The 72,089-nt window shown below is 37.0% G+C and overlaps 3 protein-coding genes across 3 annotated transcripts; all 3 read left to right on the top strand.

The window, feature by feature from the left end:
• Positions 1-8,969: 8,969 nt before the first annotated feature.
• On the top strand, positions 8,970-11,230 carry LOC149404325 (RHOMBOID-like protein 2). The gene is made up of 6 exons (XM_089605030.1): positions 8,970-9,358; positions 9,458-9,621; positions 9,705-9,868; positions 9,966-10,294; positions 10,374-10,500; positions 10,873-11,230. Exons 1-6 carry the CDS (start codon positions 9,084-9,086, stop codon positions 10,993-10,995), a joined length of 1,182 nt encoding a protein of 393 aa, XP_089461156.1. The 5' UTR covers positions 8,970-9,083; the 3' UTR covers positions 10,996-11,230.
• Positions 11,231-27,607: 16,377 nt separating this feature from the next.
• LOC149404324 (RNA cytidine acetyltransferase 1-like) lies at positions 27,608-37,632 on the top strand. The gene is made up of 26 exons (XM_089604076.1): positions 27,608-27,849; positions 28,187-28,278; positions 28,720-28,891; positions 29,196-29,318; positions 29,462-29,635; positions 29,734-29,844; positions 29,953-30,086; positions 30,446-30,539; positions 30,891-30,989; positions 31,427-31,563; positions 31,686-31,786; positions 32,159-32,282; positions 32,361-32,448; positions 32,584-32,683; positions 32,777-32,829; positions 33,445-33,621; positions 33,692-33,729; positions 34,319-34,412; positions 34,810-34,989; positions 35,103-35,211; positions 35,294-35,363; positions 36,195-36,342; positions 36,460-36,588; positions 36,707-36,832; positions 36,934-37,002; positions 37,188-37,632. Exons 1-26 carry the CDS (start codon positions 27,745-27,747, stop codon positions 37,395-37,397), a joined length of 3,057 nt encoding a protein of 1,018 aa, XP_089460202.1. The 5' UTR covers positions 27,608-27,744; the 3' UTR covers positions 37,398-37,632.
• A 27,330-nt stretch (positions 37,633-64,962) lies between these two features.
• On the top strand, positions 64,963-71,239 carry EMB2730 (Ribonuclease II/R family protein). The gene is made up of 15 exons (XM_089606726.1): positions 64,963-65,291; positions 65,550-65,709; positions 65,844-65,957; positions 66,072-66,149; positions 66,218-66,349; positions 66,460-66,681; positions 66,757-66,939; positions 67,579-67,641; positions 67,754-67,860; positions 67,938-68,087; positions 68,430-68,589; positions 69,463-69,858; positions 70,119-70,343; positions 70,589-70,758; positions 70,883-71,239. The coding sequence occupies exons 1-14, from the start codon at positions 65,137-65,139 to the stop codon at positions 70,706-70,708; spliced, it is 2,265 nt and encodes a 754-aa protein (XP_089462852.1). The 5' UTR covers positions 64,963-65,136; the 3' UTR covers positions 70,709-70,758; positions 70,883-71,239.
• The last annotated feature ends 850 nt before the right edge of the window (positions 71,240-72,089 follow it).

Raw genomic sequence — 72,089 nt, 5'->3', positions numbered from 1 at the left:
AGACACCGAGATCTCCGATTTCGTCTTGGGTTTGGTCATTTCTAACTAGGAACAATAAGAACAAAACTAACAACTACAAAAAATATACACGAAATCAAACGAAGTCCTATAAACACTAACCCAGATGGAGCGAAGTGCTATGAAATTCAAGCAAGATCCTAAAGAACTTTAAAATTGATAGAGAGAAAAAACAAGCTAGAGAGAAAAAGTGAAAAGTAAAAAAAAAAGAGAATGAGAGAAAACTTACTCGATTATTCTCGTCTCGACGATTTTAAATGAAAGTAAAAATGACTTTTGGGGTTTGCTTATTTATATTTAGCGAGTTTTACCCGCTTCCCAAAAATATTTCATAATTACAAATCAAATCGCATTTTTTAAATTATCAACCTTCGTGAAGAAGTCGAACCGCTCCACGGAATTTTCATAAACCTCAATGACGTGTCACCACGTAATCAATGCACGCGTACAATATCATAATACAAAATTCGATTCCCGCCCCTAATTTTGGATACATTAAATTTCCTTCTTTCCGCTTAAAATATTTTTAATATTCTCTCAAATATTAAATATATTGGAGGCTGATTGTGGGGGTCAAAATTAGTTTCACAAGCGAGTAATCTTATTGGGCCTTGAGAAGCCCAATGAGTAATCATTCTTCGATCAAAGCGATGTTCTGATACGGCCCAAATAAAACGACTATATCCTGATGAACTCATTCCTAAGGTCTAACCAGTTACTAACGAAGTCACAGTCAACACAAGAACCTCGCCTACGATTCCAGATCACGGACGACTACAATCAACACTCATTCAAACAACCAGGCGACGTGTCGAGTAAGGGACAAAGTCTTCAATTACGTGTCCCCGACATTTCTGCAGCTCGACGCACTATAAATTCTCTTCTAAAAAGAGACTTCGCATGTGACTTAGAGCATATTTTTACGATTTATTTACCTCTTCTTTTATGTTTACGATCTCGACACCCTTCATTTTGTCGACCTAGCATTCTAACAAATTATTCGGAAGTTAATAAAGCTTTTATTTCGATTCATATTTACATTCATTATTTACGTTTAATAATTCGTTTTCTATTACGAAGTCTTTTGAAATCCCTTTAAATAATAATATAAATAAATATTCATTTATCATAATTCATTTTGTGATTGTTGAGAGCTCGGACTTCGATATCAATAGTGATATTCTATAATTCTCTTAATTATATATAGTTGTTGCACCCTTTCATTTTTTTTTTGTTTATTTTTAATAATTTTTTGGTCCGTAATCAAAATCCAAGATTTTTTTGGATTTATGTTGCCTAATAAAAAAAAATTCAGGTTCATCTGTAAAATTTCTATGTTTTTAGTAAACTAAAATCATCCAAGTATTTAATTTAGGGTGATTTAACTAAATAGTCAGTTTAAAGTAATGAATTTGCAAAATAGCCAACGTTTATCTAAAATTTGTGAGATAGCCAAAATATGCAATTATCAAGTTTCAAAAACTCTTTTGACCCTAGGATTAATTTTTTTAAGTGATAAATTGCTTATAAATAATTGTCAAATTTTTTAATCTTGGTGTCAAAATAAATTTGACAACGTAATTATGACTACATTACTGAAAATTTGAAATTTGGGTTATTTTGCTAATTAATTAGTTTTAAATGGCTAATTTGTATATTTTTTTCTTTAAAGTAATGAATTTACAAAATAGCCATGGTTTGTCTAAAATGAGTGAAATAACTAAAATATGCAACAATCATGTTTTAAAAACTCTTTTGACACTATGATTATTTTTTAAAAAGTGATAAATTACTTATAAATTATCGTCAAACTTTTTTATCTTTGTGTCAAAATAAATTTGCAACGTAATTTTGGCTACTTTCCTAAAAGTTTGAAACTTTGATTGTTTTACTAATCAATTAGTTTTAAATGACTATTTTGTATAATTTTTCCTTTAGTTTAATATCCCATTTGGATAGAGATTCCTTATTACCAACGTATTTCTCTTTGAGATTGAGATTTTCGTTTTCTTTGAGCTTATTCTCTGTATTTCTAGTGATTTTTCATGGGGCAAACTGACAACGTAGCCATTATGAAACATGGTTTTTGCTTTCTAGCCCTTGTTTGGTTAATTTTGCAATCTAGCCATTACCATAATAAACGAACATAAAATACGTGATTTACCCCTATTAAAACACTAACCCACGTTTGACTATTTAAATTAAGTAATTTTATTTCAGAATTGTTAATTAGGTGATTGTAAATATAAAAGGAAGGGGATTGAATTAGTCAACATAACTAATTGAAGGAACAAATATTCGGTATTGATTTTTAAAAGGAAAAAAATTGTTTCCAAAATAATATTAAAAGTTGTTGAGTAATTAATGGGTACGTGTGTCATTAAATGCATACGTAATAGTTTCTCTCTTCTTTATTTGAATCTCATTTGAATTGGTTTATTTCTACAAATTATCTCAGTTGCGGTTTATTTATGTTAATTTGCAGATTAGTTCAAAATAAACAAAAATTCACTAGGACAAAATACGTTTTCCGGTGCGACGAATGTCCAATGCTCAAAATGTCGCACCTAAAAGTTTATTAGGTGCGATGGCGTCGCACCGGATAACCCGTCGCAGAAGGTATTGGGTGCGACATGTCGCATCTAATAAGTACCACTTTAGGTGCGACACTTTCAGGTGCGACTTACCGCACCTAATGCCCAAGTTATTTTCCTGCCAAATTTTATAAAAGTGGCGGGTAAATTCATATCGGGTGCGACATTGTCGCACCGAATACGTTTTTTATATTAAAAAAAATACAAAATTAAAAAAGTAAATTAAAATTCATTTAAAATTAAATAAAAATTAATTAACAAAATTCTAAATGAATTAGAAATAATATTCTGAAAATAGAATTCTTAATTAAAAATACAAATTCTTTCCAAAAAAAGCGAAAAAAAATGAATTCCTAATTTTGTTTCCTATAAAACTTATCGATAGTAGAATTTGCTCTACCGAATAAGTTGCCAGAACTTCGAGAACCGCTTCCGCGTCCTCGTCCACCGCTGCCTGACGCGCTGCCGCTCATTCCGCCACTTCCGTAAGGACGGTCTCGCAAGTAATCCATAGAACCAGGCGTAGAACCCGACGTGAAACCTGGCGCCTGCTGATCCGTCCCACCTGGTTGCGATGCAGGCGGAGGTTGAGGAGTCGTGGGAGGCTGGTTGTGCTGCTGGCTGAGGAAGGCGATCTGTTGCCGCATCACTTGCAGCTCGGCTTGTTGGGCATCCATCTGAGCTCGCATCTCGGCAACCAATGGATCGGTCTGAGATGACGAACTTGACGAGCCTCCATCTAGCATTTGGGCAACACCCAACGATGACCTTGGGATCGAAGGCCCTAAACCGACTTCCCAGTCTCTGCGTACTCCCAAAACATCGCGCATCGCGTACTTCTCCGCATCTTCTTGGGAGATCACGACGTTTTGCTCCGCCGCTTGCCGCAAAATATCTATCGTCTGGGCGGTGATTTGATCCTTCAAAATAAAACCACAAAAAAATTATAAGATAAGAAGAAATAAAGTAATTAAATATAGTAAATAAAAAAAATTAACTTACGTATTGCGTCTTCGCGAAGTCCGTCGTCCACGATCCCTTAGCGTCCTGGTGTTTTTCTAACCATATCGCTAAAGCCGAGCCTATACTGCCATCTTCTCTTCGCTGTAATTTTTCAACATTAAAATATGAATCACATTTATATTGCATATTAATATTAAGAGAGTTACGTTCCTTGAACGATGACCAAAAAAACTAAGCGACCCTTGTCTCGCCTTCGTCTTCTTCATCTTCGACCCGGTTGCGGAGAGATTTCGCCTGCAAGACATAAATTCGTTAAGTTTAATTTTAAGAAATTCGAATAACCATCGGAAGTTCAACTCATACCTTATGCTCCGGCGAGTCGAACGTCTCTATTGCTTTCAACCAGGCTTCCTTGTTGTAGCCTTCGGGAGTTTCATTTTTAGCGAGATCCTTACTCCCGCAAAATGTCTTGAAGAAGAGCTGCGACAACCTCGACTTCTGGCCACGGCGCATCCTCTTCGCATCGCGAATGATAGCCATATCAATCTCGTTGCGAATAGGATCTGCATGCACAAGCTCGCCATTCTCGGGATGTTCATAAACGAAGTGATACTCGTTATGAATCGAGTTCATAAGAGCCGACACACTCTGCGCAGGCACATGATTCCAGTCTGGGAGGTCGACTGGAATGGTACTCTTGATCAGGTTTCCTATTCGGTTTTGGAACGTCCCGATCAACGGATTTTGCTCCCTGACGTCTTGGTAGAACGCCTGCGCAGTCTGATCGTAGCGAACTGTGTTCGCTCCAGGGGTCCTAAGACCAGCTCTCGCAGAAACGACGCCAGTCGTTGGTCCTCGTTTCTTCCTCGGCATCTGCCGGGGGTCACGCTCTCCTCCTGATGGGTCCTGACTTGAAGTAGACATCCTGCAAAATGAATTGTAGTTAGTATTTTTAATTACTATGTAATTACTATTCGACAACTACGGTTATTACATGGTGTTAGTCATTCATCGTTGTCACTCGATGTAATGTTAGTATCGACATCAACATCGTCTCCCTCAAAAACGGCAAGCGCCTCAAGAGCTGCAACAATTCTGTAAACGACTTGTTCGTCCAATGGTTCGTGACTTTGATGTGCATCAACGAAACCAAGAACGACAAAGACGAAAACTCTTTGCACCCAGGGTACAATTATGCTTCCAACTCAGCGAACAAATCTTCCACTTGCTCATCTGCACGCACTTCACTCGGAGTCGGATCCGTAAAATCGTCGAAGTCCTCGTGATCCATTATATCATGGAGAGCATCGTGCAATCCACCGACTCCTCTTTGGTTAGTCTCGCTGGCATCTTCTACCATTCGACGTTTACCGTGATGATACCATTCGGTGTATCCCGGAGTAAACCCCTTGTTCAAAAGGTGATTCTTTACGACCCCGATGTCCAGACATCTCACGTTATTGCAAGACTTACAAGGGCAACGATAATGACCGTTTTCGTTCGGGAGTTTGCTTGCAACGCGGATAAACTCGTTAACCCCTGTTTTATATTGCAAACTCAACCGATTGTTCTCGGTAATCCAGTCCCTACTTGGATTTGACATTCTTCTGAATGAGACGGGAAATTGGGAGATAAAAATGAATCGTTAGAATTCATTTTGTAAGAGTGAATTATTGACATTGAGAGGTTAAACTAAGAGGTGAAATTGAGAGTGAATATTTGAAATTTAAAGTGAATTGTTATGAAATTGAGAGTGATGAATTGTTAGGAAATTGAGAGTGACTCGTTAATATTTGAAAGATTCGAGATCGAATTAGTGAGAGTGAAAGAGAAATTGTGAAAAATATATATTAATTTGAAAAAATGGTTAGAATTCGTTATATTACATATAGTTATTATTCTACCGAAAATTCGGCAGAGTTTCCCCTAAAATATTGACTAACCAAAATCTGCAATTTAAAAAAAAACACATAAATAACCAAACCAGGTCTATCCTATTAACATACTAAATACTAAACCGAGCCTCTGTGGCTCGGTCGCAATAAATTTTCAATAATTACATTAAATGTAACATGTTACTAATCATTTTAAAATATATTACTAATTAATCTAACTACATATGATACTAATTAACTAATTAACATACGAATATCCATTTCAATATTCCAATTCAACTTTCTAATTTCAACATATAACAATTTAACTCAACATTCCAATTTCAACATTTATTCATTTTAATTTCAACCATTTAACCCAATATTCTAATTTAAACATATATCCATTTCCAATTCAATTTCAATACTAATTAATTAATTAACCAATTTCAATACTAATTAATTAAAAAAATAACCACACGGCCAACTTAAATTTTCCAAATCAATCTCATCAAATTCCCAAAATTCCTCATAGCCTCAACAATGACAAACCTTTAGAATTCTCAACCAATTTGCCCACCTAACCACACGGCCATGACAAAATTTCCAATGAAATTCGTCCAAAAAAATCAATCATAATTCAAACAAAAATTCTCAGTCAAAAACCCAGGCATCAAACAACTTAAAAACATCTTAAGAACATCAATCAATCCTCATAAAACAAAAGCCCAAAAAAAAAACCTTCAAACCCAAGAACACATAGATTCGGCCAAATCAATTGAGAGCGAGAGAGAGATAGATAGATAGAGAGAGAGAGAGAGAGAGAGAGAGACGTACGTCACGGTGCCAGAGAGGTCACGGCGGCAGAGAGGCGCACGGGCGGCGGGGAGGTCACGGGCGGCGGGGGACGACCGGGCTGAGCTGAGGTGGTCACGGGCGGCGGGGGAAGACCGGGCTGAGCTGAGGTGGTCACGGGCGGCGCGGGGGACCTGCAAGTCGGAGAGTCAGAGAATAAGAGAGAGAGAGATAGATAGAGAGAGAGAGAGAGATAGATAGATAGAGAGAGAGAAAGACGTACCTTGGTCCGGGCGGCGCGGGGAGGTCACGGCGGAGGAAGATAGATAGAGAGAGAGAGTGTTAGATAGAGAGAGGCGAACGGTTTGGGCGAGAGGAAGAAGACGCTCGGTATTTAAAATACCCTAAACTATTAGGTGCGACATTAGGTGCGACTTTGTCGCACCTAATAGTCATATTGGGTGCGACATTGTCGCACCTAATGTGAAATTCCATAACCAAAAATTTTCGGGGGGAATTTTTGACCGTTTTAAATTTTTAACCCATTAGGTGCGACAAATGTCGCACCTAATGACATTTGGTGCGACATATGTCGCACCCAATAGTATCAGGTGCGACAACATCATATTGGGTGCGACAAAGTCGCACCGGATAGCACTAATCATCAGCGAAATTTTTAGTCGCTTGGAGGACTATCTGGTGCGACATGTCGCACCTAATGTGTGCTTAGGTGCGACATTTAGGTGCGACATGTCGCACCTAATACCCTTCCGCACCTAATATGTTAATTTGTAGTAGTGATTAACGACTACGTAACAAATTGATATCGTGATTAAATGAGCGATATATTTCAAAATTTAACATTAAAACATAATAAAATATAATCCCTAAAAATTGGGAATTCGAATTTCATCTTGTAGAGCCTAAAAAATATCATGAGCAGTATCGTTTTCCTTCGGGAAAATATCACATTTATACCCTGTGTTTTAGTGAAATGTCGAGTTTAACCCTCGGTTTTCAAAAATGTCGAGTTCATACCCTCTGTTTAACTAAAATGACGAAATTATACCCTAAAATGAATAACAGCGTCACAAATCTCTCTTTCATTGATATTAACTCTTATATAAGAAAAACCAAATCAAATCTAAAGCAGTGCCCTAACTTCCAAATTCTCAATTTTGAAATAAAAATAGCCTTAAATTGAAATTAAATAATAAAACTCATACCTCCTAAGAAATGACTTCATTCCGTGTTCGAATTGTAACTCTAAATTCTGGATTATCTGTTCGAATATGCGATTTTGATGACTATCAACTATCGATGTTTACCCATTTGCCTCTTTCTGTGTTCTTCACGATTAAGAGACTGTTGTTTATTTTTTAGTTTTTAAATAAATTACATATATGGCGCGAATGAATAAAGATAATTGGTGTTTATATATACATATTATAGTCAACGTCAATGAAAAGTCAATAAAAAGAATATTCGTGACACTGTTGTCTATTTCAGGGTATAATTTCATCATTTTAGTTAAACATGGGGTATAATTTCGTCATTTTAGTTAAACAGAGGGTATGAACTCGACATTTTTGAAAACCGAGGGTTAAACTCGACATTTCACTAAAACACAGGGTATAAATGTGTTATTTTCCATTTTCCTTCCTATTAAACTAGCCCGCAAAATAGGAAAGTCAACTAATTAGATTTAAATATGTGCATTAAATAAAATTTGCCGATATTTTTTCGAAATGTGGGTTAATGTTTTTTCACAAAATCAAGTCAAGTTTATATTGGTAACTATCATTTCCTATAATTTTGACACGTCATCATTTTGGGCTAGATTTGAAACTAATGCAAAACGTGGGCTAGATCACAATTGCAAGATTTGAAGTGGCTTAGTTCGACTAATTTTTCTTTTTTATATTTATATTGTTTGAATGAAAAGTTTCTTTATCATATTTATTCTATCATGATATTTGAAATCATTCTGCCACGAATTCTGCTTTCGATACACATAGTTCATTTGAAAATTATTTATGGGTTCTTAGTCAATTAAAATTAATAGAAGTAAATTTAATTTACAATATGGATGGAGTTTTTTTTATTGTCGCCTACTCACTTGAAATTTTCATACGGATTGAGATATTTTGTTGTTTCAGCTATTCTCTGAATTTATGGTGATTTTGAATGATTTTTTGAATTTGATAACCTTTTTTATTTGTTGCATTTCGTAATCAAAATGCTACATTATTTTGATTTATGTTATTAAAATTAAGATTTTCAGAATAATAAATTTATTTTCTACACAAATTGATATCTCTAAAAAGTTTGATATTATTTAGTCTAATAAGCTACTAATATAATTAAATGATACTTATACTAGTATTTCCAAAAAAAAATATTGGGTAAATTAAGCTACTTAACTAATTCTTACATTATAAAATTTCCTATTAATTATTGATATTCTCATAAAATCGAACATGAATACTCGGTCAAAATTGATATTTTAAACCTTGTTTTGATTTCGAGTTTTGACTAGAATAATAAACTACCTACTTGTTTTTGTCAACTTTATGACACATTTAAAAGATACAACATTATTCAACATATTATAATTTGATACACAAAAAGTTATGCAGACAAGGTGAAAGACGGCCAACAAGAGCAACTCGACGTTGACTAAGGAAGCCTCGTTTGTTTGACTGACTCCGCAAAAAAAAAAAAAAAAGGTTCCGTATATCTTAAAACTGCAATTACCCAATTCGTCCCATTTTCTATCTTCTGAAACTGAGACAGAGACAGGACTCGACAAAATCGGCGATCGGCATTTAGTGGAGTAATGGCTGGAGAGAGCAATACCCGGCGGGGGAACACGGTATACCCGGTGGACGTGGAGACGCAGAGACCGACGATGGTGAGGGAAGTGAAGCACTTCAAGAAGTGGGTGTCGTGGCTGATCCCGGCGTTCGTGGTGGCGAACACCGTGATGTTCGTGATCACCATGTCCGTCAACGACTGTCCCTCCAACTCCGACTCCTGCATCGCCCGCTTCCTCGGCCGCTTCTCCTTCCAGCCCTTCCGCGAGAACCCCCTTCTCGGACCCTCCTCCACCACGTCAGCCTCCAATTCCAACGGCTTTGTGTTTTTTATTTTTATTTTCCTGTTAGCTAGAGTTTAGGGATAGTAATAGCGATGAGTTTTGTGGTGTGTTAGGCTGCAGAGAATGGGGGCTCTTGATGTGAACAAGGTGGTGAAAGAGAATGAAGGGTGGCGGCTTCTTTCGTGCAATTGGTTGCACGGAGGCGTCTTCCATCTCCTCGCCAACATGCTCAGCCTCTTGGTTATCGGGATTCGCCTCGAACAAGAGTTCGGATTCGGTGAGTCTTAAAACATGTACCGGATCCAACACACCATTAGTCGACCGAACGTTTGTGTTTATCTCTCTGTGTATTTGTTGTAGTGTTGGTCGGGTTGCTTTACGTGATCTCCGGATTTGGTGGAAGTCTGTTTTCGGCGCTATTCCTTCAGACCAACATATCCGTCGGCGCTTCTGGTGCCCTCTTTGGCTTGCTCGGAGGAATGCTCTCCGAACTCATCACCAACTGGACAATCTATGACAGCAAGGTGAGTCACAACCCAACAACATATTTTTTTTTTTTTTGCTGTGTTTTGTGATCCACTTCGTGGCTCACTGGTTTTTTTTTTTCTTTCTTTCTTGTAGTTTGCGGCTCTGCTCACCCTCATAGTCATCATCGCGATCAACTTGGTGGTCGGGATTCTCCCCCACGTTGACAACTTTGCCCACATCGGGGGGTTTCTGACAGGGTTTCTTCTAGGGTTTGTGTTTCTGATCCGACCCCAATTTGGTTGGGTAAGCCAGAGATACGAAACCCCTCACACGACCCCAAACGCGACGCCCGGATATCAATCCCCGGGCTACGGGCATTCGGGCTCCACTACCCCCCTTAACCCTTCTCCTCCCACCAAATCCAAGTTCAAGATGTACCAGTGCGTCTTGTGGGTCGTGTCTCTCATCCTCGTCATCGTTGGGTAAGCCTGCCAAGACACAGAGCACATCCTTGCTGTTGTTGTCACTCTGACACTTTGGTTTGTTGTTTGATATTTGCAGGTTGACTTTCGGGCTGATTATGTTACTCAAAGGTGTCGACGCAAACGACCATTGCTCGTGGTGTCACTACTTGTCGTGTGTCCCTACTTCCAGATGGAACTGCAACACCGAGCCTGCCTTCTGTTTGGTTAGTACTGCAATCTCATCAGAATTTTATGCTTGGTACCAAATAACTCTACACACGAAAATTTTAGCCCATGAAGTTTTTTTTATGCTCCGCTATAAAATTCTATTTTTAAAAAACAAGTCCAACAACGAATGAAGCAGTGTGTTAAATGCATTGGGATCGATATTTTAAATTCTAATTTGAGATTCGGAACTATTTTTACACAAGATATGACACTTTGTCGGAGTACATTTCCTAATACCGTGTATCATGTAGCATAGCTTTTAGCACTACTCGATTAAGATGCTCTGAGCAATCTAGTTTAATTGTTCTTTGGGTTTGGGTCGATCTCTGATTTGATTCCTTTGTGAACCTGTGTCCTTGGCCTTGCAGTCGAACCCGCTAGGCAACCAGCTCAGCTTGACGTGTATGAGCAACAACAGGACCATGATGTACAATGTGGCAAACCCATCCACCTCTCGGATACAGGGGTTGTGTACACAGCTCTGCAGTTGAGTTTCGATCAGTTCTATGAAATGACTTCGTGTCTTTCAGTGTATGTATTCCTGTCATATAATGGTACTTTATATTCATTCATTTGCGCTGTATTATCCTCTTGTATCTATTTTTTTTTCCTCCAGGCTGTATCTGTGTGTGTCCAGTTTTTAATAGATGAATAACTTAATCCATATATAAACAATTGATAGCACAGTAACTGTTCTATTAGAATTCTTTCGACTGTTTCGTTAAATCTTACCTCAGTGTGTAAAGTCGCTACTTCGCAGGCGTTAGAGATTCGTTAGTGCGAATATATACGTGTAGACACAGGTAGCTTTGTCCAAAGAAGTGAAACGCTGACTTTTCAATGACTTGTCTTAATGAAAAATGAAAGAGCGCTCGTATTCTAGGCTAAACAAATGTATATTTCATTTTTCTGGATCAATTGAGATTAAGAGTGAAATACATGCGAGGGGTAGAACAAAATACTATAGTATAGGAAAATTGACAGTAATAATATCATTTGTTTGACAATTATTAAAAATCAATTAAAACTCAAATATTGATACATTTAGTACTAAATCGGTCACGAACTGATTGGTTGGCTCGAACCCGTACTCTGTGAGACTGACTCGTTGATATTGAGTCATGTCTTGGGGGGGAATTCATAATTAACCTAAAACGTGCATTATTTTTCATATTTCGCTCATATTTTTAAAATATTTCACCAGTAATCTTTTCTCTTTTTTCAGACAAAAATATCATCATGTTTCATAAATCTAGTAAACAATTATTGAAATTCGATCACCAATTATTGAAATCTTGTCAACAAATATTGAAATCCGATTAACTATTATTGAAATATGGCCAACAACTATTGAAATTTGATAAACTGTTATTAAAATTTGATTTAAAGTTATTTAAATTTGGTCAATAGTTATTAAAATATGGTCAACAACTATTGAAATCTGATTAACTATTATTGAAATTGGGTCAACTATTGAAATAACTAGCTATTATTGAAATATTGTAAACGGTTATTTATGAAAATTAGAAGATTCAGCGGCTAATATTAAAAAAAAAATTACGAAAAACGAATACTTTCGACTATTTCCACTACTTTGGGGAAGTGTGTTTCCACAAAGGAAAGATGACGTTGTAACATGTCGATATGATATCGTAGTTAAAAACATTTATAAACCTCGAATATATTATTATTATTATTATTATTATTATAATTATTATTATTATTATTATTATTATTATTATTATTGTTGTTGTTGTTGTTGTTGTTGTTGTTGTTGTTGTTGTTGTTGTGTTGCATTTAGGGGCACGCCCCAATTATTAAAAAAAAATAGCAAGTAAAATTAGAAGACTCGTTACTCATACCATCTCAAACTCATAACATCAAATTGGTGAAACTTTTACGCTAAATTAGTGCAAGTATTGTGAAAGTAGAGTTTGACTATTCTCAATAAACGTTATTGTACTGTCAAGCCCAATAATTTACAAAGTCCATTCAGCATAAACAACTCGTGAAGTAACCAAACGACAAAGACATTTTTCGTTTATTATTTGTTGTCGTAAACATATAAGGAATATCTTGGGACTGACCCATTCTATCACGAACTCGGTCCATCTCTGCCAAGAATCATCGTGAAGCCGAAGTCAACGTAGAGATGCGATCTTGCCTCAAAACCTGAAGCATTGATAACTTATATCGAGCCAATTCATTCAAGGAAAACGACGCGGTGGAGTTAGAGGCAAAGAAGGAGGAAGTCGTCAGCATGTGTCTCTAGAGATAAGTACATCTTATCGTAGTATAAATTTACTCTTCCTTGAAGAAATCCACAATATTTTTCCCTATGATCAGTTATCTCTCTCTCTCTCTCTCTCTCTCTCTCTCTCTCTCTCTCTCTCAATTGTATCTTTGAGTTCATCATTCATATTTGAATTGTTGAGCTCGACATTTGTAATTGAGATCAGATTATTAATATAACTGCTCTTATTCTTGTTTAATTTCATCCTACATTATTATTTACAAATTAATACTTGTTTCTATATGACGACTTTTTGATATCCACATCTAAATATAATTCGATATAAACACTTTTATCTCTTTGTTTCCTTCGTGATTGTAACGGCTCGGAAACGACACAATCAATTTGGCTTCGTCTAAGGGAAATCTATCAAAAAGACCAACTTCGAAATAAACGAGCTAAGCTCAAAAAAATAATCCAAAATGACCACATCACCAATGGGATTAGACTCTGAAATCCATAATGGGATTAGGTTGATCTCGGAGATATTGTTGAAAAGAGTCGATGGCCAAGATGAAACCAACCGGATCATTCGATCTCGGTTGGACAACATCGCAACTCCACCCCCACCTGATCCTGGTCCACAAGCGGAGACATGAGAGGTCATTCGGTTCGATGAACGACTACGGTCGTGGAAACGAACCGAACTCTCCCTCCTAGTACTCGTCTAGACTTCATACCCGATCTTTTAGCTAGTAACCACCCATCATGTCGCCGAAGCATCCACTTCGGAAACTCGTATGGGTCTGGATGGTCTACCCCCACCTCTTCCAAGTGGGCCTCCTTCTCGATCCACTCCGACCGTCCCGGGTGCGACCTCTTTAAGAAATCTATTGGGACCCTCCATATAGCTAGATGGAGGACTAAGCTCGACGGTACTAAATCCAATTGAGAAGATGACGGTCACCCCGATATGCGTAGGGCATCAGTTCCCCTCCGCAGTGAACACAAGTTTGAAAAATTCAAGTAGTTAGTTAAAGCCGTACCCAGGTGTATCAACACGAAGTTTCATAGCACAACAAGCTCGGTCCTTGAGATCGACCGACTCCTCGCCGAAACAAGAAGAACTCATTTCACTGAAAAATCAGTAATGTATTCATCAGGGACATTGAAAAAGGTCAGGCTCATATAACATCATTTAGGATCGCAATGTGTCGAGCTCAACTAAGGAAGGATGAAAAGGAGGCAGGCTACTACCAACTATTCGTCGAAAACATGTACATGGCCGTACTTGAGTGGTTCTCATAATTAGAAGAATGATCCATTGATTAGCATCAGACAGCTAACATCGACTACATTATTCCATGTGCATGGAAGATGAATCCACCATGGCTAACCTTTGGAACGCTCAGCAGTCGGAGTTTGAATCCCTAATAAATTTCATGAGCCGTTACAAAGGTGTCATGCTAAAATATTAAGCATCGATAATGAATCCGCCCGGACTATGCTGAAAAACGGACTCTAGCATGACTCTAGATTCCGAGAAGAAATGACTAGTAACTTGTTGTCAATGGTGCCCACAAGAAGAGTTGTAGTCTTTATTTTGTACATTTGATGTAATAAAGTCTCATGAAGACTCTTGCTTGTAATTGCCTATCTATTCATTAATAAAGTTGAAACGTTCATTCATTCTTTCTTTGTTTGAAGCTTTATGATAAAACCTTAGTCTTTTAGTCCATAAACAAACTTAACAACTTACGAAGAGACAAATGTAGATTTGCATGAACAAAGTCTTCGTAGTTTGCTTAAAACGATATATTCGCAATCTTAGGGTCAAAGGACTATTGACCTCAGTATGATTGTTAGAAGAATCTATGATGTCTGGTTATGAGGCATTGAGAGTTGGGGACTCTATAGTTCTTCTAGGTATCTTCCGAAGGTACTGAATTGACCAGTGCACTTCTAGAGACAATATAAGAACAAACCATTTAACCTCTTATGTCTCGAAGTCACTATGTATGAATTGCATCATGCTTACCTTAATCCTGAAATGAGACATGCCATTTCACACCTTAGTATTCTCATTTGAGAAAGTCAAAGTTCGGACTCACTATGTGATTCCGAACAAGGCCTATTGGTGAAGTACTAAGTTGTGAGTCTGTCATGAGTAACTTTGTGAAGTTCTCATAGATATGGAATTCATGTACAAGATTGCTGAAATGCAATGTATGTCACCTCATGCTTTGTTCCTTGGAGTGTGAATAAATGAACTGGCCAGTGTCCAAATTGAGTCCTGACTCTTTTGGATGAAACAATGTGACTTGTTCAATACATTGTTTCTAACTTATTCACAAGCGACAAAGGAGTTGAGGAAATAACAGCTAGAAGGGTAAAATGGTAATTCAGTAAATCCCGACTAGCTGATGACATTCATGAAGGGTAAACATAGATAATATTCAGTGGATCCGCTCATCATAATTAGGTCGAATTCTTGAGTAGAAAACAAATTCATTTGAACCGAGAGATTTTCAGTGTCAGCTCTTTAGTGGAGTCAGTTGGCATTAAGCTAAACTTGGAAGAGGTTTGTGAACTTTTGAGTCCAAGTTTTTAGCTCAAGCTTTGTTCATTTGGGTCCATGAGGTCACTGTCACGAATCACATCGATAGGAATAGTTAAACTGGAAGCTAAGTCAAAACAAGAACGAAAATAATCAAAAGGGTATTTTTGTCTTTTGAGACATATGATGAAATGAATGTCAATAAATTTTTTGACAAGTTCATTTGATGACTTAATGTCACTCGGCCATAACTTGATTATTGGGCCTTGTGAATTAATTTCGTTTCATAAGAATTTTATTGAAAATTCTTAATGGGCTTTTCTCATGTTGTCATGAACAAATGAAGAAGCTTCTAGAAGCTCCTTCTAGATGAGAATAGGCGCCCATAATACCCAAGAAAAGAGAGTTTATTTTGTGCATAAATGTATTTAGATACTTGCCAAAAGAAAAAGAGGAAACAAATTTGCATGTAGATGCACAAGGAATTTCGGCCAAGAGAGTAATGGGCAAGGCAAGGAACAAAAAAGGAAACAAATCCAAGCCTCTAGGAGGCAGCCTTGGGCGCCCAACATGGAATGGGAAATAAGGGATTTTTGCTCATGAATATGTGATATTCTATAGAAGAGGAAAGTACCTTATTGAAGGTAAAACCTCTCCTATAAATAGGAGCCCCATTCCTCACTTTTCATTCATCCTAAGTTTAAGAGATTGAGAGACTCTCTCTCTAGAACTTGGCCGAAAATCCTATCTCTCTCTCTCTAGTTTATTTTCGATTTTTTCTTGTCTTGGCACCTAGGTCCTCACTCGACCTAGTGTTTAGCTCTGCGACTTCGAGACTTGTTCTTAAGTCGTAGTGTTTAAAAGTGTCCACTCACTGATTCCTTCTTTTCGAGTGATTTAGTGATAGAAACTTTCGTGGTTGCTCGAGGTGCCGAGGAAAGAAAGAGAGACGTGCTGCGAGGGGAGACGAGCGTTGCAAACTTTCCACAAGCTTCTTCAAAGTTCAAGCTTCAAGAAAGGTTAGTAAACTTCTAGCTCATATTGGTTTTTAATTACATGTACTTGCACTTGTCTAGGTTAGTAAAAACTGTTTTACTTGTAAAAGAAAATTTTTAAAATTCCGCCGCTTACCGAAGCGTTAATTATTTTCTCAAACCCTAGATCGATTCCAACAAATGGTATCAGAGCTATGGTCAAAGATTAGCATGTACATGTTTTTAAAATTATGAGCTTGAAAATCGTTTTCGAAAGTGTACTAATTTTGTGACAAGTTAGAATTGTTATCTTAGATTTTTTTTAATTTATTGCTCATGTCTTTAAATTAAAAAGCATGTTGATTTTCTATGAGTTTGGGATGTTTTTAAAACACATTAGAATCAGTTCTAAAAGTTTTTAATTTTTTATATTGAAAAACGTGTTTTAAAGGTTTGAGAAATTTCGGTAATTTTTGTGACTAGTTACTTTGTCTTTCTAGTTTCTTTTATTTACCGTATTCGTTTTATGCTTGTTGTTATTTCTTTTATTCTATGTTATTACCCTACTAATAAAACACAAATAAAAGCTTTAAACAACATCTTAAAACGTTCCGTTACACTTGATTCTTTTTCGCACCTAAAAAGGACCAAGCTTTAATTTATTTCTTTTTCTTCGAGCTGGAGTAAACCCGCATTAAAAGTGGCATAACTCTCTGCTCAGAAATCTAAATTTAATGATTCTTGAATCAAATTAAAGCTCTGTCTGTCCTCTGTCCAATGCCACCAGTTTCGGCTGAAAAGGACATTGGAGCCACTAGATATGGCGATTTTACTCCGAGGTGCGCGGCTGTCTGAAACTCCAGTTTTTTTAGAAATCCGGATTTTCAAACCCCACTACCATGAGTTATAGAACTCTAATGAGAAAATTTTCTTGAGCAAAAATGTTTTTCATATGATTATAAACATGATGTGTAAGATTAAAATGTTTTGATTTTTGAAAGTTTAATTGAAATTGAATTTTTACAAAACTAGTTTGAATTTTGAAAAACCGTTTTCACTTTCAAACTTGAAAATATTTTGTCATCCAAATCAAATAAATTTTCAAAATGTTTTCAAAACTATATCTATATCACATATGTTCAAAATCTATATGCTCTTGAAATTTTGAGTGGGAGGTCTCCTTGTAGACAAGCCGAAAAATAAAAAGATGTGTAATCTCAAACTTTCAAGTGTTCGAGTGAGTTGAAGTTCACACTTCCCTCATGCACTTTCCCGAAATAGAAAATAGGAAAAGATCGAGTATGTACCTTGTGCCTTTATGCACTAATACTGCTCTGAACATGTCGATCTAGGATTCTCTTCTAGTTGTCCGCTCTGTCGCTCTCTAACTAGGAAATTTGTTTCCGAACTTATAAGAGTCGATGAACCATCTCCAAAACTAAGTGGGAGGGTTATATTCGTTGTTTGTAACCCGCGATCCCCAACACTAGTGAAAGATGCAATAACGTGGGACTAAGAGCCGCTCTTGCGACCCTCACTTAAATGTGAGTACTCCAAGGCGTTATTGCTTCGATCATTGCTCAATGAGCTACGTCCGAGAGTGATGCAATGATGACAAGGCCTCCCCTTGGGGGATTGTTTTTCAAAGCTGATCTTTTGGACTAAGTGGTTGGTTACACACTTAGGCTCAATCCCTAGTAATCCTCCCTTGAGGCTCTGCGAAAGGATGTGAGTGATCAAACCAATTTAAAAGGTGGCTAGTCTAAATAGATGTATTGACATCTTGGCTTAGCATTAATGATGTGTCATTTACTTATAAATGGAGATTTTTTGCGGCCTTCTCTTGAGGGAGTAAATTATCGTTTGGTTTATAACACCTTTGGATTTTACAAAAGTCTTAATAAAACTTAAATCCTAAACCAAAGACTAATCATAAACTTGTTTCAACTTTTAAAGGCAATATGTCTCTCAACCCTCTCTCTACAATTCTTTCCTCGAATAAACTCGAAGGCGACAATTACGTCGACTGGAAACGTAACCTTGACATAGTCCTTACTGTCGACAAGCACAAATGGGTTCTCACCACCCCCTGTCCTCAAACGAATGAAGATTCGACGCAAGAGGAGAAAGACGCCCTGGCGGCCTGGCTTCGATCCGATGAGATTGCGAGGTGCTATATTTTGGCATCGATGAACAATGTGTTGCAACAACAACATCGTGATTATGAAACTGCCACCGATATGCTCTACAATCTCCATGAGATGTTTGGAGGGCAAGGACGTCAAGCTAGGCAACAAGCGGTCCGACAATTCATGAACTGTCGTATGAAGGCTGGAACTCCCGTTAGAGATCATATGATGCTGATCATTAGCTATCTAAACGAAATGGAGATTCTTGGATCTGAGATTGATGGGGAGACTAAAATAGATATGATCTTGGAAACTCTCCCCGAAACCTTTGATACCTTCAAGTTGAATTATTCCATGAACAAGCTGGAGTACACTGTTACCGAGCTCATGAAGGAACTTCAAACCGCTGAGGCACTCACTAAGAAAAAGAGGGCTCAAGGAGAAGTACATGCTACTGCCTCCACCTCTGGATCTAAGAAGAGACCTCGCATTGCCGAGAAGAAGAACCAACCTAAGGTTCACACGAAGAAGAAGGCGCCAAAGGCTCCGAAGGTGGACAAGTCTAACGACAAGTGCCACCACTGCAACGAGCCTGGTCACTGGCGTAGGAACTGTCCTGCCTACCTCAAAACCAAAGCAAAAGGAAAAGCAAAAGCTTAGAGGATGGCGACTTCTGCTTCAAGTGGGGTGATGAGAGCGTGGTGTCTGCGAAGACTGTGGGATCCGTGACGCTATCTTTTGAAGATCGAACTTTAAATTTGAATAATGTTTATTATGTTCCTTCCTTTGGGAAAAACCTAGTATCTGTTGCTCAACTTTTCGAGCAAGATTATTATTTAAAGTTTATAAAGAATGGAATTCGTATTTCTTTTTCTAATTCTTTTGTCACTGATGCATGTATGAAGAATGGTCTTTTTTACATCTATCCCACTCAACCTTCTCTTTTAGACACCGAAATAGATAACGATCTAATTAGGGAGCCAAAGAGGATCAAACTTTCTGAATCCTCCGATCTAACAAAATCAACATACCTCTGGCACTTAAGACTTGGTCATATCAGTCTAGATAGGATTAAGAGACTTGTGAGGGATGGTCCACTCCAAGCCTCTGCAATAGGTTCACTACCTACTTGTGAATCCTGTATAGAAGGAAAAATGACTAAGCGACCTTTCTCCGATAAGGGTCGAAGAGCCACTGAGTTGCTGGAACTAATACATTCTGATGTATGTGGTCCGCTCAACCAACAGGCACGTGGAGGATACGAATACTTCGTTACCTTCACTGATGATTACTCAAGATATGGGTTTGTCTATTTGCTTAAACACAAATCCGAGACCTTTAACGTATTTAAGGTCTTTAGGGCTTTAGTGGAAAAGCAAACTGGCAAAGTGATCAAAACCCTTCGATCTGATCGAGGAGGTGAGTATATGTCTGGAGAGTTAGATGACTTTCTTAAAGAAGAAGGTATCGCTTCTCAGCTTACCGCACCTGGCACACCTCAACAAAACGGAGTGTCAGAGAGAAGAAACTGAACTCTTATGGAGATGGTTAGATCAATGATGAGTTACTCATCACTCCCGCTTTCCTTTTGGGGATATGCCCTCGAAACAGCCGCCTACATTCTGAACCAAGTTCCGTCCAAAACGGTTCCTGGTACTCCTTATGAACGATGGACTGGCCGTAAAGTGAATCTTGGCCGCATCCGAATTTGGGGTTGCCCTGCACACGTGCTGAGGCAAAAGACTAGCAAGTTGGCTAGTAGGTCAAAATTGTGCCTGTTTGTAGGATATCCGAAGGAAACCAAAGGTTTTACTTTCTATAGTCCCGAGGACGATAAGACTTTCGTTAGCACGAATGCTCATTTCCTTGAGGAGGACTTTATGAAGGATGCGAAACCTAGAAGCAAAATTGTGCTTGAAGAAAAGTTGGGTGAGTAAGCTTCTACCTCATCTATAAGAACTGTTCTTACCCCAACTGAAACACAACCTAACTCATCAGAATCTCGTCAAGTAGTACTTAGACGTAGTGGGAGGGCTACTCAAAAGCCTGACAGGTATATGTCTTATGGAGACTCTCTTGTAGCCGTCTCCGACATGGATGACCCTGTTTCCTATAGCCAAGCGATGGCTTGTTCTGAATCAAACCTCTGGCTTGACGCCATGAAAGTTGAAATGCACTCGATGTATGTCAACAATGTCTGGAAACTTGTAGACCTTCCTGAAGGGATTAAACCCGTAGGGTGTAAGTGGATATACAAGAAGAAAAGGGGTCCTAATGGGAATGTCGAGACGTTCAAAGCACGACTTGTGGCGAAGGGTTATACCCAACAAGAAGGGATTGACTATGAAGAAACCTTCTCGCCAGTCGCGATGCTTAAATCCATCCGCATACTCCTATCCATAGCTGCAGCTCTCGACTATGAGATCTGGCAAATGGATGTCAAGACAGCCTTTCTGAATGGCAATCTTGACGAGCGCATTTACATGGCTCAACCAGACGGTTTCGTGGATAAAGGTCAAGAGACCAAGGTTTGTGAGTTGCTTAAATCCATTTATGGACTAAAGCAAGCATCTAGGTCATGGAATATTAGATTCGATGAAACTGTAAAGAGCTTTGGCTTTGAACAGTCAATAGATGAGCCTTGTGTTTACAAGTTAATACACGAAGGTAAAGTTGTGTTTCTGATACTATATGTCGATGATATACTTCTCATTGGTAATGACGTGGGTAAGTTATCTGAGGTTAAGGTTTGGATAGCAAAGCAATTCGATATGAAGGATCTAGGAGAAGCCGCGTACATTCTGGGAATCCAAATCTTTCGAGATAGGAAAAACCGGACCCTGTCGCACTCTCAAGCATCTTATATTGATAAGGTGATGGATCGCTTCTCGATGCAAGACTGCAAGAGGGGTCAAACACCCTTTAGGCATGGAGTTTCACTCTCTAAGGACCAGTCTCCCAAGACTGCACAAGAGATTGAAGACATGAGGAAGATTCCTTACGCCTCTGCCATAGGAAGCCTCATGTATGCTATGCTTTGCACTAGACCTGATATATGTTTCGCCGTTGGCGTAGTTAGCCGTTTCCAATCCAACCCTGGACCCGAGCACTGGATTGCTGTTAAGCATGTTCTTAAGTATCTTCGAAGAACTAGGAACTTGATGCTTACATACTCAGGTACTGACCTGACTATGACGGGATATACCGACTCCGATTTTCAAGCGGATAAGGATTCCAGGAAATCCACTTCGGGATCTGTGTTCATCCTTAATGGTGGACCTGTTGTGTGGAGAAGTATTAAGCAATCTTGCATTGCTGACTCCACAATGGAAGCAGAATATGTGGCTGCTTGTGAAGCATCCAAAGAGGATGTATGGCTTAGAAAGTTCCTTAAGTATTTGTACATTTGTAGTCTTTATTTCGTACATTTGATGTAATAAAGTCTCATGAAGACTCTTGCTTGTAATTGCCTATCTATTCATTAATAAAGTTGAAACGTTCATTCATTCTTTCTTTGTTTGAAGCTTTATGATAAAACCTTAGTCTTTTAGTCCATAAACAAACTTAACAACTTACGAAGAGACAAATGTAGATTTGCATGAACAAAGTCTTCGTAGTTTGCTTAAAACGATATATTCGCAATCTTAGGGTCAAAGGACTATTGACCTCAGTATGATTGTTAGAAGAATCTATGATGTCTGGTTATGAGGCATTGAGAGTTGGGGACTCTATAGTTCTTCTAGGTATCTTCCGAAGGTACTGAATTGACCAGTGCACTTCTAGAGACAATATAAGAACAAACCATTTAACCTCTTATGTCTCGAAGTCACTATGTATGAATTGCATCATGCTTACCTTAATCCTGAAATGAGACATGCCATTTCACACCTTAGTATTCTCATTTGAGAAAGTCAAAGTTCGGACTCACTATGTGATTCCGAACAAGGCCTATTGGTGAAGTACTAAGTTGTGAGTCTGTCATGAGTAACTTTGTGAAGTTCTCATAGATATGGAATTCATGTACAAAATTGCTGAAATGCAATGTATGTCACCTCATGCTTTGTTCCTTGGAGTGTGAATAAATGAACTGGCCAGTGTCCAAATTGAGTCCTGACTCTTTTGGATGAAACAATGTGACTTGTTCAATACATTGTTTCTAACTTATTCGCAAGCGACAAAGGAGTTGAGGAAATAACAGCTAGAAGGGTAAAATGGTAATTTAGTAAATCCCGACTAGCTGATGACATTCATGAAGGGTAAACATAGATAATATTCAGTGGATCCGCTCATCATAATTAGGTCGAATTCTTGAGTAGAAAACAAATTCATTTGAACCGAGAGATTTTCAGTGTCAGCTCTTTAGTGGAGTCAGTTGACATTAAGCTAAACTTGGAAGAGGTTTGTGAACTTTTGAGTCCAAGTTTTTAGCTCAAGCTTTGTTCATTTGGGTCCATGAGGTCCCTGTCACGAATCACATCGATAGGAATAGTTAAACTGGAAGCTAAGTCAAAACAAGAACGAAAATAATCAAAAGGGTATTTTTGTCTTTTGAGACATATGATGAAATGAATGTCACTAAATTTTTTGACAAGTTCATTTGATGACTTAATGTCACTCGGCTATAACTTGATTATTGGGCCTTGTGAATTAATTTCGTTTCATAAGAATTTTATTGAAAATTCTTAATGGGCTTTTCTCATGTTGTCATGAACAAATGAAGAAGCTTCTAGAAGCTCCTTCTAGATGAGAATAGGCGCCCATAATACCCAAGGAAAGAGAGTTTATTTTGTGCATAAATGTATTTAGATACTTGCCAAAAGAAAAAGAGGATACAAATTTGCATGTAGATGCACAAGGAATTTCGGCCAAGAGAGTAATGGGCAAGGCAAGGAACAAAAAAGGAAACAAATCCAAGCCTCTAGGAGGCAGCCTTGGGCGCCCAACATGGAATGGGAAATAAGGGATTTTTGCTCATGAATATGTGATATTCTATAGAAGAGGAAAATACTTTATTGAAGGTAAAACCTCTCCTATAAATAGGAGCCCCATTCCTCACTTTTCATTCATCCTAAGTTTAAGAGATTGAGAGACTCTCTCTCTAGAACTTGGCCGAAAATCCTCTCTCTCTCTCTCTAGTTTATTTTCGATTTTTTCTTGTCTTGGCACCTAGGTCCTCACTCGACCTAGTGTTTAGCTCTGCGACTTCGAGACTTGTTCTTAAGTCGTAGTGTTTAAAAGTGCCCACTCACTGATTCCTTCTTTTCGAGTGATTTAGTGATAGAAACTTTCGTGGTTGCTCGAGGTGCCGAGGAAAGAAAGAGAGACGTACTGCGAGGGGAGACGAGCGTTGCAAACTTTCCACAAGCTTCTTCAAAGTTCAAGCTTCAAGAAAGGTTAGTAAACTTCTAGCTCATATTGGTTTTTAATTACATGTACTTGCACTTGTCTAGGTTAGTAAAAACTGTTTTACTTGTAAAAGAAAATTTTTAAAATTCCGCCGCTTACCGAAGCGTTAATTATTTTCTCAAACCCTAGATCGATTCCAACATAACTGTCCCTTAGTCATCAAGAACGCAATTCATCGAGCTTCGAACTTCGTCAAGGCAATGGAAGAAAGAAGCTTGTTAGCCAAAAAGTATGGTGCAAGTAAGGATCTCTAGGTCGGCCAAGCTAGCACTTGGACCCGAAACGATGGAAGTAACTTCAAGAAGGGTGGCGGACGTGGTGAGACTTCACCCGCGAAGAAGCAAAATGCCTCTTTGGGTTTGCGTTCAGCGAGGGCGACGAGGGTAAAAAAGATCAAGGTCAGGAAAAGAAATGGACCCGGGACCCCATGCGTACTGCAACTTTCACAACAGAAAAGGTCACGCAATGGTCAATTGCGAGACCATGTGAAAAGTTGTAGCAGAAAACTATACGAAGGGTGAGCTGAAGGACGTCGACTTGGATCTCTTTCAAGGAAGAAGAACTTAGGATTCTAGGGATGGGGAAATCCTTCTCCGAAGAGGGGACCACCGGATGAGGAGAGCCCATCTGCTCTATAAGCCCAAGCGAAACAAAGGATCTACATTATCATCGGCGGGTCGAAATACTATAAAGAATCGGTCAATTCAATCGAGGTGCACCAATGCCAACTAAAGAATAGACCCCACCAATCTAACATCGGGAGTGACATGTCGATCACTTTTCTAGAAAGTGAGGCAATGAATATGGTTGGACCTCATGACGACGCGCTAGTTATGACATTAGACGTGTCGAACTGTGAGGTGGCAAGAATCCTGATTGATAACAGCAGTTCAATCGATGTCATTTTTAGAAGTACTATGAAAACGATGAACATCGGTAAGGCTGCGATTGAAAGGGATTCGACCGACCTAATCAGGTTCAACGGTGCAACAATTTCTTCCCTACAAATGCTTAAGTTGCCGTTCAAGCTGAGGGCATAAACAAAATCTCAGAATTTTTGTCCTCGACTGCTCTTCCCATACAATATTATATTAGGAGGGCCATTGATATACGGTATGAGGGTCGTACCCTCGACCTATCATCAGTGCATCCGCTTCCCAACATCAAACGAAATAAGAGAAATCAAGGGAAGCCTGGAGGCCGCTAGAACTTTCTACATGAGTAACTACAGGATGAAAGTCGAAAAAAAAACGATCGAGGGTCAATATCAATTAATGGCTGTTGGATCGACCACAAAAGAAGATGAACCCGGGGAAGAAGAGGGCGAGCTCCTCAGGAAGCAAGATTCACCCAGTGTCGAAAATGATAGTCTAAGTACAAATCGATAGATCCGACCTTGAAAAATGTGTGGGGATCGGAGCCAAACTGAAAAAGAATATGCTACGAGAGCCGATTTGCTTCTTAAAAAAGAATAAGTCAACCTTCACTTGGAACACCGAAGACCGGCCAAGCATTAGCGTTGACATTGCGTGTCACCAACTCTAAATCGATCCTAGCTTCAAACCCGTAAAACAAAAAAAAAGCATAATTAGGCTTTCGAATTCAGAATTCGGTGTGTTGGATCCTTGGGGAAGAGTCACATCGAATTTAATATTTTGGGTTTTTAAAAAACGACCGACGACAAATATTATTTTTATGATTTTATTATTTAGTAAGTTTTTTGTTTTTGCTTAATTAATTATTTTGTAAGTGTTGGTGATTAATTCACCTTAAATAACCAACTAACTGCGGAAAAGAATAATTACGCTAACAAGAGCTAATTATTAACATGGTTATTAAACAAGATCGAGATTACTCAATTAATTAACCATAAGAAACTTCATCAAGCAACCATATCATATAAAAGACGAGTTTAAGAAAACTTACAGCTTTTGGCTCACGAACCGAAAGCTTTCACAATCCGTCTTCGTCTTGAACGTACAAGCCTCCACACGATCAGACCTGGAACTCCTCCTTCAAGGACTCGATGTGATGACACCAAAGTCTTCCGAAACGTAATCTCTGAGGAAGATAAGATAAAAGAGTGGGCTTCGTTATATCTCACTAGATCTGGAAACGGGGTGTTTCCGATCTTTTTCTCTTATTTTTAAGAATGAAATTAAAACAATTCCAAGGGGAAGGAGGAAAGAAGTAGGCACGGCCAAGAGGGAGAAAATGTGGTCGTCCAACACTGTTTCAACTAGGTTAAATTTTGCTTCCCATTAGCCCTTTATTTATAGCAGTTTAAAATGTATCTTTATAGAATATTCCAGAATATTCTAAAAGATAATATTTCCTTTTATTGTTTTCATACTAGTGGATTAAATCTCAGTCATTGGATCTCAATAAGTGAATCCTATTTTTTCTCTCATCCGTCAGATCAGTATCTAGGATTTTATTTTATACAACAATATAAAATATTTTGCTGTTGAGAAAATCTAGGAAAATATACTCTCCTAGATTAAGTTTATTTACTTGATCTAGCAATAAATAAACAGTTTTACCATAAATATTTATTTATTCCAAATATACCATTTTTGGAATTAATCCTATCTATCACTATTATAGCAAGTGAGATTATAATAATACATACATACTATTATATTAACGTTCTTATCCGCCTTTATCGAAGCCGAATCGGGGACGATGGACTTAGTAGTAGAAGCTTAACAAATCCGATCAAAAAGACGAAAAAAGTCCTTTATCTTTTTCGATCGATTCGTCTAATCTTAGTCAATACTCCACCGTGTAAGCTAAGACTGAACTCTCATTTAATACTAGAATTATATTTAATCATCATAACGAGTGTCCACTGATTTAGTCAGTACGTGATCATGACCCTCTAGGTTCTGCTCGTATCGAGATAGGTCAATTGTTCCGTTATACATTTCTCGTTACATATAAGCCCTAAGCATCGTTGCTTCCCCAGCGAAAGATTCAACCGAACGTAAGCCAACTTCGGAAGTGTGCACAATCAATCGGTTATGGAATCAGCCCTTAGGTGAGAGAACATTAACCTTCTTTTAGGAAGGCTGGATTCCGTATCTGTAAACCACTTTCTTCTACAATTATGTCCCGAGTTCCCAAAACATCCATTTATTCAACCTTCATTGGTCTTTAACGTGATGAATCAAAGAACCCGGTAACACGACCTAGAAGTCCATGATCACTTCAAGATTAAGATCAAGCGTCACTGTGACCATCATTTGTGACCCTGGCTAGTGTGTCGTAACGATCCTTAAACGACACATCTATATGCAAGGTTTGTCCGGGTCGTACACTTATCACAAGTGCAGAATGCTCCTACTAAGTGGTCAACCTTCACTTGTGTTCCACATATATGACTTTAGACAAAGCTTCCCAGACACATATCAGTCATCGACCAAGTTTTAGTTCACCGCCCGATCTCGGATGCCCAGCATGCGATTCAGTTTAATACGAAGACTATGGATGATAGTTGTTATTGATTCTGAATGTTATCAGACCTCAGCCCACTAATCATATGATGCTAATAAAGTAACTTCTTATCTTATTTAGTAATCATCATCTTCTATCTTCTAGTGCGCAATATTCCTAACAGTAAGGTTATATATTATTGTTTATATAGTATACTTAAAAGAAAAATATATTTGTTCAGAATAATAATATTCAGGGTCTAATATCTAATTTTAAGAAACACAAGGACACAATTTAAAATTGTGCAGAGTAAACGTCGTTCTAAAACATACATATAAAACCCCGAAACCAGAGACAGATAAACCCTACTATTTTTTTTTTTTTGTCCGAGATAAACCCTACTATTACTACGGCAGCACAGGCTTAGAGGGAAAGGAGAGAGAGAGAGCGGCTGCGAATAAGTGAAAAGCCTTTCGAATTTGAGAAGTTCAACTTCAAACCAAACAATGAGGAAGAAAGTAGATGAGCGAATTCGAACCCTAATCGAAAATGGCGTCAAGACTAGACACCGCTCGATGTTCTTCATCATCGGCGACAAGTACCACGACCAGGTTCGTCAAATTGAACCATATTCTCTGTCTATATCGCAGTGATATTTCCGAGTTTATTGGGTTTCGGGTTTATTTTTTATAGGAAGATAGAAGTGAAACAAAAGTCGAGGTCTTTATGTTTGATTGTGATACGGAGATACTTCTGATATGGAAGAAACAAAAATCACTTAAGAACTTGAAATTATCGAATTCCTTCTATATTTGAAGTGCAAAAGGTGTTAAGGTTAATGGTTTGAAATCGGTTCTGTGTAATATTAGCTAAAGCTAGTGCAGGTGTTTTTTTTTTTAAAAAGAAAATTGTGATTCAGATATTTTCCGTCTTTCTTTCTTCTTGCAGATTGTGAATCTTCACTACATTCTAAGCAAGGCTGTTGTGAAGTCGCGTCCTAATGTGTTGTGGTGTTACAAGAACAAGCTTGAGCTCAGCAGGTGTTCAGTTTTTTATTTTATTTATTTTGAAAAATCTCATTTCCGATATAGAGAAATAAATAACATTATACTAAGCAAAAAGGATAGTTTGAGAAGCTTGAGCGTCTTTGATTAAAGATCAGGTAAACATATTGTAGTTTTATGCTGTGATGGTTCTGTTTAGAGATATATTATAACTTCATAAATGAGAAAGAGGCTGAACTTAGAGAATGAGAAGCATTTTAGGGTGTTCCTATTCTTGTAGGATTAGTAGGGTAATAGAGAAAAATTGTATGTCTGCAATCTTTTCTGCTTATACGATATGAATCTACTTTTCATGCATATTGCCTCATAAGCAAGTAAAGAATTTGTTACGCAAGATTTTTCTAAGTGCTTACCAATATAAATTGCCAATCTGTTGTTATCAAGATTCTGATTTTGTTGCCTACCTTGACACAACAGTCACAAGAAAAAACGTGCGAAACAGCTGAAACGCCTAATACAAAGTGGCTTGCACGATCGCGAGAAGGTTGACCCTCTTTCACTTTTCCTTGAAACTGCGGGGGTAACATACTGCTTGTACAAGGATTCAGAACGAATTCTTGGTACTACTTTTGGGATGTGTATACTTCAGGTAATTTTCATATACCATGCTCAACACTCTTTTATGGAATTTTATGTAACTATAGACACATATACCTTTTAACCCCAAGTGGTTGGTCTAGTGGTAAGGGCGATTCTTGGGATCTTGCACATCCCCGGTTCAATTCCCCCTGAACGCAACAATTGGGGCCACTGGGGGTAGTCTCCTAGTCGATAATGCCAGGGCCTCGTGGACTTTAGTCGTGTCTACACGGACACCACAGTTATAAAAAAAAGAAAAAGTTACATATACCTTTTAGTCCTCTCATGATTGATTTAATTTATACCCCCCTCAGGATTTTGAGGCTTTGACTCCAAATCTACTGGCAAGGTCGATAGAAACCGTGGAGGGAGGTGGTATAGTATTGTTTCTGCTTCATTCTCTGAACTCTCTTACAAAACTGTATACCATGGTTATGGTAAGTACTTGTATAAATCTCCGTCTCTGTTTTCTTCCCTTGCATGATAAAAACTCGGTCAATTGGCTATTTCATACTGTGAAATGTTTGCATTGTTGTGCTGCCTTTATTCTTTGAATTTTGAAACCACTATATTCTTTCAGGATGTTCACGAGAGGTTCCGAACAGAGTCGCACTCTGAGGCTATTCCGCGCTTTAATGAACGATTTATACTATCAACTGCGTCTTGCAAAGCCTGTATATTAATGGACGATGAACTGAATATCATACCGATTTCCTCTCATGTCAAATCAATCAAACCGGTTCCCGTTCAAGAGGTGACCTGTTTTGTCTTGAAACTTTCGTAAAGCACACTTTACATACCATTTAATTTAACTAATCCCATATTTAATCTCAACTTGATTGACAATCGAAGGACACAGAAGGATTATCGGAGGCAGAACAAGACCTGAAGCATCTTAAAGAGGAGCTTAATGATGATTTTCCCGTTGGTCCTTTGATAAAGAAGTGTTGTACATTGGACCAGGTAGAGATAACTTGATGCTGAATATTGCTTGTCTTTTGTGTTGTTTCCATACGCAATTTCTTAATTTTCAATTTGGTAATCATGATTATGTTTGTGGGTGTTTGATAGGGAAAAGCTGTGATTACTTTTCTGGATGCAATTTTGGATAAGGCACTGAAAAGTACAGTTGCCTGCCTTGCTGCTCGAGGCAGAGGAAAATCAGCTGCTCTTGGTTTGGCAATCGCTGGAGCTGTTGCTGCAGGGTATTAAATTATATATATATATATATATATATGTATATATATATATATATATATTCTTTTCGGCAATCTAGCCATTTGAGACCTAAAGTTTTCCGAAAATAGCCAATGCTGCACAATTCTTAGAGGACCAGCCAAACTCAGTCGAAAAAAAGCTTACTGCATTACAACTTGAATATGCAATCAATACGCTCTGTATTTCACCAAAGAATGTGAAACCTTGGCTATTCTGTTAAAAGTTTGTCCAACTGGGCTATTTTTGGATATTTCTCTTTATTTCTTAGCTCTTTTATAATAATTTTATCACGCTGTTTACATTTTTTCACAATTTGATCAATGTTAGGATTTGTTTATCTCAATAGGTACCCGAGCATCTACGTTACTGCGCCTACCCCTGAGAATTTAAAAACACTATTTGAATTTGTTTGCAAAGGTCTCGAGGCACTTGATTACAAGGTAAACCAACATTCATATGCAGTGTACAGTATATGATTGATTTATGTTTTATCCCTTTGTCAGCGACCTATGAGAATTTGGGCAGATTTGAAGTGCTGATTTATGTATGTATACATAAATATATGTATGTGTCTGTGTGTATATTCTTTTCTTCTGACATTCCCTTTCGTGGCTTTCTCATAAGCTATTGGGAACAAGATTGGGATTTCTACATTCTGGATCTAAATTATATTTTCTGGTTGATACAAATCCATGCAAATTGTGAATGTACTTCTACATTAAAATCATGGATGGAAAACAAGCTAAATTTAATATAATATTGTGGTGCTATCGTGAAACCTCTGTTTTCAGGAGCATCTAGATTTTGATGTGGTTAGAAGTAACAATGCGGATTTTAAAAAAGCAATTGTGAAGATAAACATCAACAAGCAGAGTCGACAAACGATTCAGGTTCAATATATATATATATATATATATATATAGCAATTTTATCTGTCGAGCTGGTTTCTTTTTTTGTTGTTTCGGAGCTGGTTTTGGGTTTCCTCAGCTCTATTTTCCTGTACTTTTTTCGGCTGAGCCGCATTTTTCAATAAAAGTCCGAGTTTCTTTTTCAAAAAAAATATATATATAGCAATTGTTCGCATTTTGTATGTGTTTGTTAGAGTTATCTGAACAATAGACTCATGGTCTTCAGTGCTTTGCTGTTTGATGTGATGCTGTATTAAATCACCCGAGTCGCTTCATATGCCGATTTTTATACACAGTTATCTTATTTTACTGTGCCAAAATTGGTCATAATTTAAGAGTGTGGATTATAGATCCTCTGATTACCTGTGCAGCTATGTGATTGATGCAATTTATTTATTTATTAATTTTTTTTTTTGTAGTATATACAACCGCAAGAGCACGACAAGCTTTCCCAAGTTGACTTACTGGTGATTGACGAGGCAGCAGCTATTCCGTTGCCAATAGTGAGATCACTGCTCGGTCCTTATCTTGTCTTCTTTTCATCTACTGTGAACGGGTACGCACTTTCTTATATGGAATTGTTTTGTGATGTTAGAGCTTTTCATTAAAGAACTTTACTTTCTTCTCCAAAATTGTTTAGCTACTAACCTGTATATCATGGATTTTTATTCATAAAAGATATGAAGGAACCGGTCGCTCTTTGTCCCTTAAGCTTATCCAGCAATTGGAACAGCAAAGCCATGCATCATCGGTGCAAGGTGTCGAGGGTCATCAATCCGGTATTCCTCGTCTTTGTTAATGTGTGTAAATAAGCTGTGTGTTATCTAATAACAGCAATTATCAAACTACAAATCTAACTTTATGAAAGAAAGTTACAAGTAAAGAGGGCTTCACGAAAGCGTGCATGCTTACAAGCCAATTTGGTCCTGAATAGGGATCATAACATTTATTTATGCTGAATAGTGTAATGTTTTCTCAATTTTCTAATATCAATTCTTAGCAGCTGAAGGAAATCCTTAAAAGGACTTGTTGAACAGACATACCCCATAATTCTGACCATTTATGTATCATGCTTTAATCTTTTGCATATACGAAATTGAAAAGAAGTTAACCTTCTATATTTTATGCCAATTTTTATTTATTTATTATAGGCCGTCTTTTCAAAAAGATAGAATTGAATGAATCTATAAGATATGCATCTGGGGACCCCATAGAATCATGGCTCAATGGCTTACTCTGCTTGGATGTTTCAAATTCAATCCCTCCACTTAGAGGGTATGATTTCTTTACAAAAAAAAAAAAGGCTAAAACCAATTACTTTGTATTATTTCTTACTTCATTTTTTTAATCTAGGTTACCTCACCCAAGTGAGTGTGAACTCTACTATGTTAATCGCGATGCACTCTTCTCTTATCACAAAGCGAGTGAGTTATTCTTGCAGGTAAAACTAAAAAGATTCAATCTTCTTGTCATTCAAATAAATATCTAATTATCCCCCCTCTTTTTTTGGGTGCCTTTGTTGAGTCTTATGGTGATAATCTCACATGTATAATTATATATATTGCAATATCTGCAGCGCATGATGGCCTTATATGTTTCATCTCACTACAAAAACTCCCCGAATGACTTGCAACTGATGGCAGATGCACCAGCACACCACTTGTTTGTATTACTTGGTAACACTCGTAATCTTTTAGATTTCCTATCTTTAATATATTTGAGTTTGGACCTTTTTTTTAAGAAACTTATCGTTTTCCGTTTTTTTTCAGGTCCCGTTGATCAGTCCTCAAATGTAATTCCTGATATTTTGTGTGTCATTCAGGTTAGCATGAGCTCTCTTCCATACCAATTCTAGATATTGGAGTATTATCCCTTTATTAATTTTTTTAAAATGCTGCTTTTAATTTTTTTCTGACATTATGTGTAACTTGGAAGGAGTTATTTTTGTCAAAACAAAGATATCGTGTCCCTTCAAGGCTTTGAGCCATCTTATCTCTTATGGTCCGTTGCTCCTTTTTCTTGTATCTTATTGCTAATGCCTGGTTGTTTCCTTCTACTGTATGTGATGACAAAAGATTCAATCACATTTAAAAAAAAAACGTGAAATGTATGATGTTTTAAAAAAAAACCTGGACCATTGTCAAAGCTTGGTGTCACAAAGTCAAATCCCTGCAAATGCCAAATCCACAGATTCATATTGGCATTCTCAGGGGTCGAAACAGACTGCCGAACTACATATCATCGGTAGACCGAACCCTATCCACATGCTCTAATGATTCCTAGGTTCTAATCCTAGGGATTGAACAAAATATTCCATGTCCCTCGGAACCTGGTTTCGGGCATTTGGAATTTCAAAATAAATAATTGTGCACGTTGAAGGATGAGATCAAAGTTACTTAAATTTTTGTCTTGCCATGTACTATTGTCTTATTCATAGGTCTCTCTAGAGGGTCAGATTTCTCGCAAATCTATACTCAAGAGTTTCAGTACTGGCCGTCAACCAGCTGGAGACCAGATACCTTGGAAATTTAAGGAGCAATTTCAAGACGACGTTTTCCCGACTCTTTCGGGTGTTCGGATCGTACGGATAGCTACCCATCCAAGTGCAGTGAAGGTTTGATTATCTTTTGTCTTTCTATTCTCCTTTCTCCATTTTTTCTAATTCTGTGTTTTTTTTCCTGCAGCTTGGATATGGCTCACAAGCTGTTCAACTTTTGGCAAGGTATATATGTTGCGACTCTGAAATCACATAGAGGATGAACAATATTTTGGTTGAGTTGACAAACATATAAGCAAAATGAATACTTATAGAGGCTGTTTAGCACAACAAAGTTTATAACTATATGTTACGCATTTTGGTTCTTAAACTGGTTTTATGAACAAAACAGTCGTTGACATATATAGATTTTGACATTTTGTAGCATTAATCAGTTTCATAAGTTTCCTTAAAAAAAGTCATTTTCATAAAACATGATTGGGGACCAGTTATGGTGCTTTATAAGGTCAAAACTAGGAGCCTGGGATTGGAACCAGCGATGTATAGAAACCTCGAAAATTCATTGACAATATAATGTGAATAGAAAATATGACATGAATATTCGAGAGATCTGAAACTGACCAATAGGCTAAGCGTAGACAAAACTAGTTCATTCCTCTACCCAAATGATACCGTACCAGTCTTGCAATTCTACTTTCCCAAAACAATTTAATGATTTTACTAGTCATAGTATCACAATTCTGAAAAACTACAAGCTAATACTTCTATTGTACTATAAATATATATTATATAAAAAAATAATTTCTTTTTACAGGTATTATGAAGGACAGTTTGCATCTATATCTGAGAATAATCCTGAATATGTGGAGGATACTCCAGAAGTTCGAGTCTTAGATGAAGCTAAAAAGGTTCAATTCTCTTGACCACGATTTTGTCTCATGTTCTTCTTCGTAAACAATTGAGAATATATTTTGCCTACGTCATATGATGCCTTTCATGGACTCTTCTATTTTTGAGGGACCCTCTATTATTTTTCTTTATTAACGTTCCTTGGTAAAATTTCATTATTTTGTAATTTGAAAGGGTAAAATGTGAGAGAAAGAAAATTACTTAATCTACTAAAAATATAAACTGTGCTTTACTTTTTTTTGTTCGTTTCTTGGTGTGAACTTACTTCCAAGATTATACTTCTCTTCAAATTTATTAGAAATAGAATCTTTTGTCTCAGATTAAACACCTCAACTCTTTTTCATTTTTTTGTTTGTTTACTTTATACATATTTTACCTTTGATCACTGACTTACAGGCTTCGTTGCTAGAGGAGACCATAGAGCCTAGGAAAGATCTTCCCACTTTGCTTGTTCCCCTGAGTGACAGGAAACCAGAGAAGCTTCACTATATTGGTGTCTCATTTGGGCTCACATTAGATCTTCTTCGTTTTTGGCGAAAACATAATTTTGCTCCATTCTTTATTGGCCATACTCCAGTTAAGATGATTACTTTTTATACCTTGATATCTGCATTGAATATGTGAGTAATTTTTACTCGGGTAAGAAAATAATATTTTTAATTATTTATTTTATTTTCTAATGGATTTAGAGTTCCATTACTGGCGAGTATACGTGCATGGTACTAAAACCGTTGGATAATGATGATGTTGGAGATTATGCTTCCGACAAATGGGGCTTTCTTAAACCATATTTCGAAGGTCCGTCTACTTTTCAAAATGAATTTATATTTCGTGTTCATCGTGTCTACTATATCTTGACAGTTTATGAAATTTTATACAGATTTCAGAATGCGATTTGTCGAGTACTTGAGCGAGACATACCGTACAATGGAGTACAAGCTTGCTATGAGGTAAGTGTTGACATGTAATTTCATACATTCATATATATATATATATACATATACATATATATACATATACATATACATACATATATATATATATACATATACATATACATATACATGCATATATATATATACATATACATATACATATACATACATATATATATATATATATATATATATATATATATAAGAAAATTAGGAAAATAACCAACTTAAACTTTTGACATTGCTAAATAACAAACGTTTGGTAAATCTTAGGTAAATAGCTGTAAATAATGACGTGGTCTAATATATGGAGGTGGCTATTTATCAAAGATTTACGTTTGTAAATACATGAAAATTGCTATTTACCCAAGATTTACCAAACATTAGCTATTTAGCAATGTTAAACATTTAAGTTGGCTATTTTCCTGATGAATCATATATATATATACATGTATATATATGTATATATACATACATGGAAATTGCTATTTACCTAAGATTTACCAAACATTAGCTATTTAGCAATGTTAAACGTTTTAGTTGGCTATTTTCCTAATGAACCCTATATATACGTATATATATATATGTTTGTATATGTATGTGTATGTATATGTATATATATATATATGTATGTATATGTAGATTACATACACATATACATATATATTTATATACATAGAAACATATATATATATACATAGAAACATATATATATATATATATACATACAAACATACATATATACATACATACATATATATATATACACATACATACATATATATACATACATGTATATATTCTTTTTTTCAATATGCAATTCTCACATTAGTTTTACTTTCGCAGTGTGTTGGATCCTAAAATAAATTTCTCAGATATTATATCAGAGGATTCTAAGGTTGATGGACTTCTAGAATCAATCAAAGGTATTTTCTCAATTCATGATGTGAAGCGATTGGAAGCCTACACCAAAAATGGTCTTGACTACCACACGGTAACATTTTATCCGATACATGACTTTTATATTTTCTCGCAATGAACTTATAAACTACCATTATCCATTTGGGATATCAAATAAACTATTAGGGTAGTAACTTTTTAATATTTGCAGATCTTGGATCTATTACGAAAGCTTGCACGCCTATATTTTGAAGAGAGGCTTCCCGTTACATTAGACTATCCCCAAGTTTGTGTTTTGCTATGCAAAGGCTTGCAGGGTAAAAAAATCTCACAAATCGAGGTCTTAATTCCAACCATGCCCGACTGTTTAAATTCCTTTTTTTTTTTGCTCCTTTTTATCCTCTGGTCGCGTGCTTAAATTTGCTCTTTGTTCTTTCTTTCGAGCCCTCCAATGACAGAAACAAATGGGTCTGGATAGGCAACAAATATTGTCATTACAGATGAAAGTTATGAAAAAGCTGTGCACATATCTGAACCGAACTTCTGGGAAAGAGACTGATTCAAGCAAGCGCCGGTTGAGTGAGGTATGTAAAGTGGGAACCTCACATAATATATTATCTAACATCTATTCGCTTTTTTTTAAGATGCAAAGAATTACAATCCCTTTTTTGAACCTTGGTTTTAGATATCTGCGATGGAACCAAACAACGTCTCCATGGAAGAAGATCTTAGACAAGCAGCCCGGCAGGTCGAGGTATGTCTCGTTCCATGGTCTTTCGCGTTGCCTTTATTGCCCTTGACATCTTCAAGGAAATTTCAACTTATCTAATAGTTCAGAAGCTATTTATACTGACAAGTCTTCCAGTAAAACTAGTGAGATTCATAGTTGCCTGGTTAAGTATTAAAAGGACGTTGCTAATTCGCCCTGGGTTCACACAGGAGAAAATGAGACCCGACATGTCGGGATTAGACCCCAAAGATCTCCAACGATACGCTATTAGAGCCGAAATTGATGAAGCTGTTGATGGAAAGGTTCCCCGGGGCGGCCTTGTTACTGTGAAATCGAATCGGAAGGAGAGCAAGGGCAAGCGAGACAAAAGCAATGGGGATGGCTCGAGATCAGACAAGAAGAAGAAACCCCGGCGTTGATGTTTCAAGTGGCAATAAGAAAATTACAATAACTCAGACTTTTGTGTCAGCAGAATTTATTAGAGACCATCAAGTCGTGTACAGATATATGTACCATCAAATTTTGACTACTTTCACTCTTATTATTCTCGTAGAATATTTATTTATTTAGAACTCCCTGCGCAGATTTCTTTGTATCACTTATTTAAGGTCTACCAGTATTTTTTGGTTAATTATATTTTCAGTTTTTCCGTCATTGTGATATGTCCTCTTAGCAGTAAGCCAGCCATTATTTCGCCTTCTATGTCTTTTGATTCTTTTTGGCTTCACTTAGCTGTCCAGGGAAGAGCAAGCTCAGAGAGACTGAAAGTTCTGAAGAAAAAAGACCAGTTTTTTGAACTAGGTCTCTTCCATGCCAGAGAAACCATAAAGAGAAAACAAAATGTCTTAGTTGAGTTGGCAACTTGGTCACGAAATACTCAAATCTGCGTGCGACAAAATTTTCAGTTTCTTGAAAAAGTAGTCACAAAATACATTGATTGCGTGACAACTTGGTAACAATCACAATTTTCGTGATAATATTGTCACAAAATAGTGGATTTTTTTAGACAACTTTGTCGCAAAATAGCAGTATTTTTAGATTTGTAGTGTAATTTATTTTCAGGATGGAATCCATTGTTGTATTTGAACTCGGCATTAGACGCGTGTAAGATAAGGCAAGGATAAAAACTGATAAAACAGTTTTTATGATCCAACGGTCGCCTGCGATTTAAGTCATCGTCTAACGGCTTTAAATAGGACGCGTTGGGTTGGGAAATTATTAGAGAACCATTCTTCCGAGTCTAAATTAGAGAGAGAAAGTGAGAATTAGAGAGAAAAATCACATTGATCTCAGAATCGTGATTTGGGGTTAATTCTAGGGTTTTTTTTCTTATGAAATTCAATTACTCGTTTGTAATCTGTAATCCATTGATAGTGAAGATCAGAGGCTGGACTAGGTCGTCAGTGACTGAACCAGGGTAAAAACATCGTGTCTCCTTCTTCCTTTCATGTTTGTTAATATTCAAATGTTGTCTTCCGTGTTTCTGGGTTGGACATAAAATTCTAATACGAGTCCGATCACTGGTTTCTTGAGTTTAGGGCATCTCAGTTTCGAGAGCTCAAACCAGGATTTTGTGTAACGATTAGTATCAGTGTTGGAATAGATCTAGGATTAAGAATAATTTATCGCTTCTTGTAAGCGGCGGAAAATAAAAAAATTCTTTAAAACATGTAAAACGATTCTACTACCTAGACAAAGTGCATGAACATATAATCTAAAATAAAACTATAATGAGTTTTCACTCGATACCAACCTCGCTTGAAGCTTGAGCGTTGAGCAGCTTGTGGATTGGTTGAATCGCTCGTCTCCCCACTTGGCTTGTATCCTACGTGTCTTCTTGAATCCGAGCAACCACGATAGTTTCTACCACTATGTGTCTTCGAGCTTGGATATGATTTAGTGTGTGGGCACTATTAAACACAATGACCCAAGAACTACTCTTAGAGCCAAAGAGCTAATACAAAACGCTAGGTCTAATGAGGACCTAGGTGCCAAAACAAAAGAGCGAGAAGAAGAGAGGGAGATGGGAGTACACGGCCAAGAAGAGAGAGAAAGGCACACCAAAAACTTGTCTCAACATTGTAAATGTGGTGTGGTATTTATAGGAGAATGGATTGCCTTGAATCAATTCAATGCAAAAGATGCAATTACCTCTTTTCTATTATGACTGAATATCACATATTCATGAGCACAATATTTTTTTTCTCATTCCTATCATAATAATACCAAGGCTACAAATTACTTTCCCTTTCTTGTTTTGGGCGTGTACATCATAGCCTTGTGCTATAAATTTGTTTCCTCTTTTCCTTTTTGGCAAGTCTCTTCATACATCAATGCACGAAATAACTTCCCTCTTTCTTTGTTTGATGATGGCCATGAGATTTATCATATAGAACATGCTTCTAGATGTCTCTTTATTTGTATAAGACAATTCAAGAAAAGCCCATGTAGAATTTTCACATAAATTTCCATAAAATGAAATTCAATCCTCAAGGCCCAAAACTAATTCTTGCCCGTGTGAATTAATTCACATTATCATCATATGATAATTTCCAAAATCTTATTTTGACATTTATACCATCTTATGTCATAATGGACAAAATTACCCTTTAGACAATCTTCGTAAAATTCGTCTAGTTCAACACTTGAACTTGTTTTTGACTTAGCCACTAGTTTAACACATCATACTCTAATGACTTGTGGTAGTGACCTCATGGATCCAAATGAACAAAGCTTGAGCTAGCATACTCGGACACAAAAGTTCACCAACATTTTCCAAGTTCTAGCTAAATGTCAACTGACTCCACTAAAGAGTTGACACTGAAAATCTCTCGGTTCAAATGAATATATTTTCTACTCAAAATTCTACTTAATTGTGATGAGTTGATCCATTGAATATTATCTATGTTTACCCTTCATGAATATCATCAACTAGATGAGATTTATAAAATTACCATTTTACCCTTCTAGTTGTTATTTCCTCAACTCCTTTGTCATTTGTGAATAAGTTAGAAACAATGTATTGACGAGGAGCTAACAAGTCACATTGATTCATCCAAAAAAAGTCATGACTCAATTTGGACACTGGCCAGTTCATTTATTCACATTTCAAGGAATAAAGCATGAGATGATATACATTGCATTTCAGCAATCTTGTACATGAATTCCATATCTATGAGATCTTCACAAAGTTGTTCATGACATCTTCATAACTTAGTACTTCATCAGTAGGTCTTATCTATATCACATAGTGAATCTAGAACTCTGAATTTCTCAAATGAGAGTATGTAAGCTATGAAGTGACATGTCTCATTTCAGGATTGAGGTAAGCATGATGCAATTCATACATAGTGATTTTGAGACAGAAGAGGTTAAATGGTTTGTTCTTACACTGTCTCTAGAAGTGCACTGGTCAATTCAGTATCTTCAGAAGATACCTAGGAAGAACTATAGAGTCTCCAACTCTCTATGTCTCATGACCAGACATCATAGGTTCTCCCAACAATCATACTGAGATCAATAGCCCTTTGATCCTTAGATTGTGAATATTTTGTTTCAAGCAAACCATGAAGAGTTTGTTCATGCAAATCTGTATTTGGCTCTTCATTTGTTGTTAGGTTTGTTTAAGGACTAAAGACTAAGGTTTATCATAAAGCTTCAAGCAAACAAAGAAGAATGAATGAAAGTTTCAACTCTTTATTAATTATTCAGCAGTTACAAGCAAGAGCCTTCGTGAGACTTTATTACATCAAATGCATATAAGCAACAACTACTACTCTTCTTGTGGGCATCAATGCCAACAATTAGAGCCTACCTCGACGATCAACATTGACGAAGATGAGTCTAAGGCGTGTCAAAGTGGATCGCTTCGACGAGAAATGAGATTTCTCGCTATGACGTACACGGATGAAGGCACTGATGGTTCAGATGAAGATTGCGAAGGCGTTGCACGGAGAAAATGAGATATCAGAATCGTTATCCGCTCCATAGAAGCAGGACATCCTCGATATGGCGTTCAACACCTTGATTCTCCATCCAGGAGATAAGGTTCTTCATGAAGTCTCATCGGAGAAAACTGCATCAGGAATCTGGTCAAAGCTCGAGTCTTTGTACATGACAAAGTCTCTCTCCAATTTGATCTATCTGAAGGGGAAGCTGCATTCTTTCAAGACTTAAGAAGACAAGCCGATCTTTGAGAGCCTTGATGATTTTAACAAGATCATCATTGATCTTGCAAATCTTGAAGAAGTCATCAACGATTAAGACCAGGTCGTGATGATCTTGAACGCCCTTCCAAGATCATACTCCACCTAGTGGATGCTCTGAAGTATGGAAGAAAGACTCTTTCTTTGGAAGATGTTCAAGTGGCGTTGAAGGCCAAGGAACTGGAAACAAAGCCTTACAGGAAACAAGCAGCTGAAGGGCTCAACGTTCAAGGCAAAGCCAAGAAGCCCTGGAAAGCCAAGAACAAGGACAAGGAAAAGCCAAAGGCAGACACCGGAGAGCCATTTCCTTACAAGTGCTATCAATTCCACAAGCAAGATCACATGAAGAATGACTGCCCAGATCGAGACAAGACCTTCAACAAAAGGGAAATGTGACTGTTGCTGAGCAAGGGTATGACAGCGCGGAGGCTCTCACCATCTCAAAAGAAGAAGTCAATGACTTGTGGGTCCTAGACAGTGGTTGCACTTACCACATGTAACCTCACAAGGAATGGTTTCAGAATCTGCAGACTCAAGTTGGGGGCTCAGTTCTACTCGGAAATGATGACTCATGCAGAGTCAAGGGAATAGGTAACATCCGTATCAAGCTCCAAAATGGGTCTGTTAGAACTATAACAAATGTCAGGTATATCCCAGATCTGAAAGGAACCTAATATCTCTTGGAACCCTTGAATCCCAATGTTATAATTTTAAATCTGAGAATGGTGTTCTGATAGTATCTAAGGGTTCCAAGGTTGTTCTTGAAGGTGCTAGACATAATGGCTTGTATTTCTTGAATGCTACTACTCTCGTTGGTGCTGTAAATGTTGTTGACAGGGACAAAATGACAAGTCTGTGGCATTTGAGACTTGGCCATGTTAGTGAAAGAGGTCTGATTGAGCTCAACAAAAACGGGTGTCTTGGTGAATCAAAACTGGGAAAACTTGTGTTCTGTGAAGATTGTGTTTATGGCAAGTCAATCAGGAACAAGTTTTCAAAGGGCACTCACAGAACAGCTGGTGTCTTGGACTACATTCACTCAGATCTGTGGGGTCATGCCAGAGTCACTCACATGGGGGAAGCATATATTATGTCTATAATAGATGACTACTCAAGAAGGGTTTGGGTCTACATTCTCAAACACAAGAGTGAGGCGTTTGACAGTTTCAAAAACTGGAAGGCTATCACTGAGAATCAAACTGGCAAGAAGGTCAAGACTCTGAGGACTGATAATGGGCTTGAATATTGTGCTGATGTTTTCACTGAGTTTTGCAGGAATGAAGGCATTCAGAGACAATACACAGTTATTCACACACCATATCAAAATGGTCATGCTGAGAGGTTCAATAGAACCATAATGGAAAGAGTTAGATGCATGTTTCAACATGCCAAACTTCCTCACTCTTTCTGGGATGAGGCAGTTAAAACTGCTTGCTATTTGATCAACGAGTGTCCATCTGGAGCTCTACATCTCAAGACACCCATGGAAATGTGGTCTGATCACAAAACTGGTTACTACAATCTGATGGTGTTTGGGTGTTTGTTCTGATCTCAAGTTTTCCCTGTTTCACTGACGTAAGATCAGGATCATAATGAAGAACCTGAAGAAGAGCCCCAAGATGTCACTGACTATAACCTAGTCAAAGATAGAGAAAGAAGAGTACCAAAGCCTACCCAGAGGTTTGGATATGATCTCACTGCCTATGCATTCATGACTCATCTGAACTTCTTGAGGAAAAGCCAAGGCACTACAAGGAAGCAGTCCTGAGCAAGCACAAGGAATCATGGAAAGCTGCCATGCTAGAAGAACTATAGTCCTTGAAGGAAAATGAGACATGGTCTGTTTTCAACAAGCCTAAGAATTAGAAGATCATATGCTCAAGATGGATCTTCAAAGTGAAGGAAGGGATTCCAGAATTGAAGCTCCAAGATTCAAAGCAAGACTAGTTGCTAAAGGGTTCTCCCAGACTGAAGGTAGAGACTACAATGAGATTTACTCTCCTGTAGTCAAACACAGGTCCATTCGAACCATACTCTCTTTAGTGGCTAACTTTGATCTTGAATTAGAACCAATGGATGTAAAAAATGTTGGCATTGGTGCCCACAAGAAGAGTAGTAGTTATTACTTATATAGATTTAATGTAATAAAATCTCACGAAGACTCTTGCTTGTAACTGCTGAATAATCAATAAAAAGTTGAAACTTTCATTCATTCTTCCTTGTTTGTTTGAAGCTTTATGATAAACCTTAGTCTTTAGTCCTTAAACAAACCTAACAACAAATGAAGAGTCAAATACAGATTTGCATGAACAAACTATTCATGGTTTGCTCGAAACAGTATATTCACAATCTAAGGATCAAAGGGATATTGATCTCAGTATGATTGTTAGGAGAACCTATGATGTCTGGTTATGAGACATATAGAGTTGAAGACTCTATAGTTCTTCCTAGGTATCTTCTGAAGATACTGAATTGACCAGTGCACTTCTAGAGACATTGTAAGAACAAAACCATTTAACCTCTTCTGCCTCAAAGTCACTATGTATGAATTGCATCATGCTTACCTCAATCCTGAAATGAGACATGTCACTTCATAGCTTACATACTCTCATTTGAGAAATTCAGAGTTCTAGATTCACTATGTGATATAGACAAGACTTATTGATGAAGTACTAAGTTATGAAGATATCATGAACAACTTTGTGAAGATCTCATAGATATGGAATTCATGTACGAGATTGCTGAAATGCAATGTATATCACCTCATGGCAGTGTCCAAATTGAGTCATGACTCTTTTGGATGAATCAATGTGACTTGTTAGCTCCTCGTCAATACATTGTTTCTAACTTATCCACAAATGACAAATGAGTTGAGGAAATAACAACTAGAAGGGTAAAATGGTAATTTTATAAATCAATGTGACTTGTTAGCTCCTCGTCAATACATTGTTTCTAACTTATTCACAAATGACAAATGAGTTGAGGAAATAACAACTAGAAGGGTAAAATGGTAATTTTATAAATCCCATCTAGTTGATGATATTCATGAAGCGTAAACATAGATAATATTCAATGGATCCACTCATCACAATTAAGTAGAATTTTGAGTAGAAAACTTATTCATTTGAACTGAGAGATTTTCAGTGTCAACTCTTTAGTGGAGTCAGCTGACATTAAGCTAGAACTTGAAAAAGGTTTGTGAACTTTTGTGTCCAAGTATGCTATCTCAAGCTTTGTTCATTTGGATCCATGAGGTCACTACCACAAGTCATTAGAGTATGATTTGTTAAACTAGTAGCTAAGTCAAAACAAGTTCAAGTGTTGAACTAGACGAACTTTACGAAAATTGTCTAAAGGTAATTTTGTCCATAAGGACATAAGATGGTATAAATGTCAAAATAAGATTTTGGACATTGTCATATGATGACAATGTAAATTGATCCACACGCCAACATTGGGTTTTGGGCATTGAGGATTGAATTTCATTTTATGGAATTTTATGTGAAAATTCTACATGGGCTTTTCTTATATTGTCTTATACAAATAAAGAAACATCTAGAAGCATGTTCTAGATGACTAAATTTCGTGGCCCTCCATCAAATAGAGAAAGAGGGAATTTATTTTGTGCATTGATGTATGTAGATACTTGCCAAAAAGGAAAAGAGTAAACAAATTAAAGCACATGGCTATTAGACATGGACGGCCAAGAGGTAGAGAAAAAGGGAAACAATTTCCAACCTTGGTATTATTATGATAGGAATGAGAAATAAAGATTGTGCTCATGAATATGTGATATTCAATTGAAAATAGAAAACTACCTCTTCAAGGTAATCCATTCTCCTATAAATACCACATCTCATTCACAATGTTGAGACACGTTTTTGAGGTTGAGAGCTTCTCTCTCTAGACTTGGCCGCCCTCTCTCTCTCTCTTTCTCTTCTTCTTGCACTTTTGTTTTGCCACCTAGGTCCTCATTAGACCTAGCACTTTGTATTAGCTCTTTGACTATAAGACTAGTTCTTGAGTCATTGTGTTTAATAGAGCCCACACACTAAATCCTTGCTAAACTCGAAGACTCTAATGGTAGAAACTATTGTGGTTACTCGGATTCAAGAAGACGCAAGGAGACAAGCTAAGTGGGGAAACGAGCAATTCAACCTTTCCAAAGGCTTCTCAACGCTCAAGCTTCTAACGAGGTTGGTACCGAGTGAAAACTCTTTATAGTTATTAATTTTAGATTACATGTTCATGCACTTTGTCTTTGTAGTAAAATCGTTTTACATGTTTTAAAGAATTTTTTATATTCCGCCGCTTGCTAGAAGCGATAAATTATTCTTAATCCTAGATCTATTTCAATAAAAACACCTTTCCTGTATGGAGAGCTTGATGAAGTCATCTACATGCAACAACCAGAGGGATTTGAAGTTGGAGACAAACAAACCAAGGTTTGCTTATTGCATAAGTCTCTATATGGACTTAAGCAATCTCCTAGGCAGTGGTATCTAAAATTTGATAAATTCATGATTGATCACATCTTCAATAGGAGTGAATATGATTGGTATGTGTATTTTAAGAGCTTAAATAAAACTACCATGATTAATATGCTTTTATATGTTGATGACATGTTAATTGTGTGCAAAGATAAGCGTGAAGTCAACAGGTTGAAGGAAGAGTTGAGAAAAAGATTTCAGATGAAAGACCTTGGTCCTGCAAGAAGGATCTTAGGGATGGAGATTGTCATAAACAGAAAGGACAAGAAGCTATGCCTTTTCAGAAAAGTTACTTGTCCAAAGTACTTAAGAGATTTGAGATGTCACACTCAAAGCGTGTTGCCACTCCCATTCCTCCACATTACAAGCTCTCAACATCTCAGCAGCCAGTCACCATGGAGGACACCAATTACATGTCAAAGGTGCCATATGCAAGTGCAGTGGATTTAGCTTATGCTATTATTCTGGTGTCTAGATTCATGGCAAATCCGGGAAGAGATCATTGGAATGCCTTAAAATGGATCCTTAGATACTTGAAAGGATCTATTGGTTGTGGTATCATATATGGTTTGTGTAAAACTGAGAATGTGCAGGTTGAAGGTTTTGTAGACTCTGACTATGCAGGTAGTGTTGATATCAGAAAATCCATCACTCGTTATGTGTTCAAGGTTTGTGGTGGAGTAGTTAGTTGGAAAGCATGCTTGCAGTCAGTGGCGGCCATATCAACAACGGAGGCTAAGTATATGGCACTCACAGAAGCTGTGAAGGAAGCCCTATGGATGAAAGGTCTTGTCAGCGAGCCGGGATTCGATCAAGATCAAGTCATCATTCACAGTGATAGCCAAAGTGCTCTACATTTAGCTAAGCATCAAGTCTTCCACGAGAGGTCAAAGCACATCGACGTCAAGCTTCATTTTTTCAGGGATGTGGCCAACTCAGTGAAGGTGAAGGTGGTCAAGATTTCAACTGAAGAGAATCCAAGTGACATGCTTACTAAATCTTTGCCCAGAGTCAAGTTCGAGCATTGCTTGAACTTGTTGAACGTCAAGGGGTTCAGAGAAGTAGAACCTTAGGGGGTAAGGTCTGGTCTTCACTAGATGATATGAGGATGCTGTGTTCAAGTGTAGATTTGTTGTATTTGAACTCAGCATTAGACGCGTAGAAGATAAAGCAAGGATAAAAACTGATAAAACAGTTTTTATCGCAAGTGACCGTTGGATCATAATCCAAAGGTGACGTGCAATTTAAGTCATCACCTAACGGCTTTAAATAGGATGTGTTGGGTTGGGAAATTATTAGAGAAACATTCTTCTGAGTCTGCATTAGAGAGAAAAATCATGTTGATCTCAGAATCGTGACTTGGGGGTAATTCTAAGGTTTTCTTTCTTCTGAAATTCAATTACTCGTTTATATAATGTAATCCATTGATAGTGAAGATCAAAGGCTGGACTAGGTCGTTATTCACTGAACCAGAGTAAAAACATCGTGTCTCATTCTTCCTTTCTCTCTGTCAACGTCGACGCGCCGATCACTGGTTTCTTGCGTTTGATGTATCTAAGTTTCGAGAGCTTAAACAAGGATTTGGTGTAACATCCATGTATATGGTGGTGAACAAGCTTCATAAGGTTGATCCATACGTTACATATAGCTACACTTTAAGTTTAGGGTTATCTTAGGATTATCTTCACCCAACACTTTCCCATTACGTTTGTTTTTGAAAGATAAAAATATGGTCTTTGACTACAAATAAACCCGCATGGAGAGCTATGATCCCCTATAAACCTAAATTGGAAAATGAGTTTGTCCAATATTAAATTCAAGCTCTATAGAAATCCCAACTAGCACGAAGGCCATTCAGTTTGCTGGAGCTACAAGAGCTAAAATTGCTAGACATGTGCTTAGACTCCTGGAGAGTAGATTTCAATATAATATATTCATTCTTTTTGTGTAAAGCCTCTGCACTACATACTACATAAAATTTCGTTATAATTCTCATATTTTCCTAACTTTCGTTTGCTTTTTTTGGACTACACATTTAAATCGGGAAAACGACCCGATGTTAGGAGACTGCTATCGCTGTACCACTCCTGCGATGTCTTTGAAAAGCAAGTTATATATCTTTATTATACCGCCGTGTCTTTCATTTTTCATGTTTTTTTATACAAAAAAAAAAATTAGGTAAATAACCAATTAAAACGTTTGAATTTGCTATATAGCCAACGTTTCATAAATCTTAGGTAAATAGCCATATTTAGATGACGTGGTCTAATAAATGGAAATGATTATTTACCTAAAATTTACGTCTGTAAATATATATATGAAAATGACTATTTACATAAGATTTACGAAACGTTGGCTATTTAGCAATGTCAAACTGTAAATATGACTATTTACCTAATATACCATTTTTATTTTAGGGTTTTAAAGGTTTACAAAATAATCAAGATTTATATAAAATTAGGAAAAGAAAATTTAAAAACATGCGTAAGTATACCACTTATCAAATTGCTTATACATAGTGTCAAAAACAATTTGTGTAGCGTAATTTTAACTATTTTTCTATTGTTTTAGTTTCAAACGACTAATTCGTATAATTTTCTTTATTTATGTTTTGAATAACTATAGATTTATGTGTTATTTATTTATAATTATTTTTTACTTTAATGTTTTTATGTCAAATTTCAAACTTGAAACTATTGTTATCAGCGATTCTATGGTGATTGTTCAGGCCTAATACTTTGTTTTACCTCATATACAGGGACTATGAACAATTGTATTTACTGTTTTATCAAGATTTCACTTAAGATGTTATAATTAGTTATGTAACACCAGTGAATTAACAAGTTAATAACACAATTCAAATTTTAATTTAAGAGACAAGGAATTGGTAACCCAGTTTGGCCAATCATACTCAATTTTGAAGGGATTCGATCCCGGTGGAAAGAACTTCACTTTGCAGTAGAATAAGTACAACGCGGACAATCCTGAATGATCACCTTTCATATTTCTTAACTTCAATTCTACCATGTGAATTATGAGTCAGGCTCCCATTGAATCTGAGCTCCACTCACTTAACAAATTTACTAAATGGTTGATCAACGTTTAAGATTGCCCGTTATCTACAGTACCACGATTACACAAGCCAATTTTTTCAATTACACGAACAACGACAATAAGGAACCTGACGAAATATAAAACACACAAAGAACAAAGTGTTTACGCTCAAAGACTATCACGAAAACTCTGTGTGTGAAAAGACTCCTAGGGTAAACTTTTGCTTTTATAGGAGTCTAAACCTATGAGACCCGACTTTTGTACACGTAAGCCTCTGTAAGAATTTCCTCTTATCAATAAATAAAGGAAATTTTCTTCTCTCTCCGTGTTGAATGAATTATAAAAATTCACAATCTCTCGTTTAGAATGAATTATAAAAATTCACAATCTCTCGTTTAGAATGATTGAAAATATTCTCCCTATATTTTCTCGTTCCATGTTTTAAGTGAAATTTTAGAATTTCGGAAGAAATTCATAGTAAATTTGGATGAATCAATAAGGAAATGATGGATTTCGATAATCCGAATATAAGGAAAAAGGATTTTTGAAAGCACTTGAACGCTAGAATAAACTTAAGTGCTTGAGAACGAAGGAAATAATATTTAAGGTCGACAAAATTTATGAATAAGGATATTCGAGTAAACTCGATATTATATTCTGAATAAAATTACTCGGAATGTACCCGGAGATTTAAAAATCTCAATAGTGAAAATAAATTCCGAAATCCCTTAAATATATTCAAGGTAACGAGAATTAATGAGAATTTTTTCGGTTATTTTTAAGGTTATTTTCAATTAACTAAGGACAAGATTGTGAGATTTTATTTTAAAAAGACTTGTGTGCAACGTTTGAAGGATGAATTTGAAATAAAAGAGTAAAGAGGGGATGTTTTTAGAGATACGTGTCACACACTGGGTGGGCCACCTGTGTGCAGATGTGGCGCGAGGAGGAGCTGTCATGCGGTTGGTCTTATCCCCTCTCTTTCCTTCTCTCTCGGCCACCTCACCTCTTTCTTTCTTTTTCTTTTCTTTCTTCTTCTTCTTTTCTTTTCTTCTTCTCTTCTCCTTCTTCTCACCTGCGCGCAAACCCACATGCAACAAGGAAAAAAAAGGTTGTTAGCTCAAATCATTATCATCACCGATCATCACCATAGTCACCCTCCCTTCTCTTTTTCTTCTCTCCTCAAATTCGCGCGCCATCTCCACCGTGAGCCTCCATCGCCGCGCACTCCAGCTGAGGAAGAACAACGCCGCCACGAGCCACGGTGACGCCGGAGCAAGAGAAATCACCGGGAAAGAAGTGAGAACCCTCCAAAGAAGCTTGAATTCGTGGATTGAGGTAAGAATTCCTCTCCTTGGATTGAAATTCAAAGCTTGGGTTCTTGGTTCCAAATTTTGGGGGTTTTTGATTCCGGGTTGAAATCTGAGAAATTGGCTGGTGATATTTGGTATTTGGTCTCGATTAGTGATGATTATGATTTGAATTTAGTGATTGATTTCGGATTTATTGGTTTTGGTATGTTTTTGCCGAAAATGGATAAGTTAGGGTTTGCATAATTCAATTTTGGGGTTTTTGAATTTCTGAAGGATTGTTGAAGGTCTGGAGATGTTTTTGAAAATATTTGGTGTTTGGATTTTGGTTGAAATAGCTGTTTGAATTTTGTTTGAATTTTGGACGAATTTTCATTGGAAATTGTTATCTTGGCCGTGTGAAATTTTCTGAGTTTGATTGACGAATTCTGTTTGGTGTTGTTATTACGAGGCTGTAATGATGTTTGTAAATTCTTGATATTTTGGATAATTGAGATTTGTTTGTTGTTTTGGCCGAGTGTTTTATTTGGCCGAGTGGTTGTTTGGCCGTTATGCTTCGTGATGTTTAATCTGAGCCTCGGGTTGATATTTGTGATCGATTTTGTGTTATAGCGTTTGGTTACTCGGATTCGTGTTACGTTTGCTTGAATTGGTTCAGGTTTTGGGTTAAGGTCGGGATTTGGATTTTGGAATTGATAAGAGTTGGAATTAAGAATGTTGACTTGTTATCGGAATTCCTGATTTGATTACAGATTTAGACGGGCGAGTGGGAACCGGCAGAGTCAAAGGCAACGAAGCCGGAATTTGAAGTTTCGAGAAAAAGAGTTATTGAAATTGAAGCTCGATTAACTCGTGAGTCTTTTAATCGTTTATAGCGTTCGAATACTCTTGGATTTGATTATGTAATGTATTTTCTGTATTTAAATATATAATTTATGATTATTTATTTAACAACGCTTAAATATTTAATTTAATTATTCGCTTTGGAATTCTCGGTTACTTTTTATTCGGATTAATCTATTTAAGACTCATAATCATATTATTGGATTTTTATTTCGTATTATTCTCGATACGAAAATACGCGAGTCTTGAATAAGTTTGACTTCCGAAAAACCGGAGAATAACAAATTAAATTCTCGAATTCCGAACCGACTCGAATCTAATCCCGACAACGAACCTTATCTTTTCAAGTAATTTTGAATCCAATAACTAACGAAGTTTCAACTTCGGATTCTAGTTCTCTCGACGCTTCAAGACGTGCTAAAGGTCTCGGGAAGCATGTAAAGCAAAGTGTCCTCCGGAATTCATCAAATTCTCCGACGAACTATTCCGGGTAAGTAGGATTTAGGTTTGAGGTGCCAAAAGGGGAATGGTGCCTAGTAGAATAATTGTTTATGTTTTTTTTCGTTTAATCCTAAAACCAAGAGAAACCATCAGTTAGACAAGATGACCGAATAAGGCTTCGGCCACTAACTGATAAGATAATAAAATGATAGGGTTAAACGATTAGCGGGTTAAGAACCTTGAAGCCTTTAAAACTATGTTAAGCTTCTGTAATAGGTTTTACCCCTTCGTCCTGATGAAGAGGACAACAGAAGGAGGAAAGACGGTGTCCTCCGGATTTAATCCTGAAAGGAACTGTTCTAGGAAGAGGTCCAGCTTCACAGCTGTTGACAATTCTTTCTAAAATACGTAAAGAGCCATACAGTGAAACTAATCATGTTAATGATGGGCCTTATCCCGATAAGATCTCCTCCTATAATAGGATAGACAGGTAGGCTGTAGACAGCTCCTGTAAAACGTAATGAACCTTTGTCTGCAATGTAGCGGGTGGCATTCCCAAAGGCCCTTTAATGGGAAGTCGATGGGTGGCTTCAGGTGAGTCGACGGGTGGCTTACCTGTCCTGAGGGAAATATGAACCCTAGAGCAACCAGGGATTGGTGAGGGTTTGATCCCCTCCACAAAACGCGCGTTAAGGCCCTCCTACATGTGCTAGTGGATCCTAGACGTTAGAACTTCGGCCTTCCGAGGGCTAGGTTTGAGTTCTCGGAACGGTTTACTCATCTCTCATGAACGGCTCCAGACTACTGAAGTGTTGATTGGTCAGTCCACTGATGTAAGGCGCCGGGATGAGTGCGACGGATGAGCTTCTAGGAAGTCGGTTATCAGTCGGATTCCTGTATGATTGTGTGATTGATTGTTTTAGAACAGAGTTCTAAAACTATATATGCTCCTGTTATTGAATAATCTTTTGCTATGCTATTTGAATGATTGAACTTCTTTATTCTTCTTAATCTGTCATCTGCATTCATCATCTGCATCTATGCATCTCATGTAGTAGTAGGTTAAATATTCTATTTACTGAGTCATAACTCAAATAACAATGATGCATTATTATTCCTTTCAAAATATAGCTTACTTTCAAAATATAGCTTGCTTTCAAAATATAGCTTCTAGGTATAGCTTATATGAAACAAAGGTTTGGTGCAATGAGCTTACGAAGTTATAAAAGCTTCCACTACTATTATTCTTTATACATGAAAATAATACCCTCCATAACAAAAAAAAAATCTACATCAACATTTGAGCTAACGAATCAGATAGCCCAGTTCATTATATAATTACACATATAGCTGTAGTAGTAATCTTTGAATAGTTATGTTTTTCTATTTATATGTTATATAATTAGTTATCAAATTACTAGGTTTTACATTAATTTTTTTATATATAAAATTGGTCTAATTTAAATTACAAAAACTATGAATATTTTTTTTATTTCATTAGATAAATAGAGAAAATATAAATAACCCATTGTTATTAATATATATAGCAAATAAATTAGGAGTATATCATGAGTTTTAAACAAACATAAGTGAAGAAGGATAAGATTATACTTCATACATAAAACCAAAGGGGTTTGAATACATTTTTAATCAATATTATATGTACTTTATATGTTACTTGAATACAAAACTAAAATATTTTATCAATTATATTTTAGTTTAGACAGGGTAAAAAACTTATAACTCATTACAAAACTTTTGAACATTCAACCACTTCTTTTTATGTATATCTCATTAAATAAATACAAATTATAATTTACATATAAAATATAATAAAAATGATAATAATATGTATGTATAATATATGAAAATACTCATATATTCATGCACCTATACATTTTTATATGTATAAACTGAAATATAATATCTATACAATATTTTTTATTTACCATACATCTCATTATTATTAAAATTTTAAAATATGAGAAATTATATTTAACTAACTCGCAGCAACGCGCGAGTTATAAAACTTGTATTATCTATAGGATGTCAATTATATATATATATATATATATATATATATATATATATTTACAATTTTATAATAGAAATTAGTCCTTTCAAACTAATTGATTGATAAAATAGCCAAAACATTTGAAACTATACTATTTTTTAAGGAAAAAACTCAAAGATGCCAAATGATTTTATTCTTTATTTATAAAAAAAATTGACAAAATGATACAAAAAGATAAAAGTATAACAAAATATTTAAAAAACAGAAAGTAATGTTATTTTTAAATGCTTACTAATGGGTATTAGGTACTTAAATTTATCGTCATTATTGTATTGATTTTTCCCATATAAATAAAATCAACAATGCCATGCGGGAGCATAGAACAAAACTAGTATTCAGAGTTTCGTGACCTTATAGTCACAAAAAATATGGATTTCTCAAGTATTATCATCACGATTTCTTTATATTTTGTGACCACATCGTCACAAAACCGCCCGACAACCCAAGGTATTGCCTCGTGCCTCGGAGGTTATGCCTACCAATGGGCGTGTGAGCCCTCTCTGCGAGCTCCGCGGGCCTGTCTCGAAACTTGGGCCGCGCACACCCTCAGTCCATATACCTATAAAAATGGTTCACTCTGTAAATCATTCACAACCTGAGAAAGCCCAAACTCTCTCAACTCTCTCAAAATCTCTTAAAATTACTCTAAACGCTATCGAGATAAGAGGATGTTCACTCCATACACGTGTACATTACATTAATACTAATATTGAGCATCGGAGTACGCGAAGAAGGGAAACCTTCCGCACTCCTCTAGTTCACGTTTATTTCCTCTCACAGGCAACATGCAGAACAAAACTCACGATCATCTTTAGAGGTCGGTGATTTCAGACGTTTGACGAGACCAGCTTACATGCAACCTCGGGGTCCGACCCTGGGTTGAACCATCGATGGCTCTCTAGGTTGACCCAATTTCCGAGTGTTAATATTTTTGCGCTAGAAGGATAGGGCATGAAATTACGTATGTGCTCTTACCAAAGCTATGACTCCGAGGCCTCATATCGAGACCTCGTTACTCCCTCACACATCCAATCTCTCCACGAGACTCCAACTCCGACAATGGAATCACCACGAAACCTTTTTTAAGGAAGTGCCTCGGCCCATACCAAAGATGATGGGGATCGCGTCATCCACCAGGGACTCGACGAAAACCAAGTTAAGTCAAGATGGAGCAACGTCCCCCAGAGAGTGACAGCCCCACCCCCGTCAAAGGTTCACGATATGAGAATCTCGGGGGTCGAAGATCAGCTCGCTCGCGTGATGGGAATATTTCTCGCCGTGCATAGCAAAAACCCCATTCTCCGCAAACCTTCTAGGAGCAGGCAACCCTAAGGGGGTAGGCCAACGGCCATCTCTCGATGGGCAGCCACCAGCTCAAGGGGCCTGGACCGTCGCCCGACCTCATGAAAGCAACAAGAATCATTGGGAAAACCTCGAGTACTCTCTGAGAAGAACAGGAAGCCATCCCGTAAGGCCTAGCGATATTTCACAAGACCCTCATGAGCGAATTCGGTTCACACAAGAAGAAGCTCTGAGGGTCATGCATCCTCACAACATCGCAATCATTATCAGCGTCGTGTTCGAAAGGCACGCATTAAGAGAAGTCTTAGTTGATAATGGCAGTTTGGCGGACATTCTTTTCAAAAGGACGTTTGACCTTATGGCATTGTACGGAGTCGAAATGATTCCTGGACGAACTCGCCTCTATGAGTTCTCTGGTGAAGAAGTATCCTCCATGGGCGTCGTCAAACTTTCGATCACCTTCGAGACAGAAGACGAACAAGGGACAAATCATGAGATTGAGTTCCGCGCCTTCGTCATACACCGCGATCATTGGCCGATCGAGACTCAACAATGTCCAGGCCATCACATCCACCTACCACGTGGGACCGGAATCATCCACGGGGATCAGAAAATATCCTCATGAAATCCATATTTTTCATGACGACAATGCTCAAGTAAGTCGCAATCAAGTCTTCATCACTGTTTTATTTTCGCCTTCTTGCATCCTCCCAATAGGCCTTCTAGAATATCCGAACTCATTATTGATATTCTGTCGTCAAGAACACGGTTGCTTACACTAAATGCTTGTTCTAACGCAACACTTGGTACCGGAGTGACAAGAATGTCTCGGGCAATTAAGAACAATGTCAGAAAATGCCCTTGTGTTTTTCCACCATTCTATAATATCCAATTCATCTGGATTCTCTGTGTAAAATTCAGTTTCATAATATTTCACAAGCTCGGAAGATGATGTTTGAGAAAATGATGACGACGAATGAGGTCTCGAATTATGAATCAAGTTCCATGGCACGTTGGTTTGATTTAATGAAGAGCGTCTACTTTGTTGTTGTTGTGGCTGTCGTTGATCTCCACCTATGCCAAATTTTTCACTGTACAACACAAACAATTGTTCTAATACATCTGTTGCCTTTTCAACTGTTAGTATCGAATCAACATTCAAATTTTTAGCAATACCTATTATTAAGCCATCGATACCATAATTGACATCTAGGATCTAATAAAGTTGCAATGGCATTTAAAAGCGTTACTCCTTCTCAATAATTTGTAAACTTTTTTTATAGGTAAAATAATTGGCTTAATAGATCGTATTGTCTATAAGTAGCAAAAGCGTTTGAAATATTAAATAATTCATGTAATGCAAGGTGAGCAGTTAGATAGTGTACACCTGATAATACTTCTGTGGCTTTGCAAAATACTTCCAAAAATCCATGGAAGTAATAAGCTAGATCCCACTCATAGTTCTCAATTTGAGATGTTTCATATCTCTCGTTGACGAAGGATGTTATGATTATTAGGAATTCTTGCCCACGAGAAGATTTATGTGTAATTCTCGCTGAAATTATTAATAAAATAAATTTATGAAATTTATTATCTATTTAAATTGAAATCGTTATTTCTAATAAAAGAATTATCAAACATTCATCAACCCAACTGAATCACATGCCGGACATCTAAGTTCGGGCGGTGAACTAAAAAAATGGTCGATGATTGGGTAGCTGAATCTAAAATCATATATGTGGAACACAAATGAAGGTTGATCACTTAGTGGGAGCATTATGCACTTGATGGGTTCTTCTTTCTTTTATCACTTAGGAGCCGTGCGTGATGAAAGTCTCATACATGGTTTTGAATGAGAGAAAGAAGTGAGGAATCCTCTTTTCGACTCTGACTCTCCCACTCCAGTTGTTGCTTTTCTTTATGTCACTTCGAAAGTAGCTTCTTTAGCTTCAACCACTCGAATTTTCAATATTCCTTTTTATTTCTCATCAAATGAATGGCATCTTCTTCTAGAAATCCTAGCTATTCTTAGCATGATATTGGGGAATCTCATCGTTATTACTAAAACAAACATGAAACGTATGCTTGCGTATTTGTCCATAGGTCAACTTGGATATGTAATTATTGAAATAATTTTTGGAGATTCAAATGGTGGATATGCAAGCATGATAACTTATATATTGTTCTATATCTCCATGAATCTAGGAACTTTTGCTTGCATTGTATCATTTGGTCTACGTACCTTAGTTGATAACATTCGAGATTATGCAGGATTATACATGAAAGATCCTTTTTTGGCTCTCTCTTTAGCCATATGTCTCTTATCCTTAGGAGGTCTTCCTCCACTAGCAAATTTTTCGAAAACTTCATTTATTCTTGTGTGAGTGGCAGGCAGGCCTATATTTCTTGGTTTCAATAGGACTCCTTACAAGCGTTGTTTCTATATACTATTATATAAAAATAATTAAGTTACTAATGACTGGACGAAACCAAAAAATAACCCCTCATGTGCAAAATTATAGAAGATCCCCTTTAAGATCAAACAATTCCATCGAATTGAGTATGATTGATAGAACTTATAGCGGGGTCTCGAAAACTAAGTTATTTCTGATGGACTTTTATATTTTTTTACGTCATTAGGGTTTTTATTGGTTGGAATTTCTAGTTATTTTGATAGGTTTTTTATATCGTTATTTCCGTCTCAGCAAATCCTTTTTTTTTCACAAGGAATCATTATGTGTTTCTATGGCATTGATAAATACTGATAACTCTCAAATCGAGTATTAGAACGGAAAAATCCATTAGATAATGAACTATTGGTTCTAAGCCACCTCTGGCGATAAATCAACAATTCGATGTATTCTGATTCCTTGTGGAAAAAAAATTATCTAATTTACCTAGCCTCGACTAAGATTTTAAAAAGTTTTTTTTCCTTTTTTTTTAGTTAAAATAGAGTGTATGCTTTTATCCAAAAACCAAACTATTTTTTCGATTTATTAGCAACTTTATCATTATGTAGGAGAGATGGCCAAGTGGTTCAAGGCATAGCATTGGAAATGCTATGTAGGCTCTTGTTTATCGATGGTTCGAATCCCTCTCTTTCCATACCCGTCACCTAATTCAATAATGTTAATGTTATTAAACGCAATATCTCAAATAAAATACATGATTAATTATTGCAACAGTAAGGGCTTTCTTGGATATATTTTCGCTATTCTTAATCCCAATTGCTATAATATTTAAAATACTAGAAAGAGTGGACAAGGAATTAAAACCTCCCTATCAATCTATGATACGAGACATGAGTAGGAAAAAAATCCTCGGAAAATCCCCTTACTCTTTATATGGGTGTAAAGGGAGTGTAAAATTGTCCAAATTCTTCTTATTTTAGTTAGAGTTAAGTCTGACGAGAATAATATTCTACAACCAGCAATTCATTTATTTTCAAACCAACCCATTTACTATCTAGTATTTTATTGACCGATCCTTTATATTGGAGTGGATGAAGGGTCAAATGTTTTGGCAATTCCTCACGGGAAGATGAATCAATATACTTTTGAACTAGAGACTTAGATTTTTGTTTATCTCTCACGATAATAATACCGGGGGGTTTGCAGTGATAAATTGGTATCTCTACTATACCACCATTAACTAAAATATGTCTATGGTTAACCAATTTACGGGCTTGAGGAATAGTCGAAGTTAGACCTAATCTAAAAAGGATGTTATCCAACCACATTTCAAGCAATTGTAGTAAAACTTGACCTCTGGACCCTTTTACTTTTCCGGCGATATGAACGTATTTAAGTAGTTGTTGTTCTGTAAGACCATAATGAAAGCGTAAATTTTGTTTTTCTTCTAAACGAATATGATATTGAGATTTTTTTACCGGGGCGTAATTGGTTTCTAAAATCGTTTCATGTTCTAGGCTTTTTAGTTGTTAATCCCGGTAAAGCACCCATACGACATATTTTTTTGAAACGTGGTCCTTTGTAACGCAACATAAAGACTCCTTATGAAGTTGCATAAACCGAAATGAAATATGAAATTAAACTAAAGAATAAATAGAAAAAAGAAAAAGAAAAATACAACATAAAATGTAAATTCAATAAAAAAAAATTGATAAAAATTTATTGAAATATTATATCAGAAAGAATAATTAGATGAATTCTCTTAATATCTTGGGCTTAATAGATTATATATCTAATTTATCGTATTTAGATTAAATAATATAAAAAGAGTAAATACTAAAAACTATGTCATTTGGTTGTTGATGTGTCGTTTAAGAATCGTTACGACACACTAACCAGGATCGCTATGATGGTCACAATGAGACTTGATCTAAATCATGAAGTGATCATTGACTTCTAGGTCATATCGCCGGGTTCTTTGACTCATTCATTAAAGGCTATTGAGACGCTAGGATACTTATGTCTTAGGAATCCGGAATGTTATCTAAGCGGAAAGTGATTCACAAATACGAAATCCAGCCTTCCCGAAAGAAGGTCAACGTTCACTCACCTAAGTGTTGTTTCCAGAACCGATAGATTGCGCGCACTTTTGTAGTAAGTAACGTATGAAAGAATCTTTCGCTGGGGAAGCAATGGTGCTTAGGGCTTATAAGTATCAAGGAAGGTATAACGGAATAAATGACTTTTCTCGATACTGGTTGAACCTGGAGGATCTTCATCATGAACTGACTATGTCAGTGGACACTCATCACGATGAGTAAAACATAATTCCATTAATATGGAGAGTGAAGTTTTGGATTACTTTGTGGGGTACTGAATAAGATTGAAAACATCGATTGAAAAGAGAAAGCACTACTACAAATACAGTTTTCTGGTGCGGAAGACTTTTGGGTGCGACTTTTCGCACCTAAAAGTCGCACCAAAAAAGAAAAATAGGAGAGAATAAAAGAGGATAAAATATATCTAGGAGCTTCCTAGAATATCTCTTTTCTACCACTATAAATAGAGGTCAAGGAGAACACAAAAAACACACAATTGTAGAAGCAAAATTTCGCCCATCACACCTAGAGGTGGACGAAATTATCTCTATCTCTCTCTCTCTCTCTCTCTCTCTCTCTCCCTCGGAATTCATGATTCCAATCCCAAAAACACGATACGATCTGAAATCATAAATCAGAGTCGTAGTGAGATTCAGAATGTGCCCACACTTTCTTCTTATTCATCCGGAGATTACGTTTTGGAAGATTATGGTATCATCTTCTGAGTGTCATACGACGAGAGTACTAAAGCCATTCCCCGAGATCTGATCGTGGGAGCTAAAACTAGAAGATCGAGTTATTGGAGCTTAGAACGAGATCTTGAAGAACTCGATTAAAGTTTTTGTAGCTAAGGAGAAACCCGTAAGTTTTTCTAATGACTCTTCCGTTTAATTCGGGTGCTTGATATTGCTCTCATACTTCATATTAATTAAAGTAAATCTAGATCTTGTTAAATAACCTTTATTAATTAGCTAAGTAGCGTAATTTATTATTTCCGCATGGTCATTTGGGTGCATAATTGGCAACAATAATATTGCGGTAAGTTAAAATAACTCCGAGCATAAGGCATGTGGAATTCCACCTATGTTTGGCGTCCTCGGAAAATCTTCGGGTGGGTTTGTTATGTGCCCTACAAAATGCTTCAAATTCTTGCCGACGAGGGCCAAAAGTAGTAAAATATGATACATAATCTCGAATTTTAGTGATATGAGACTCTATTTGTCTTAAACTAGCATGAACAACCAAATTTATGATATGAGAAGCACAACATTGATGAAAAAGATCGCCATCTAAAATCATTGATTGATTTTCCTTAAAAAATGAGATGGCGGACACATTAGCGGATGCATTATCTAAAATGATTGTCAAAACTTTATTTTTAATTCCATAAAATTTATAAACTTCGAAAATAGTACTAAAGATAGCTTGTGCATTTTGTGGATAAGGCACTAAACGAAAACCAATAATGCGTTTTTGTAAAACCCAATCTTTATCAATAAAATGCGCGGTAACGGCACAGTTTCCTAATTTATTACTACCTTCCCATAAGTCAGATGTTGTAGAAATAATGCCTTTGAAATCAGTGACAAGTGATTGTCTCATAGCTATAAAAAAAAATTCAGGATATCATTACGAGTCGTATTTCGACTTACCCTTTTATATTGTGGACATAACGCTAACTGAATAAACTCCTCCCATGCATCATCATCGCAAAAAGATATAGGCAGTTCAGAGGAAGCAATGAAAGATAGAGTAGAAGCTTATGTGTGCGAAAATGAATACAACAGTCGTTATTTATAGGCGAAGAAAGAATCGTCTCTTGGACACGTTTTGATCAGCTCGTCCTCGACACATCGTAGGTTGATCAAGTCTTAGATCCAGTCTTCTCGGCGATGTTTCAACTTGACCCGACTTCGCTCCTTGATTGGATCAACGCGGGTGATCTGTTCTCCTCAGCGAGCTGGGCTTGGGATTTTTGCTTAGAGCCGGGCTGAATCACTTATTGAGCTTTGGCCGAACTAAAGCCCAATAAATACTAATAAAATTTATCATTATATATATTTTTTATACTCCCACAAATGCCACATTTCGCTTTTACGATGGGAGACCGGTGATATTTTCCTTGTATTAAAAGGACCCAAAATTTTTATGTGAAATTTGTTGTCACTAGCCCATTTTACACTTCTTATTAGGGGAATAGCCCAAGTTTCACTTAATTAAGAAAATAGCCCATTTTTTCTTAGAAGACAATTATACCCTTCGCGAATCAGTTAATTAATTAACAGACTGAATTGAGTTAGGTTAATTAATTAACTGAATGTTAGGAATGGAAATTCACAAAAAAATTACAAAAATAAGAACTTAAGTCAATTCCTATTCCAAGAATTCTATTAATTAACCTAATTCGTAATTCAGTCAGTTAGTAAATTAACTTTACAAAAAAAAAAATCAGAACATATGCTAATTCTTAATTCAACCAATCAGTTAATTAATTAACCTAACTCAATTAAGTCAGTTAATTAATTAACTGATTCGCGAATTAACACTGAATCAACATAATAGCTCAACAATTCAACAACCGATCGATCGAGGGTAGATAGAGCTGTAACGGACTCAACAGTCCATGGGCGGGAGATCAGAGGCGACTTTCTCGGTATCGTCGCTTCGGAAAAGATGGCTACCGAAAACCACGAACCCAACAGTGTGACCGGCGACATCGACGAGGAAGATGCTGCCGTTGAAGGACATGATAGTGAGCATAACGACGTAGGCGAGACCGACGCGCAGCGCATGGAGGAGCGTCTGGGCGAGGGCGGCGCCGGCGGCGGAGGAGCGCGTGTTGAGGAGGCGCGAGGAATGTTTAAAATATCGGCGATATATAAGGATATATCGCCGATATATCCATTTTTTTGAACTCTCGGTAAAATATCTTCAATAAACGTTATCGTTTTATAATTTATCGGAAAAATATCGCGATATATCACCGATTTTTGAAAATATCGTGATATTTTCGATAGTATAAAACATGAAAAAATCGGACTTTTTTTTTTAAAATATCGTTATTCTTCTACCCGTGCAATATCATTCGACGCATGCCATTTTTTATGCCCTATCGGTGAGAAAGCTATATATCCGTGCAATATCGTCTGGCGAAGAAGGATTATTATAGAGTATCACCAATATATCCGGATATATCTCTGGTAAGTATATAAAGCTCGGATATTTTGAAGAAACTTGTTTTAAGTTTTGTTTTTCGTTTTTGGATAGATTTAACTCTAGTTTTGTTGAAATTTTTTGTATATTTGAAATTAGTATATGAATATCTTTCAGATCCCCAACTTTTTCTAAAGTCCCGGCGAGTTTTTCATTTTTCCGGGGACCTGCCACCCGAATTGATGGCGGCCGGCGACTTTTCCAACGACTTGAAAAATTCCAGAATCTTCATTTAAAAGAGGTTAGTGTAAAAATTATGTTATTGTAGAATTTAAGATATTTCGACATGTGAATTTGAATTTATTATTGTGGACGAGAATATGGGAAATTGAAATTCGCTAATATAAATTGTGATTTTAGGAAATGCGAATCAAAACTTGTGATTGTGATTGTGATTAAGAAATTGCAAATTATAAATTGTGATATTGTATCAGTGAATTATAATTAAAGATTTTGGACGGGAATATGTGAAATTGAAATTTGCCGATATAAATTGTGAATCAAAACTTGTGATTGTGATTGTGAATCGTGATTAAGAAATTGCGAATTATGAATTGTGATATTGTGGTTGTGAATTTTTTTATTTACAGAAATGACGAACGAAGGGGCGAGAAAGTATTTTTCATAATTTGGATTCCAAGACACACACACACACACACACACACACACACACACACACACACACACACACACACACACACACACACACACACACACACACACACACACACACACACACACACACACACATATATATATATATTTAGTTGTTTAAAAATATTTATTTGTTATAGAATTTCTGTCGATATAATCGGTAATCGGTATTGAATTTGTTATAGAATATCCGTCGATACTTGATATATCCGTAAAATTAGAACCTCGGAATGGATATCGGTAATGATATTTTAAACATTGGGTGTGAGTGGGAGAGTCACTCGGTGACGATAGCGAGCGCGAAGATGAAGACGAGAGCGAGGAAGTACATGGGAGTAATTTAGGTAGTTTAGATTAACTGGGCTATTCTCTTAATTTATTTTACAAATAATTGGCTGCATAGCCATCTTAAACACTATCAATTTGGTTTTAGCCAACCTTTAGTTAATTTCCCGTAAATAGCCATCTTGCTTAAGTGGCCGCTTATTAATTGAATTAGTTTTACATTTTTGCCCTTACGCTATTTTAATTAGGTAGTTTTTTTTTTAAATTTCGAATCAAATATTGAAACCGAATAGGGAAGTTTTCAAATTTGAAATTTGAATTTTCCAGCAGATTTTGAAAGTTCTCAGCCCATTTATTGGTATGTATTTGGAAGTTTTTAGCGTTGACTTTAGGTAATTAGTTTCTATTTTCGTGGCAATTCATTATGGATAAAATCTGTAAATATATTATTCATTTATTGATATTATTTTATCTTCCATATATTCATAATTTCCAGAATTTTCGTCCCCAAAATATTTCCAGAATTTTTTTCAGTTTATTTACACGAATATACTGTAAATATGCTTTGTATTTACAGTGAATATACTCTAAATATGCTTTGTATTTACAATGAATATACTGTAAATATGCTTCGTATTTACACGAATATACTGTACATATGTTTTCTATTTACACGAACATACTATTAATGTGAGGAACAAAAAAAAAAAAACTGTTCTTCGCGGAGTCCATGATTCCGATCGGGACCTCCGGACGCAGATCGCGGAGAGGAGGACAAAGTGACGCTTGACGGCGGTGGTGACATGGTGGTGGTCGTGATTAGAAGTGGTGGCGGCGGCCTGAAGGAGGTGCTGCCTCTCGCGGCGCTTGGAGACGGGGACCCACGTGCTCTTCACGTGCGTGGCGCAGTCCAATCCCCGGCTCTTGCAACAGGTGCGGCACCTCATGTGGGGACAGTCCTTCTTGGTTTGGTTGCCGCAGTCCTGACAGCTCACGCTTCCGCCCGACCCCGACGAAGACCTCGCCGCCGCGCCGGAATATAACCCTCCGCCTGCAGCCGGTACACCACCTGAGGCTGCGCTTGCCACAGATCGAAGTTCGACGCCTACGATAGCACATTGTACGGCTGCTGCGTCCAGAACACTCCTCCGCCGCCTTGCTCTTGATGCTCCGGTGACGTCTGCGGTGGTCGCCCCGTGGAGGAGGACGATCCCGCTCCTCCGCCGCCGCCGCCTAGTGAGAAGAAGCCTGCTATGACGATAAGAGAGAGGAGGAGGGTTTTAGTTTTTTTTTTTTTTTTTTTTTTTTTTTTTTTGGGTTTGTGACGGCGTTTCTCATTAAAAAGGCTTTTAATTTCCTTACCTTGAATAGCGGGAGCAGTGACTGACATTAATAACTAGTTATTATCCGTATATTTGTTTTAAATGTTGTTATTTTCGGTATGTAAATGAGCGGGAACAGTTGAGGTTATTTTGGTATTTTGTTATACTGTAAATAAATGGATGTGACTATTAATCGGAAATTAACCAAATGATGGCCAAATCCAAAATCGCTTTTTTTGGGTGGCTATATAGTTATATAACCCTTTATTTGACGAGAATTTGAGCTATTATGCTAATATTAGTTGGCCGATCGAGCTGCTATACAAAATAGCCTGAACCGAAACGAGATGGGTTGACGATATATCCTTAATCGTCTTCGGTCACAAACTCCATCAATTAATCCAACACACCAGACCAGAGATCACCATCATCCTATTATCTCTTCAACTGCTTTAATGACGGTCCGCTCCGTCAACAGCTACCCCATCTTCCACTCTCTCTCCTCATTTCACTGCCGCCATTCCCACCTCTCTCCTGCTCTCTCGCTTCCCAGGTTACACCGTCATTCACAGCTTCTCCATCACCGCGACAGAATTCGCGCTACTTCCAAGTATTCCTTTCTTCTTTTTCCTTTATTTTTTTAGAGTCTTAGATAAGAGGTTTTGGCTACTACGGAAGAACGTATAAGGTTTTAGTTTTAAGAATGGGTTAAAGATGTTAGCTTTCAACAGTTGATGACTGGTCCTAGGGAATGTTGGTATTGTGACTTTTAATGTATTATCAGAGCATCGCGTCTCAGTTTGGGCTGTTCGTGTTATTATTTTTTTTTTTGTTCGGACGCATATCTAATGGTTTAATGATAACGCAGAGCGGAGATATTAAAAACAAAAGATGTTGTGGAAGATAAAATCGAGAAACGAGGGATTCGGAAAGGGATACTGTTGGAATTCAAGAAGGAGTCAGACAGAGTGTTGCTCGCAGTTGCTCAGAAGCCTGATGGCAAGAAGAACTGGATGGTCTCCGATCAGGTTCTACTTGACACAAAAACAACTATTGCGGCGTGTTCAATAGGTTGCTAGGTGTTGGAACTCATTTATATTACCTTTCCCATTTACCATTAAACCTTCCTCAAGTCTTACTATATTTACCTCCTGGACTGCAGAATGGTGTGACGTTGTCCATTAAACCTCAGCAAGTTACCTATATTGTTCCGGGTATTGAGAATTTCGAAGACTCAGACATCGGAGACTTCATTCAGAAAGCTCGTGATAATTTGGTTGGTCTAGCATAAGCACTGTAAATACGGGAAACACAATATGTTAGAAGGTTGACCGAATCACAGACAAAAGGAAATAACTAAAAGCTTCAAAATGCTAATTATCTGTTGCAGGATCCTACATTGCTAGAGTTTGCTTGGGTCGAACTTGTTGAAAAAAACATGTCCGTGACAACGGAAGAGTTAGCCGAGGTATTGTAGCACACTGGTCCAGCTTTGCTTGATCTCGCTCTTCGTCTGACAGGAAAGCTATTTTACAGATGATATTTGGTAGCGCGAGCCCTCTAGAGAGCTATTGTGCCCATCTTTTGGTTTCCAACGATGAAATATATTTTACTGCAGACCAGACAAAAGGGTCATGCCCAGTATATGGACCTCGGCCCACCACGCAGGTAAATTTATGCGATGGTCAGAGCTATTTTTTTTATTTATTTATTATTATTGTGTATTATCAAATTGTTACACTTAGTGACGTGGCACAGCTCTTTTAACTGCTAAATAGGTGGAGGAACTTTTACGTAGGAAGCGCGTGAAGGAGGCTGCTGAGAAGGAGGTGCGAGAGTTTGTCCAACTGCTGAAATCTGCCAAGGCAATGCCTATAGATGCTAAACCTCCCAAAACATGTTGGTTGATTGACGAGAAAATAAGATTTAAAATTGAGGCCCTTGAATCATATGCTATTGATGACTGCAAGAATGAGGAGCAACAGAAAACTGCTGGGCTGGTAACAACTGCATATTTGCTTTGTTTTGTTTTTCTGTCCTGTATTTTCTCATCTCGTGTAATTCTCCCCTGTTAGATTCTCAAAGCAATGGGGATGCCAAAAACATCGTCTTCGGCAGTTAAACTCCTCATAAACATTGGCTATTTTCCTGTTCATGTCAATCTCGAACTGTTGAAGTCAAAGTTACGCGCTGAACATTCAGAACAAATAATAGCTGCTGCAGAAAGTCTGCTGGCAGAGTCACCTGATCCAGATGAGGTCAGCCTGCTTCCTACTTTGGTTTAATTAGATTTATGATTTCGTAGTAGGGAAAACAGGCAGCTGAAGTTCAAATTCTCACTACTAATGTTGAATCATGGCTTTGACCAATATGAAGAAGTCATGCTCATTATAAATAGGGAACCGAAACTCATTAAAAACATTAATATGATAATAATAGCTTCACTTATGCTCATTTTGGTAAATTAACAAGCAAAATGTTGAGTAATGGATAAAGTTTTTAACATTATGTTAAAATCTACTTTTATGATGCCAATTTTGATAAATTAAGACCAATAAGTTGGTCAAAATAGTAACTAAGGGATAAAATTAATGAATAAGAACGGTTAGCATATGATGGCGCTGAGGGTATGCTTGTGAATGACTACAAAATGCATTCCATAAAGACACCATTTAACTAATTATCATAGGATATGGATGATTATTTCCCTAATTGATATGTTTCATATAAACTAGTCGAGTTATTAAAAAAAAAAAACTCTTTTTAAGAACTAATTAAAAAAAGAAAAACTCACTGCAAAATGATTCTTTTGAAAATGCATGATATGCTTTTACTTATTAGTGGTGTAACAATCTATGTGTTATCCTCCATGTGCGTATTGAATTTTCTTTGTTTAGGCTACTAGAAAGGATCTTACTCACTTGAAGGTTTATGCCATTGACGTCGATGAGGCTGATGAGGTAATTTGTTATCCTCTTTTAGCAAGGTTCTATTTATTTAATATTATTTTATTTTATTCTGCCTTATTTTCAAGTTTTGCTACACCAAATTTGAGTATCACTTATTATTCAGCTTGATGACGCCCTTAGTGCAACAAGGCTGCAAGATGGACGCATAAGAGTTTATATTCATGTTGCTGATGCAACTAGATTCCTTGTACCTGGGAACATAGTTGATAGGTACAAGTTAACTCTTGGAATGTTTCATGAAAGTTTTACTTTTCAATCAAATCAATCTAAATTTATGCATAATTTAGGGCGGCAATGAGACGAGGGACTTCGATTTTCTTGCCGACGGCCACTTATCCTATGTTTCCGGAAAAACTTGCAATGCAAGGAATGAGTTTAAAGCAGGGAGAGGTTTGCCATGCTGTAACGGTATCCATTTTGCTGCATTCTGATGGCAGGTACAACTCTATGTGGTTTGATTTCAACATGTCAGTATAGATGACTTGGTTCCTGTTCCTTTTATGTTGACCTCCCCACATTAATGTCCATCATTTCGTATAAAATTTTTAAACAACTTGGACGCATATTTTGGCCGCCTTTTACTGTTATAAATTAGAATCTGTTGTGGTTATTGGATTCTGCATTATCATGTGTTCATTTCTGGTAATCCTATTGTAGTCATTTTTAGACTAGTTGACTGTATTTGGACAGAAATATGTACTTCTTGAAATACCAGTGATAGTTAATTTTTTGATGTTATCTTTCTATTGACATCATGTTCACCCCATGTGGTCCTGTAGTATTGCAGAATATTCAGTGGACAATTCGCTCATAAAACCAACCTACATGTTGACCCATGAGAGTGCATCTGAGCTTCTCCATTTAAATTTGAAAGAAGAGGCAGATTTAAAGCTTCTATCTGAGGCTGCTACTTTACGCTTGCAATGGCGTCTCCAGCAGGTTTGTTTAAATAAACGGGTTATTTCACGGTTTATGATTTTTTATCCCTTATAAGTATCATATGCATTTGTGGTAGCTGCATATATCATCTTTGATGGTTTGTGGTAAACATCTCCGGATATAAGATAGATATATATACAAATAATTGCATAGATCTTCAGATACAATTTCAATTACATTCAAGCTTGTTCATATAAGTTGCGTGATAAGTAAAAAAAAAAAAATGCATGTCGTGTGCTTTTTGTACATTGTCAATCCATTTGGTCGATTTTATGATTTTACTGAGTCGTCTAAATAACAAAAGAGAAGCAGTGAGGAGAAGTTCATTTTAGTAAACATGAATACAAGCTCTGTGGATTATTAGGTTCTGTTTTTAAATTCATTTGCATGAGCATACTCGCTGATATGTGTCGTCTGCTAGAAGAGGAGTATTTTTTTTCTTCTTATTGTTTTAAAGAAAAGAAAATGGAAACAAGTAACAACTGATTGTAGACAAATATGAGGTCTTATACGTGTCTGGAACTGACATTATCAACTTTGGTCAACCTGACAGCTTATGAAGATCACGATAATTTAGTGTTCTGCTTTTTTTCTTTTTTTTTTTTTTTAAATCAAATTGTATAAATATTTAAATCTATGATTCCATCTCCAACTCAACATTTCAATTTTTTTTTACTATGTCAGTTCATTCTATGATGGGTAGAAGGTGCTTTTAGACATTTATACCATCTACCAGTTTTCAAGAGAACCGACACTTTGTTTCGAATGCACGACTACATATGTTTAGTTCGAAAGCGAACTACAACTAATAACTCAAATGTTTTGTGTAATTTTTTAATTCATCCATGGGGCTGACTAAATTTGATTCTCCAGGGCGCTGTCGACATGGCCACGCTAGAAGCACGCATCAAAGTACCGAACGGGGATGATCCCGAGCCCATAATTAATCTTTATGTTGAAAATCAGGCAGACCCTACAATGAGACTCGTCACCGAAATGATGGTACTCTGTGGAGAAGCCGTAGCAACATATGGTTCCCATAACAACATCCCTTTGCCCTACCGAGGACAGCCACAATCAAACATCGACACGTCAGCATTTGAGCATCTTCCAGCTGGGCCCGCTCGAAGCGCTGCCATTGTTAAAACATTGCGTGCTGCAGAATTTAACTTCAGGAATCCCATACGCCATGGAGTTATGGGGATTCCCGGTTACGTACAGTTTACATCACCCATCCGAAGATACATTGATCTCCTTGCTCATTATCAGGTGAGTTCTCTCAAACTCGTTTAGTTTGTCAGCAACAATCCGGCGAGGAGAACGATGCCCAACGATGTGAACGAATAAATTAACTTACTTTCTTTAGGAAGCTTATTCAAATAACACGTATTCTTGTATTAAAAGTATGGCAAACCAACACACATTATCAGCGCTGAGTCGTGATCGTTTGATGAAGAAAAGGGAGTGACAGTGTTGTGGTCCACAGATCACAATGATCGTTTGAACCACACTGTCTTTTTTCTGTGCAGGTGAAGGCATTTCTTCGAGGGGATTCGCTCCCCTTTTCAGCAGGTGATCTAGAAGTCACTGCAAGTCTCACAAACATGCATACCAAAGTAGCAAGGAAGCTCTGCAACACCAGTCTTCGGTATTGGATCCTAGAATTTCTTAGACGACAACCAAAAGAGAGAATATACCACGCATTGGTTCTTAAGTTCATTAAGGATCGTATTGCAGCCTTATTGTTAATTGAGGTAAAGTCCTTTATTTGTGGTACTGGTAACGTATCTCTTTACAGCTGAAGAAGCCAATTTGTCATAAGATTGAAACAAAAACAAGTCTGCTTTATATACCACTAACAATCAAAGAGAGGTCTATACTGTTGCCTTAGGTATAGCTAGCCTCTGAATTACACTTTTAGTATTAGTCAAATTAGACTCTTCATCTTTCTTGCACTCTACAATTTTTATTTTTTTATTTTTAATTTTAACCTGTGCAGGTTGGTACTCAAGTCACGGGTTGGGTGTCCAAGGCACAAATTGGAGATGAGGTCGAGGTTCGGGTAGTAGACGCTCATGCGCGTGATGACTTCATCGAGATCAAGGAGGTTATGAGCTAAACACATACATGGAGATTCTATTCAAGATTCGGGCACATTCGATGATCCTTGTAAGTAAAATTTCTCTTTTTCTTTCTTACTGTCTGCGACATTGCAGAATGAAGTTTAAAACTCGTAATCAGAATATTTGGTATTTGCTAGAGTTCAAACATAATGAAATGCATGCCTTGTCAGGTTCCTCTAGATCTCGTGGAACCGGCTGGGATTGACTGATATGGAATCACTAGTTGATTGGTTGACCACTACGGATATTGTCCAAATTGATTAGATTATCAACACTGCGTCTTTGAACTTGTTTTGAAGAATTATTCATCAAGTCTACACAGCAAGGTTTGAGACCTAGTGTTTGGGTCGGATCTGGTCAGCGATCTGGAAATTACCAATACAACTCTAATTTGTATCATGTTATATTTAATTTTGTTGAGGAAGTTGTAAAGTTAAACTATACGGTATAATATTGACTACAACAACAAAATTTGTTTAGGCTCAAGTTGAGCACGTGATGTTAACATGTACATTTTTGTTTTTCGATATCGTATTTGTGGTGATTTAGATTTTAGAATATGGGTGTAAATAAGGGGAATTGACATTAATAATACCATTTCAATGTCACTTACCAAATTTAGCCAAAAACTCAAAAATTGACAAAAGTAATACTACAAGTAGGTGAGATAATTTATTTTTTCCTCAACTACTCTCAAGACCATTGATGAATAAACCAACTCCACTTTTCTTTTATTTTTTCTTCAGAACCCAGCCAACAGTTACTCACTCAGACCGTGTGAAAAAAAATACTCACTCCTTCTCCGCTTGTGGGTCGCCAGAGGTTTCTTCACGAGGATCGCCGGAGTCCGGGTTGCCGGAATCTTGCTCGCCGAAATCCAAAGGATGGTTTTTTTCCTGCAAATCCAAGGTTTGAATCCTAAACTCATTTTAAACCCATTTTGCAATAATCCTAAACCCATTTTTTCCTTCAAATCCAAATGACGGTTTGTTTGCTGCAAATCCAAGGTTCTTCTTCTTCTTCTTCTTCTTGTGCTGAGGAGGTTTCCTGCAAATCCTAGATCCAAAACTTCTTCAAACATATTTTGGTAAGTTCTTCCTATTTTTAACATATAAGAACATGTTTAATTGTTTTGATTCATGTAGAAATAGGTTCCATTGTGTTTGGGTGTGATTTGTTTGTAAAAAATAGCGTTTTTTTGTTGATTTCCCGATTTTTCCAGGGTGTCACGAACTGGATTCACTTCGTGACAGAAGTGTCATGAACTGGATACACTTCGTGACATATGAGTCACGAACTGGATTCACTTCGTGACAGAAGTGTCACGAACTGGATTCACTTCGTGACACATGTGTCACGAACTCGATGTTTTTCGAT

The sequence above is a fragment of the Urtica dioica genome, chromosome 2, assembly GCF_054948205.1.
Source record: "Urtica dioica subsp. dioica isolate 48M chromosome 2, U.dioica_male_clone48M_v1_H2, whole genome shotgun sequence".
In the NCBI taxonomy this organism is placed as follows: domain Eukaryota; kingdom Viridiplantae; phylum Streptophyta; class Magnoliopsida; order Rosales; family Urticaceae; genus Urtica; species Urtica dioica.
The sequence above is the reverse complement of the archived record's forward strand: the minus strand, read 5'-3'. Positions and strand labels throughout refer to the sequence as shown.

What these genes read in the sequence shown, in the direction of transcription:
- LOC149404325 (XM_089605030.1), top strand. Translation starts at nt 9,084, where the DNA reads ATGGCTGGAGAGAGCAATACCCGGCGGGGGAACACGGTATACCCGGTG. An exon ending in CGAACAAGAGTTCGGATTCG is followed by an intron (nt 9,622 to 9,704) that starts GTGAGTCTTAAA and finishes TATTTGTTGTAG; the next exon opens with TGTTGGTCGGGTTGCTTTAC. An exon ending in CCGAGCCTGCCTTCTGTTTG is followed by an intron (nt 10,501 to 10,872) that starts GTTAGTACTGCA and finishes TTGGCCTTGCAG; the next exon opens with TCGAACCCGCTAGGCAACCA.
- EMB2730 (XM_089606726.1), top strand. Translation starts at nt 65,137, where the DNA reads ATGACGGTCCGCTCCGTCAACAGCTACCCCATCTTCCACTCTCTCTCC. An exon ending in ACTGGATGGTCTCCGATCAG is followed by an intron (nt 65,710 to 65,843) that starts GTTCTACTTGAC and finishes CCTGGACTGCAG; the next exon opens with AATGGTGTGACGTTGTCCAT. An exon ending in CCTGGGAACATAGTTGATAG is followed by an intron (nt 67,861 to 67,937) that starts GTACAAGTTAAC and finishes TGCATAATTTAG; the next exon opens with GGCGGCAATGAGACGAGGGA.
- LOC149404324 (XM_089604076.1), top strand. Translation starts at nt 27,745, where the DNA reads ATGAGGAAGAAAGTAGATGAGCGAATTCGAACCCTAATCGAAAATGGC. An exon ending in AGTGTTGTACATTGGACCAG is followed by an intron (nt 29,845 to 29,952) that starts GTAGAGATAACT and finishes GGTGTTTGATAG; the next exon opens with GGAAAAGCTGTGATTACTTT. An exon ending in AGAGTCGACAAACGATTCAG is followed by an intron (nt 30,990 to 31,426) that starts GTTCAATATATA and finishes TTTTTTTTGTAG; the next exon opens with TATATACAACCGCAAGAGCA.